Below are 72,089 nucleotides of genomic sequence, written 5' to 3'. Positions count from 1 at the left end.
TGGCCGATAATTAGCAGGTACAGTAGGGTCCAGCATTGTTTTTTTTAGGATAGGGGTGACCCAAGCATCTTTAATGCAGGCTGGGACTGTATTGGTGTTGAACGAGGAGTTGATACAGTTAGTAATGGTGGGGGTGAGGGTGGTAGCACAGGCTTTCACTAATTTAGCTGGTACGCTGTCTCCTTTGCAGTTGGAGGCTTTTAGTTTAGAGATGGTGTTAAGCACCATTTCTTGAGTGACTGGGGAGATGTGGAATGAGGAGTTTGGCCAGGGGGGTGTTGGAGGTGGAGGTGTTTTTGGCGACTAGGGCAATCCTTTTGGCAGAAATTTTATTTTGTAGCAGGACAATTTTAGCAGATAGTGCATCCTGGATAGTCGTGCACCATTATTTGCTAGTATTGGTGGGGGTCGTGATAGGGGTCGGATTTTCTAATTCTCTTAGGATGGAGAAGAGTTCTTTGGAATCTGAAGAGGCATTTCTAATCTGTGTGTTAAATGCATTGGCTTTATGGGAGATGACGGCTGTTGTATAGATTTTGTTAGCGTCCTTGAGGGCTTTGGCGGACTCAGGGGTAGGACGTTAAGTGTGGGCATGTTCAAAAGAGCGTTTAGTTTTTCTCAAGGAAGCTAATTCTTCATTGAACCAAAAATGGTTCTTTTTGTCAGTTCGACGTGTTTTAGTTGACATGGGTGCAACTTCGTCGATGGTGAGGCACTTATGGTAGTAGTCTGCAATATTGTTAGGGTCGTTGCTGGTGACTAGGTTAGCTTCGAGCGTTTGGATGAGGATAGGGGTGAAATTTTCTGCCGTGAGTTTGCAGGGATTTCTGGCTTCAATGGTGTCTAAGGTATTAGTCTTTGGAGGAAGGGGTTCCTCACTTATAACGGTACATTTTATACAGTAGTGGTCTGTCCAATTGAGGGGGGTGATCAAGTCAATAGATAGACTAATGTTAAGTGACAGTATCCAATCCAGAATTCTACCCTTGACATGTGTGGGCACATTCACCAGTTGGGTGAAGGTCATGTCCATGAGAGCTAGGTGTAATGAAGCAGTTTTGTGGTCTTGGTCATAATTGAATCCTAGGTTGAAGTCTCCAAGTATAATACATTTAGTATTAGGTTTGATGAGAGGTGTAAGCAGTAAAGGGATATCTATTTCAGGATGGCTGTTGGAGCTAAGTGTTCTGTATATCTCTACGAAGTTAATCGTGGATTTCTGGTTCAAAACAAGTTTAACTAGCAAGAGTTCATAACCTGCGATGTCTTAAATGGGGCTGGATCTAAGTTGTAGGTTGCTTCTTGCTATGATGGCAACACAACCTCCTGTGGTATGGGTTCTATCCGTTCTGAAGATGTTGTAGTCAGGCGGTATGGCCAGAGTGAGCAAGGGTCCTGGAGCTTGGTAAAGCCAGGATTCTGTGATTATCAATAAGTCCAGGTTCTGTTCGATGATTAGATCATGGATTTCAATAGCATGCGCTCCTAGTGAGCAGACATTGATGAGGACACTTTTCAGGCTAGTTGGAGGCTTAGGATTAGCTGTTATGCCACTCTTAGGCATCCGAAGCTGGAGGGAATTGCTAGTTTTGTTAGCGATCGGGGTAGTGAGTGGCTCATATTTTTTGTTTTGTCGAGGGTCATTATAAGTGGGTATTTTAGATGTTCTGGGGGGAAGGAGCAGTGAACATAGAGAGGCTTTGTGCGTGATCTAAGGTGAATGGTTCTGTCGATTCCAACAATGGGGTTGGTATCGGTTGAGGATTTATGGACGGTCTACTGTTTGGTTTAAGGATGTATGCTCACTAAAAGGAGGTTTGTGGTAAAACTGGTATTATGGGCTTGTTCTAGATTAATTGGAAATGGTAGCATGAGTGGAAGGAAAGGTGTCGGGCAGGGGATAGGATGGTGTCTACGGCATGCCAGTCTAGCAAGACTGTGTCTGAATACCAGTAAATGATTGCCTGTGCAAGGCGTGTTGTTCGGTACAATACAGTAGTGTAACATAGCGAGGAGTAACCAAACTATCATAACTATATTGAGAACGAAGTGGGACTGTATAGAAATATGTATAGAGTTGGGTTTGGCAGTCATGTGATTGGTCTATAGTAGCACAGTTGGGTTGGCAAGGATTGGTCTAATTCTGATTGAGTGATGAGGCTTGTGATATTGTCCTGGCTCTAACTTTATCCCACAATACATTAACCAACCCAAAGTCTGTTGCCCTGCATGCAGCAACTTCTGTGAGCCAGTGGTACTTGTGGGCGTGTCTTCTGCAGGGCTCTCTTTCCACTGCATTTAACAGTCCAGCTCTGCACAAGGCCCCTTGTGCTGCTGCTCACTCAGGAGGCCTCCGAGGGTTATTCCACGGTCCTTAGCTACCCAGGTCCTGCCCGGGCCCTGGCCTAACCTAACCACCCTCCTCCCCACCCCCCCACCCCCCGAGAAGAAGTCCTGCCAGACAGTGCCTGCCCAGAGGCTCAAAGCTCTGTTGCCGCTGGCGCCATAAGTTTGACTTATTTTTTCTATGCACTTTTTTACCACTGGTACGGGCCGGCCAGGGCACCCTGACCCCTCTGCCTTCAGTCCCGCTGTAGTGTGGCACCTCAGGCCTGCAGGGCGCACAGCACGCTCATGTTGTGTTTGTGTGAGGCGCTGGGGGGGGGAATCTAATTCCAGCAAGTCCAAGCCCCCAAAGACCTGCTGGGCCGCGTGGCACAGGAATGCCTTCTCAATTTAGCCACAAAGCGGTTCCCTCTCTCAGCCTGCTGCCTAAGCTATTCGCAGGGGTGGATTGGCCTATATGGAACTCTGGAGAGATTTCCCATTGGCCCCTGCACCCTGGGCCTCTTTTGTGTGTTTATAATATTCTAAATGTTGCCATAGGAAAAGGGTTGGGCGAAGCTTGCTAAATGTGTAATATGGGACCGCTTTGAACCTTATTTCCCGGGCCTCTTGGTTCCTAGTCCACTGGCTAATCATCAGGTTTTAGCCCTGTCCACGTGTGCCAAGTCCCAATCCTCGTTGATGTGTTGGTGTGCTTGAGCCAGTATGAGTGTGACGTCAGGCGTGTCAGAATTTTCCTTGGGGGACCCGTTTACTAATTATTCTAATCTTATTAACATGCGCTACATTTAAATGCGTGGCAAGCAATGAGACTGCAAGACTGTTTTAGCAAGCGCTGTAAACCATATGTTGATATTTCGCGTAGCTGTGTTTTGGATTGTGGTGTGTTGTATCGTGAGCCCACCTTTGGGTGAGTTAACGTGCTCTATTCGGAGATGACGTGCTCTATTGGTGATGGGTCTCAGTCTCACCAGCGCAGTTGTTACAGTGTGTGTGTGAGCAGTCAGTGCCGCCCATCTCCCTGCCCCCTTCTGAATTTGAATCTGCCTGGCAGCCTTGCTGGGACCCCCACACGCTCCTTTGGGAGCCAGAAGCAGAGGGGCGCGGACAGGCGCCTGTCCCCACTACCTTCGAGTCGAAGCAGCAGTGACAGCACTCGGCTCGACAGGGTACAATCTTCTCATTGGACGAGCAGTCTTCGGAGGACTAGAGAGAAAGCAATATTTTACTCCTGGTGTCTCTGACCTTTTCTGATGCATGCTGCCCATTTTGCTTTATTACTACCTGTTGCAGTGGCACAAACAGCTATTCTGAAGCTGGGCACATGCTGGGCAACCTTTGGAGAAAAGGCGCTGCCACGGAAGGAAAAGAGCAGCGCATGGTGGCACAATGATGTGAGCAAATCGGTGTCTAGGCTGCACTGCACCACCATGCAATGATAAAATTCGAAAACTCCAAGTACTTTGCTGTGCTCACTTGATCCGCTACATCGACTACAATGCCAAGCGCAGCCTGTCATCCAACATTTTGTTTCAAAATAGCACTGCTCACCTTTATCATATCACTGCCGCTGCGCTATCCGCTGCAGCGCCCAGCACAGCGCCTCTACCTGTTTCTTCCCCTTCAGCTCTAGGCCGGAGCTGCACCGAGCATCATTCTTAATGTTCCCAGGATTGCCCCTAGTGCTCCCACCACTATATTGTTCCCATTCCCAGTGTACAGCTTGTACAGCTCGTCCAACTGTTATGTTACAGTGGCCGGTAATTTCACCATCCAGGTATCCCATTGCACTGGTTTGCTAACCAGAGACATTAAAAATGATAGTATGACAATGTAAAATCTACAGTGTTTAGTATTTACTATGTGGGAAAATACTTGTATTCCTGCTTGTTCTCAGAAAATTAGTTTAAGGCAAAATGAAACAACTAAAACAGAATTCGTTTTTCTCTTAGAGACACAGGTTTTATTAAATAGCTGCAGCTATTTCCATCATGGTTGTACAATTTTGCCAGGGGGGCCACGTGCCCAGTCTTTATCTGTGTCTGACTCTCCCCGCTTCAAAGGAGAGTCTTTATACATTTCACAGCTAGTGTAGTCTTACAAAAGGTCTTTGAGCGTAGCTAAATTTGCACTACGGCCAGGGCATCAACGTACTCTCTCGCAGCTGCAACATCCCAAAACTTGCTCTGTAACAAAAAGAGAGCAGCTGAATCCATACATAAACATTCACTTAAATTACAAACTCAGGAGTTCTTTTTTTTCAACACTTTATTTAAATGTTCATAAGAACAAATAACTCAGTGGGTTTCAAAATTATACAGATTAGAATTCAACATGAAAATATTTGTCCAATATTATCATATATTTCCATTCTGATCATATCCATTAAGTCATTTCATGCTCAGCGCCTCGATGCCATTTGGGTGTAGTGCACTTTACAAATCTAAAAAATAAAAAAATAAAAAATAAATGCTGCTATAACAAATACTTAGTGCCCATAGGTCAACAAAATATAATAAATAAAGACAAACTATATAGACTGTACAGAAAAAGGCACGAACAAACAGAAATTTCTTCACACGACAAACCACTAGACAGACAACACTCAAATCTATAGTTCCTATAGCTCCTATATTTCACCAAGTCACATACAGCCGTACATCTCATTTAAAGGTCCCCATAGCTCCAGATAAACCTACTCCCAATTTTACTTCAGCAACATATGCTTTTCAAAGTTTGAAAGGGTCTGCACATCTGACAGCCAGCCCTCAACTAGTGGCTTTTTCCTTGGTTTCCACACTCTCAGTATTTGCTTGGTCGCCACAATCAGCACTTTCTCAATCCAATATGACGAGTCACGTACCACATCACATCTACCTTTGGGTGAAAGTAAAACTGCAGCAGATGAAGACCTCGGGAATGCCACCCCCAAAAGTGCATCCAATCTCTCAATCACATCCTTCCACAAGTCAGCAACCCTAATACAGTGTCATAGCATATGCAGAAGTGAGCCCCTTTCTTGACCAAAACCCCAACACACCTCGGTGTCAAGCATGCCCAATACACATATCCGCACAGGAGTCCATTAGAGGCAACCGAGGATGCTCTGGTGAGTATAGCATAGATTCAAATCCATTTTAGCCCTTGTCGCCACTTTCCACAACCCTTCCAACTCTTTTACTGATATGATTCTGTCTAGCTCTTCTATCCAGGTTTGCCTCAGCTTCTCTCAAGAAACTTTTATGGAGTCTTCTACAGGCATCATCATAAGAATAATTGACACCATACCGGGCGGTGCATCAAACAAATCACATACCAAGTAGGATACTGGAATGTCCTACCTCCTACCCTCCGAGGCGTGGTATCTCTCATGACATTCCGTAAAGTCATGAAAACTGTGCTCTTCACCTGATGTACGCCACGATCATCAGCATAGCCTCATAAACCCCAAAAATGTATTTATATATCGACTAGGTGCCCTAATGTATCAATGTACAATGTGTAAATGCATTTCCCAGCTGTTCCCACCATGTAACTAAGCTCCTTGCAAGTAACAGCGCCTCAATGCCCACGGGCTGTTGTGCGCTATACAAATGTAATAAATAAATAAATAAATAAAATAAATACTTTGGGCTTGTTTTCCATTGGTGCACTCAGCATCCTCAGTCTCTCAGATAGCAAGGCCTTCAGAGCTTTGTATCTCTTTAGCTCCCCATTACCTAAGCTGTACTTCTGCAAAAGAGTTACAAGATTTGCCCATTCTGCCAGATATCTCAAATCTTCAGGACCCCTTTCTTAACCCAACTACGCCAGTTTAATGTCTTATTATCAAGTTGTAGACCTGGGTAATGCCAGATTGAAGCCCCGTAATGCATAAACAGGCTCTGTCCACAGCCCAAAAATCAAGTTATCAGTGCGATCTTAGTAACATTGATAGATTGTAATCTTGCCGACAGTTTAGGCAAGTGAATACACACTATCTAGGCAATATGGCGACAACCTCTCCCTCTCTATCAACACCCATAAAGACACTGATCCCCCTCTTTACTGCCAGAATACCACCAAACTCGTAATGAGGCCCATCGACTATAACCAGAGTTTTGTCCAGCCAGTGGGGCAGTAAATGTCATACTTACAAAGGCAGCTCTCTTTCTTCCATGAAAATGGGTCTCAAACTGAAGAGCTGTTAAGAGTCCATGACAGTTCCACCTGACCCTAAAATGGCGGGACAGGGATTTAAGCCCTTGGTCTGTGCTGTCAAGCAATCAAGCAATTACTAGAAACCACAAGGAAGGTCTGAGAAAGCAGAAGGTGTCTCACCCACTAGTCCCCAGGGATCTGTCATCCAGGTGGCCAGGACATGGCCAACATTTTTGGATCCAGTCCCTGGGGATGGACCAGTGTGGGAGGATCACCTGGGTGAGGGGACTTCAGGGAGTAGGAGTGGGATGCCGGATGGCGAGACACAGTATCCCCTTCCCTATCACACCGTTACCCCATCCTACCAGGTAGGATACGTAAGAACTCCACCCCCAACCTTTTCCTACGCAAACACTTTCACACTGAGACCCCGCTCGAGGAAAAAACACACTAACACCGAAGCAGTTTACCTGACATGTCCCAATACAAGTCAGGTGAGGTCAGGAAATTACTGACCATCACTCACACCTGACTTCCATTAAGCTTCTCCACATGGATAAAAGGCGGAACATGAAAGCACACTCTGAGCGAGACAAAGCACACAAAGGGACAGTAGTTTCGAGACAGCCTCTCAAGAAAGATGGCAAAACTAGAGGGGTTCGCAAGGAGGTCAATTTGGTTAACCTTTCCAGCAAGAAACCGTTACTTTCAAGAGCCCTCGAGATTAGACAGCTTGTGGCCAAGAAACCAGTCTGAAGAGTCCTGCATTGTGTGTCGGAGATACCCGCGGTCCGCCTACATGACTGGAAAAGTAGCAGATGCCGTGTTACCATCCTTGACTCCAAGAACAAGGTAGCTTCAGAGAAATCAACACAGCCTGTGAGTTGGGGAGACCAATACAAGACTGGTCTGTGTTGAAGCCAAGGTTGCAAGCAGCAACATTGTATAAGGAGCGCTGAAATGAACATTGTTAAAAATGTGTGTGATGAAAGATGCGAGTAAAGCTAAACTGCTGATGAATGCTTGAACTTTGAAAGGAAAGATACGATACCACTGACAGAGTGGTCCTGCACAACATGTGTGCTCAATCAAAGGTCTCAGTAAGGTATCCAACGTATCCAACCGAGAAGTGGCAGAAGTGAAAGTTAAAGAGTTGTAATGAGAAAGAAATTGTGAATCGAAGTGTTCCTGCGACAGGTCAAGCAAAATCCTGTGCACAGTCAAAAAGAGAGGGAAAGTTTGGAAAGTGAGATAAAATGGCCCAAGCCCCATCGAGTGAGACCAATTGAGAACATTGTGTTAAAGTAGGTCTGAGCACCGGCGGAGGGGAACCCAGGGTGAGCAGTGACTCACCCCAGAAATTGTGCATGTGAAAATCCTGAGAAGAAAGGAACTTTAATGTTTGTTTGCCGCATCAGGCCCTCAGTAATAAGAGACTTTAACTGGCAAAGAGACTTTGGCACAGAAGGCCCTGATATTGAGATTTTGAACTACATCCTTGTGCTAGAGAAGCCAGAGTATGTGCTAAGCTCGATTGTGCCGTCTTGTCCCGTGCTGAAAACGCCTCACTTTTCTTTTGCATTAAATCGTTTCCCACACCATTTGTATTTAGAAGTAAGTATTAGCAGTAGGTTTAATAGTATAGGCCCTTTTTATTTTGACAATACTCTTCTAGGACTGTGTTATTTTTATTTGATGGTCGTAGCTTGCTCCCATCTTTAGACATAGGATGAGATAGGCGTTTTACCAAACCATTTGAAAGTTCTGTCTTCACTGTTGGATATCATGCCTTCCTTACAGTAGGAAAGCCACAACACCTGGGAATAGGTGCAATTGAAACACATAACGTGGAGGTGGGGTAAGTTCGCACTTAGAATTTCTCCCTTGGTTTTAAGCTTTTTAAGAATCACTGTAACAACAGCACAAGTTCTATCATGTACATTTCTTTTTTTCTTTTTGAAGTTCAGCCATGCCATGTAAACGGGTTGCCTTTACAGTCACGATTCATACTTTGGAGGAAAGGTATTGCTGTCTACTCAGGATGCATCGCAGTGCAAAATACTGTGAAGCACCCGAATATTGTGGTTCTGGGCAATCCCTATGGGATGAAGAACGGAAGGAGGGGAGCGTCATGTGAGCAATGGTTTTATATAAACTGCTGATGACACCCATCCAGTGATAGATGAGGCATTGACATTCCTATACAGCATCCAGTAAAAACGACATGGCCCATACACAAAGCATCATTATTATTATTTGTTATGGGTAGAGAGGAAGAGATGCACTGGTCTCCTGGCTACGCTCTGATTTCGGGCCCAGGTCCCTGTCCACCCAGATGCACACCTGCACTGCCTCCCGGCAACCCTTGCACTTGGGTCTGTATCTGTAACTCTACAGTCCCCCTACCTGCACTTTTGGACACCTGCTGTCTGCACTTACCCTTGCACCTGCCACCTGCTGGCCGCACTTCTTTCTATTGTTTTGATTCCATGTACAGCACTGCCCTCTCTCCTTTCCCCTGGCACTTTTCCCCTCCGACTTCCACTGCACTTGTGCAATCTCTCAATGTCACCTGGCCTTGTAAGATCGTTGTCTCTGTCCTCCCTCTGTTCCCCCTTCCTTGCCTCATCGCGCCTTAAAACACTTGTGTTTAGGCGCGTTACAAATGCCATATCATATCTTCTCATGCACAACTGGGAAGTGACCAAATGCACGAGTTACTGTAGGCCACTCGGTGGCCCATAACTACCAGGGCTGTGGCACACTTAGTGGTTCAGACTTGTACTATCTACTGTATAGCCATTCACTGGAATGCAGCCCCTTGTTTATATACTGAACAAAATCGCAGGCGTCAAGGGCAACACAAAATAAGGCTGCATGAAAAAACATTTAGAATAAAACATCCTCAAATGACCACCCTGAACTACTGTTTCATATGACTTGTGAACAGACCTGACAAAAAAAAAAGTTATGAATAAAAGCAAAATACACTCATTAGTGTCTACTGCATCCTCAGAAAAATAACATTGGTAGAAAGAATTAACCCATGTGGCCCAGGTGAGTGTTTGGAGGCAGGGGATATACCAGTGGGGCTTTCTGGTCCAAAAACACTACCAGAAATGAAGTTTGCCTGAACACTTCTATGCCTGAGAATGGGGCACCTGTGTGTGTTGTGGACATGGTATGCAGGTGCAGGCACCTCAACTTGCGGCTGAACATAGTCGTGTCCAGGGAGTGGCCTGGGGTGGCATGTGCTGCCCCTGGAATCTGATTGCCCACCCCCCCCACGCGCCACCCCATTGCCATAAACTGTGCTGTGATCATTGTGTGTGTGGGTGCGCACGTACTTCATGCCACCCCTGCATAAGTCAGTGCCCCACTCGGGCTGCCCCAGGCCATCCGAGTCAAAAGTGCCGGGACACGCCACTGCTGCTGAATGACAAGGATAGGCACAGTGGCGAAATGACTGGCTGCGCTCACATGGCTGTATTGCCGGCATACTGGAAAGAAATCTGGGCCAAAATCTTGGAGAGATATGTTGGTGAGATGTCTGTTTTGGGTGATAAGAAACAGCATCTAGTACACATATCTCTCTCAAGTTAAGAAAGCCCCAATTACTGGGGGTAGGGAGGACACGGGACAGTTGAAAGATACAGACATAGTGGGAGCCCTTGCAGGGTGTGATTTAGTGTAACACTCTACTACTGGACGTTGGTAATTCTGGGAGCAGTGTATTACCTGATCAACGGCTGCTGCAAGGCACCAGATGAGTGGATCTAAATGTCTGTTTTACTCTCTGCAATCATGGCAATACTTTCACCTAAGATAACAAAAGGCAGTAACTGGCATGCCTGTTTCTGTTCCTTTTGGTCTACTTGACTGCTCAGCTAATGTGTCCAGACCAGTGACTTGAAACGGGCTTACCAAAAAGTAGACCTCTGCTCTGTGCTGCCTGGTGTGAAGACAGCACACACGATAATACTGATTCTTCTAATTTACAGGAACTGCAGGGTGCAAAGAATGTTAGGAGTTCAAGATCAATGCCTATGCGCCTAAAGATACAACTGCCAGAAGTATGTTTTACTCCCTAAAATATGTTGACTCCCAAAGACCTGAAACAAGGAGTAAAATACTGGCTATTGCCCTTATCACCCTTAATTCATACTATTGGTGCCACACCAGGAAATGTAGACCCTGATTTCAACTGGGAGAATGAATGAGCATTAGGAGTCAGCTGGGGTGGTTGTAGTGCTTCTCCAGTTCGATTACGCTACGCCTCAGCAAAAACATGGCGCTCTCATTTGCCACCAGCATTTATGGGGTGAAGATGGGGAAGAGCTGTGGTGTGGAGCTGATACAGTAAAAAAACTAATTTAAGTGCCTTGCGTTGCTCTCCTCTGGAGCTTGGTCTCCCGAGGTTCACACCAGGCGGCCATGTTTCTGCAATGGGGCCGCAGCCGCTTCAGTAGCCCCCACACCCACCTTTGATTCTGCGGCAGGATGACACACGTTCATTTTCTTATCAGGCCAAAACCCAGCAGTGTTTTGTATTGTGTCGAATCGTTTTAAATGGGAACTAGGTCGTGTCGCAATTTGCTTTGGTTGTGATCATGTCTGTTGGCCTCCGCTGTGCTTTGAAATTGCCTTCGAATTCTACAACTAGCTAGAGCAGCAGCTTTTCGCAGGCTTTCTTTTTCAGTTTTAGTTTTGGCTATTTGGTGTTACTGTATGTTCTGCCTGCATGCCTACATTATTGGCATGGAAAGTGAAGATAGGAGAGAGATGGTATGTGAGGAGGGGCACACATCCTGTGGGTGTTGTTTGGCTTTTGCACACCGATTAACTGCCCCTGGCATGCTAGTATGTATGCCCTGTCCCACCCACTACCTGGGCCTCACCATCCAGAACTCACACCCCTGTGATTGCTCTGAACTAGATCTATGCTTTTAACTGCCTGCTAATGTCAACAATTTAGATTATGTGTAAAGTTTATTAATGTAAACTGTATCACATTAAATACATTATTATTAATGTCATCACTTAGCAGTCTTCAAACAGAATTGTTAAATCACAGCTGTAAACCAGTGCTTAGTGTAATAATAATGTCTTAACCAACTGTGGCTTCAGCCACTTCAATTATAAGGGATTTGTGAGATTTTGTATCTTTTTCCTGTAAGTGAATTTCTATTAAAAACAAAAACTGGCAAGGCCAATACTGTTAGCTGTTCTAGAGGTATGTGCTAGTTACTGCCATAATATGCCCAGGTACTAAATCATTTGCAAGCGGTTGCCATCTTACTGCTAGGTAGTACCATTATGGCAGTCCAAGAAAAAGTCCTATCCGGTACCACTACAAAAGCAAAACTGTTGGCTTTGCAGATGTGTTTTTCTCTTTATAGATGACAGCAGGCAATCAACCTACACCCAAGTCCTCCTAGGGGCAAATCCGTGTTTCACACATTTAGAATTAGAGTTCTTAATATATATAAATATAATGGACTCAGATTCGGAAAAGCATTCACAATTACCGTCTCGAAGTCAAAATGTTTGCAATTCCAACCAACCAATCAAATGTGCAATGGAAGAGGCAATTAAGTAACTAGAGTTCACAACGCACATGTGGAAAAACATTGGATACAGGCAATTATCAGAATTAGCCAGTATTTCATACCCGCCCCCACCCTCAGACTAAGCATGAGTGGGACATTTCAGGTACAACTCGAACCCCTTAGAAATTCCATGGGTTTCACCCAAGTCAAGCTTTGCCGATGTGTACCCAGGTTCGAGACATGATGTTGCTCTGGGTTCGACCTTGAACCTACGGTATGAAGAGGCAGGTGAGTAGCAATTTGGGAGAGGCGATGGTTGGCATTTGAAAAGACAGTAATGGCTCGTGCTTGTTAGGGAAGTGATATGTAGGGTAGTTAGGTTAGACTATAATTAATTCAATAATATGTTGTAGGCAGAGTTATGTTGATTTGTTTCTGAGGGGGCTGTGGACACATGATTTGTGGTGGGTGGAGGGGTGAATTAAGGATGATGGGGCAGTACTACCTACTTGCATTTGTGAATTGTGGGTGGATGGGCACTACAACCCACTTGCATTTTGTAGTCGTAACAGTGGGTCAACGCACAGAGCACCCCTGGCGCATCTTCTAGGCCAAGAAGTGTTTAATGAAGGGAGATGTGAATTAAATAAACATGTCAGAATCAGGGCAGGGATGTATCTGTTGGGGATGTTCCACCTGCTACAGCAGCAACTGTTTGTGTTGGAGAAGCCTATATAGGGAGTTGTCTTGATATTGGGCAAAATCTTCCTCGGGGCCAGCCCTTTGAGAGCAAAAATACCCAATTCAGCCCAAAATACAGGTTCTATTGTGCTGAGCAGCGATCTCATGCTAGTGACAAATGACACCCTCAAAGCTTTAGCATATTTATTCTAAGCAGTGAATTTCATATACATTTGGGATTCAAGTTACAGAATATTACAAAGCATAACACTTAGAGCAATGCAAAATATAGTGAAACATGGAACTTAGATAAACATAGAGAAACATAGAGAAATATAGAGAAACATAGAGAAACACAGTCTTACGTCCCTTTAATCAGCACTGGGGAGACCTTGAGCCCTCATAAGCTAGCTGTAAACAAGCCCCGCTCAGAGGACAATGCTGAAGGACACCGTATGAGCCAATGCCGGGCACCTGTTTCTGCACGAATCAAGTCCACAGGCGATCTCCCCCTGATCCCATGTGTGCATGGATATTTTATACTCTCTTGCTGTCAGTCACCATGACGCATAGTTCCAGAACTTTCTCTGTGAGGCTGGTTCATGGAAAAAACCCAGCTCTCTCTGAGATGCTCCCTGCTCGCTCCTACCCCCTCCCTTGGTTCCCATCTGCGCTGGCTGAGGAATGTCTTATCAGTACCTTCCCAGAGAAAAGGAAGATTAGCTTGGAGCCAGGCCTACCGTTAGTGAGGCTGAATATTCTAAGGGAAGCAGGGATGTATTAACCCCATCTGCAAGCTCTAAAAGGCATGCACTCATAGCTTAGTGTTTATAGCGCTTAAGACTGGCTATCTAAGCGCTATATAGGTGCCATGATGTTCCAAACACTCCAAAAATACCTATTAGCTACATAGCTAGGGGCCCTCCCTGCCTGTCTATCAACAATGCTTAATTTGACCTATTTCATACTAGGCCTGCATATTCCTTGTAGCTCACTACTGCATAATGGAAGTGCTACAACAGACTACTGTCAGCATTTTTAGCACATACTTTGAATACACTATTGGCTTTCAGCGGCTAATGCTGTCATCTAAAGCCCTGATTGGCAAGGTTGCAATTTCGTGTATCACTACATTCCACCCCTATTCAACGTTTGTGCGACAAATGCTGACTAATACCTATCAATATAGTATTTAGTGCAGTGATAAAGACCTTGGGGCTTTGCAAGAGGTTTAAGCAAACTATCTTATAGCGGTTAGTTAGCGTGGCATGCAAGGTAAAGCACTACCTAAACAAAAATGTACACAAAGTGAACAGTGACATATACCCTTGCCAAAACCTGGCCTACACAAAAATACCTACGCCAAGTGAACATGGACATTTACTCTAGCCAAAACATGGCCTACACAAAAATACCTAAATCAATTTTGTATAACTGATTGTCAGTTAAAAAGCAGCATGCAGTTAAAATGTCAAGGCAATCCAGTGTAGTCTAATCTACAATGCACTATTGCATTTATGTATGGTTACCAATTCTAAAACCTGGCAGCCTTTCACCCTAAGGGCCTACCCTCCCCCTGATCCCAGGGCATTCAAGCGTGACTATGGGCTGTGTGACTAGACACTTCCCCCAGGTAGGTGGAACCCAACCAGAAACCATCTAATTTCGTGAACAAGGTGAACCCATGGGCACCAGGTTGTCTAAATAAAAACAATTCTACTAATTTACATCAAAGCATGGCATGTGTTATTCATGCAATCAAAAAGCAAGCAATTCAATCCATATGTATGCTGGTAACTGTAGCTCTGCGTGCCAGTGTGTGGAGGATGGTTGCCCCCACCCAGTAAAAAGCCAACACCTGCTGATTTAACAATGTGTGCCATACAATGCATTGTGTGTATTTAGCAGTCTTGTTGACCTGCCCTATGGCAGACAAAAATGTCTTCATGTCTAAAATTCTGTCATCTTCAATTGGCTGTCAATACTTGTAGCAGTGCTGGGCATATCAATGGGCCCCACTAGGCCAGAAGTTCTATAGCAGAGCTGGCATCAGAACCCATAGTGGCTAGCTTATAGTGCACAGTTTCTATGTCACAAGCATATAAAGCTCCTGCAATTAATGAATCTAGCTCCCTAGCTACGCGCACTCTAGTGATGGGCCATAGAAATGGACTCCATTTGTAGCAGCTTGGTAGTACTAAGGAAACATTGCCTCATGGTAAATCTATGTCTAAGTGTATCACTGTAATAATGAAGGTGTGCATTACCAGCCTACAATTTACATGTTGTCTTACTACTGGAAAATCTAACAGGTTCACAGTGTCTACCTTCTGTGACTTGGAGAGTACCCTTCTTCAAGTGGGATATCTACCGTATACAATATTAACTTTAGCCACAAACACCATACTACTATCCGGCAGTGGCTGTTTCATCACATTAGACAAATTAAACAAATGGTATCCATTCAGTGACAAAAGATGCCTGACAATGTGCCAGGCCAGTACACTAGCAATTCCATGTGGATACTCATTTGTAGCGCTTTTCCAAAGAATTATTCCAAATGTCTACAATCAAAAGGTGACTCTTTGCATTAGTGTGCTGGAGACAGCTGTCCCCACAAAAACATGAAACTGGTTGGTTTAACAAAAACCGTGTCACACTCTGTGTCATAAAATCAAACATCAAGTCAGTCATGGTTTCATTTACCTGCCTTAAGCTGGCTGTAAAAGTATCCAGTGTTTCAAAGATTACCATTTCAAATTATAGCTCATACACTTGGCAGCATTACTTCAATTAAGAATCTTAACCTACGCACAGGTGACTTTGATGTGCGCACTCATCTTATCTCAAAATAAATTACGCTCCTGCTTGCATAATTCTGCTGCCCCAACAGTTCATAAATCATTCTCCTGCCTACGTGCAATGTAGAATATTTTTTTTTTCTTCAAAAAACAAAACATCTCTGGTTAAAGCAATTCAGTTGGAAGAGTAAAACCATTTGGTTTTTTCAGATTCATCTCAACAGTGCATTTAAAAACCATTTTTCAATGTGTTAGCATTCAATTGCTGTGTCACACAGCTGTATGTGGTGCCTGATGTTACAGTCCACAATTCATTGTCCATAGTCCTTTAAACAAGAAAGGGCAAAACATGTCATTTAAATGTGTAGCATCAAATACTTGATAATTAGCCAAGTCTGCATCGTGCCAGTTCAGCAAAAGTTATTACTCTGTTGGACACTATTCGCAGGTTACAGCATTGAGTGCGGTGCAGGGCACGTTAAAGTTGAAATAGCATGTCGCAGTGGCTCGCTTTCTCTGAGAATGCGTCTGACCCTTCTTTGATCAGTGTCACCCACAAACTGCATATTCATTTTTTTGATATTGTAAAATGTCTTGTCGTGCTTTGTCTAGGCAAAATACAAACAGAAATGTTAGGATTTCATCAAAACTTCAATATCAGCGTTATCCACCCCTTCTCATAATACCACCCCCATCTTCAAAAAGTCTCATCAGGTAACTACACACTTTGTCATTGCTACTGCAATTATTTATCACCTTTCTGCATGTTTCTGGGGGCTTATTTACACTCAACCATACGGGGTGTAACTGCCTAATCACAAACTCATTTGTGCAATGCAATCATAGCTGGTCAATGGTACCTCAGACTGATCTGTGCTTTTACAAAGCCATATATATGTACCCAGGTCGCACAATGCTTTTCTTTTTTCACCAAAGCGATCACAAATGCCAGGCGCCAACTTGCTTCCAGTGTCTCATGATCTTGGTTTAGGTTGCTCTGCTGGCATCACTCCATTTTTCAAAGGTAAAGTCTTTCAGTCCAATACCGCTTGCAGTTGTACGAGCAGCTTTGTTTATTTATCTTTCTTTTGTTGCTTCAACAAATCATTCATTCTTGCACTAAGCTGTGTGGCTTCTGGATCATGGCTAATGTGCAGTGTTCATGTTGTACTTCAAAGCCCCGCTCTGCATGTTGTCTCTTGCAAAACGGCTAAGCACTTTTTGTCAGTTTTGCTTCCATCTGGAATGCCATAATGTCTTTGTCAGTTACTCCATCCCCTGGCAATGTAGCTTGCAGTTTGCCAGATGTGTATTTTCTCTTCTCAAAGCGCCTAGAGGTTTCTTCTCCAGTGCACAGCGCTTTACTTCAGTTCACATCACATGGAGCATTGGAATGCAGCTTGCACAGCAATAGCGCTTTACTTCACTTCACATCACATCACATGGGAATGCGGTTTGCACAGTAATGTCTGTTGGAATGGGCAGCTGTCTTTTCTTGGCCCATTCACAGATGCATAGGTAAATGTTCAGATGTGATGTGCCCGTCTGCCATCCTGCATGAAATGAAGCCTTTGCTCCGTACCACAGTTTACTGGGCAAATTCTTTACTTTTTGAACAGCTCTCTGTTTTTGCTCCCCCTTCCTCAGGAATGCAGGCATGTTTATCTTTCGTGTGCACCTGGCAGCGCCACGCAGCTTATCTCTTTTGCCTATAACTCTTATACTGTGGCGGCTTCACTCGTTTCAGACAGTTCATCCAAATTAACTCTTTCTTGTACTGTTTCTGCTTTTGTTTGCCTTCACACACCTCGCCCAAGACAGCTTCGAGGCACAAGCTCTGCACACACAGCAAGACTCTTGTTTTCAAAAGCGGCACTTTTCTTGTAATGTTTCTACTCCATGTAATTTTGCAAAATGTCAAAGCGTCTTTTTTTTCTTGTAATGTGCGATCTTTCAAGAGAACTCACAACCCATTAAATCTTTGTGCTATCTTATCACACACAGATGTTTCATTCTGTTGTACCATTGCCAAACTATAACCACTCAGTTCAGTGCATTTAAAAAATAAAAATGCCAATGTTTAGTGCAGCTCCCTGCACGTTTTTTTTTCCTGCAAGAACAACCCACACTCTATTGCTTGTGGGCTGTTTAATGTGTCAACAACATTTTTTCCCATGTATCACAGTCAACAGGACACTATTTCCAAATCATACATCACTTATAAGGCAACAGCACAAATCCATGGCATAGCATGGGGACAGTCAAAAATACTCCAGGGGCAATTTAGAAAAATATAAATTGTTTTTCCCCCCAAACCATTGCAAACTGGTTCTGCAATTTCAAATCAGTACACAAAAATCGAAAATCCAAATAACATTCACTCACTTTCCTTTTAAGTGAGTCTCTCACCCATTAAAAGCATGGCACAGCCTAAAATGCAATATAACCATTTTAGTGTGTTTCCTTTAAACAGAATTTGCCACCATTAGCACATGGAATTTTACAGTTGCCAAAAGAAAGAAAAAACTCTTTAGGCTCTCAGCACAGATGTTACTCATTCTCCTAAGCATGGCTCATTCCCCTTCAGGAATGCCAACACTCAAAAGCATATATCAAAAAAAGCGAACCTTCGCCTCCGAACATTACAGCCCCCACTCGCTAGCACACTGGGGCTGAGTCAATGGTTAAATCACTATTCACAATTTGCATGTCAAATTCTTGCAATTATTTTTCCTGCCCTCATGACAGAATAGAGATGAGAACTCCGTCTCATTATGCATTCCAAATTACAACTTTAAACTGGGAAACCACATGATAAAATTCTTTTTCTAATTGAGCATACATCTTTCTTAACCATTCATCGGAGTGCTTTAAACAAAGCCATTTCCCGCTCGTTTATTGCCTTGTACTCCCTGGCACCAATCCCATGCAATAAGTCAGTCACGACTGATTTACTGAAGGGAGTCTTAACCACACAAGCTATCGGCCACGGCAAGCCGACACAACATTGCTGCCTTTTGAAGTCTCAGAGCTGCAGTGAGACCATCAAGGAAATGCGACAGCCTGCTCCCCACTCTACACTGTGTTCTCTCACACCATTTGTCATGTCAGCATGGCACTGCTCTTCACAAATCCCACAAAGCTGCCACCAAATGTCTTGATATTGGGCAAAATCTTCCTCGGGGCCAGCCCTTTGAGAGCAAAAATACCCAATTCAGCCCAAAATACAGGTTCTATTGTGCTGAGCAGCGATCTCATGCTAGTGACAAATGACACCCTCAAAGCTTTAGCATATTTATTCTAAGCAGTGAATTTCATATACATTTGGGATTCAAGTTACAGAATATTACAAAGCATAACACTTAGAGCAATGCAAAATATAGTGAAACATGGAACTTAGATAAACATAGAGAAACATAGAGAAATATAGAGAAACATAGAGAAACACAGTCTTACGTCCCTTTAATCAGCACTGGGGAGACCTTGAGCCCTCATAAGCTAGCTGTAAACAAGCCCCGCTCAGAGGACAATGCTGAAGGACACCGTATGAGCCAATGCCGGGCACCTGTTTCTGCACGAATCAAGTCCACAGGCGATCTCCCCCTGATCCCATGTGTGCATGGATATTTTATACTCTCTTGCTGTCAGTCACCATGACGCATAGTTCCAGAACTTTCTCTGTGAGGCTGGTTCATGGAAAAAACCCAGCTCTCTCTGAGATGCTCCCTGCTCGCTCCTACCCCCTCCCTTGGTTCCCATCTGCGCTGGCTGAGGAATGTCTTATCAGTACCTTCCCAGAGAAAAGGAAGATTAGCTTGGAGCCAGGCCTACCGTTAGTGAGGCTGAATATTCTAAGGGAAGCAGGGATGTATTAACCCCATCTGCAAGCTCTAAAAGGCATGCACTCATAGCTTAGTGTTTATAGCGCTTAAGACTGGCTATCTAAGCGCTATATAGGTGCCATGATGTTCCAAACACTCCAAAAATACCTATTAGCTACATAGCTAGGGGCCCTCCCTGCCTGTCTATCAACAATGCTTAATTTGACCTATTTCATACTAGGCCTGCATATTCCTTGTAGCTCACTACTGCATAATGGAAGTGCTACAACAGACTACTGTCAGCATTTTTAGCACATACTTTGAATACACTATTGGCTTTCAGCGGCTAATGCTGTCATCTAAAGCCCTGATTGGCAAGGTTGCAATTTCGTGTATCACTACAGGAGTGGCCTCTGCAACATTCACGATGTTCAATCACCAGAGATCTCTTCCTCTAAACATAACGCAGGTATCCATGGGCGTAATTATAGGGGGCGCAGGGGGACAAGTCCTTTGATGGCATGTCTTTTTGTCTCCCCATCTTTTGGTGGGAGGACCGGGGGGCCGCATTGCGGCCGCTGCATTCATTGATCATGTAATTGGACAGCGCAAGCCTGGCTGAGGCGCCCAGCCAGGCTCGTGCTGTGTCATTACATAATGCTGAGCTGAGCTCAGCTGCGTGTATGTTTGTTGGAGGGCTGGGCTGCGGGCTGATCCTAGTGAGGGATCACTTTTGGGCAATCACATTTGGGGTCAGAGGAGTATCCAGCATTGCAATAGTGGGGGGTTAGGTGAGCCACAAAATGCACTGTGTGTAATAATCTCATTCACACAACCAAACTGCCCACCCCAGCCCCAATCTACTTTTTTGGTAACATTAGTGCACTGGGGAGACCCATAGAGTCGGGGTTTACACCGAAATACTTTAAGACGAGATAGCTGCACCTTGAGACGGATGGGGGTGCATATTTATTACTCCAACACCAATCAATAAAGACAACTCAATGGTTTGGCAAAGGAAGTCTGTTTAATGACAAGTACGAAAAACGGGGAGTCATGGAAATCAGCAGTGGTGCGATCGCCCGTCTCGCTTCAACTCCAACAAACTTCATACAAGTTGTAACATTTATACACAAAACTCATCATAATTGACGTGTAACACTCAAAAACTAACATGCAATTCTATTGGTTAGGAAAAGGTAACTTTAATGTATGTGCTATAGCTTTATATGGTAACAGAGTGAGGGGATTGGGTAAACAATATCAGGTGGGTGTTTAAGCCCTTCCTTCAAAAATTACTACTGTAGACGTCACTAAAAGTACGACGTCCCATTGGTTCTACTAACTATAGGACCCTAGATTATTTGGTCCCTTGTGATTGGGTTGGCATCAACCCCATGCATAAATGTGCAGGGTGTCCCCCAGTTCACCCGGCCTTCCTTCAATCAATCATTACTTTAGTGGATATGTGTCAATGAGTTCACTGTGGTTAGCCTCGAAACTGCATCTTCGGTCTGGAAAAGTTCTGATATCGCTTGCTTGGGCGGATGTCAGGCATAGCTGTGAACTCGTGCTCTCCTTGCTCGGCTGGTCACGTGCTGGCTGCACCGTGAATTCGTCTAGTGTCTCTCAATTTCTGTATTTGATTCTTGTTCAGCTTGCCACCTGCCTACGCCTCCTTATCTTTGGCCTTTCAGAAGTAGGAGATTCTGTTCTTAAGTTTCAATTATGTGAAGCTACTGTTCGTTTCCGCTATTGGTATGACCTTGGCTCTCCTGGCACGAGTTGCATCTGCTGAGTTTCGATTCAGCCGCCTCTTCTTGTTTTGCAAGAATATGAATCTTGTTTTGTTGGCCTCTAATAACACGAGTTGATTCTGCTTTTCATGCAAAGTGGACTTGCACTTATAATACTGTGCTTCATTTTGAGGTAGATTATGTATATGGCGCTTGCCGCTCTATTCTTCGCATAGAAAACTGTACTGTTATCTTAACGTTCTTGCGGTTTAAAGCATATGTATAGGCGTTAAGCGGGTTAAGTACTGTCATCCTGCTTATAGCTCAATCTTCTTTATATTTCAACATCGTTCTCTTCTTTTTGGTCCACGATATCCTCATTCATGGAGTTTTGTCTCTTGTGCCCTCGTGACGTCACCATTTGTCTTCCATTAAGGCATTTTTGGTTTCTTCCGGGATGGTACTTAGGCAATCTTCATTTCGTCTCATTTGCTGGTAGGGTTTTCTCAATGGATACCTTATTGTCCAAGGTTTTCTGGGTGCTGGGACTTCAATAGGTGTTGTTCTTCTGATGGGTACTGGGCAGAGCCGTACTGCGGCTTTCTTCTGGTTCATTTGCTCATCATACATCACATATTTTGGTGTGAACATTCTTGGTACTTCAAAATGGGTGATGGGAGTGCAGGCTTTATTTGGGACCTCCTCTACACTAGTGGCAGATGGCATTTTTACACATAAAAAAAAATAAAACTGCAGGATCATTGCAGATGCAGCAAACTCATCTATTTGAGCTCTGTCCAGGCGCTCTGTGGCAAAATACATGGAAACCTCCTAATTTGCATATGGATTGCACTAACAAACGTGACTTCACAGAAAAAGGACATTGCGAGGAGCATCATCAGTCTTCGATATGTGGAGGCACCATGGTAGTGACTTTAGAATAAGTTGCCATAAGTAAGCCAAGTGGCAAATAAGTTTGTGGTGCAAAATACCTAAAATGCACGATTGTTATATATAGAGCAACCCCATAGTCATTAGGCTTTTTGATTATAGTAGCATTAAATATTAACATAAGCTTTGAAGTGAATCAGAATCACGTACAGAGCTTCAGATAAGACACAATGGGCCTCATTACAATGGTGGCAGTTGCCATGCCGATAAATACCAGCACGGCTTCCACCAGAATCAGTTTACCTGCACCCGGTAATGGGGATGTACCGGGGCATTTCCAGTAATTTCCCTTCGCTGGGTGCCACAGGATTCAATGGAATGGGGAGGCCGGTCGCGCCGGCACCGTTAATAATGGCCTGCAGGCACTCGCGAGCAGATCTCGTAGTTTGCTGGTCCGGTAACAACAGTACCAGCTAGCTTACCGCTACCATTGTTACCAGACCGGCAACCTTGTATTGAGGCCCAATGTGATTAAATGAATTGCTCAGGATCACAAAATTTGGTTAAATGGTGAAACTGGGATGTGGACAATTTAATCAACTGTGCAGATCTTCCCAGGTTTATTTGATATAGATATGTATTAGGGTTTTGCTTTACATTTCATCATGTGCTTACATAATAATTTATAACAGTGCCTTGGAAGCAAACCACACTACATAATAAGCTAGCCTTTCATAGTAAACTAATTGTACACTATATACATTGTCATAGAACTATGTTGAGGAATTAGAGTATAGCTTTAGTTTTATTCTCCCCATCCTGCATGCAAAGTCACAATAGTATCATGCAGATTAACGTGGCCTAAAAAATCCCCCTTGGGTTTTAAATCCATAGGCATTATTCCATAAAGTATACAACATTATGCACCCTTCTCACTTCTGATCACTACCCCCATACACATTTCTAAAGGGACAAAAGTCCCTGCTAATAGTCGCCCCCTTTCTTCCATCAGTGCCTAATGGCTCACAGTGTAATGCTCTGTTGACACAGAGAAACGTGAGGACCCTCTGCTTCCCAGAGCTCCTTAGGACATTGTCTTGGCAGCTGGACACCTCTACCGTTCTTAAAGGGTAAGGTGTCCTGCTGCCAGGACAATAAGAATGCTAAGCAGGAATTGCTCGGCACACATTGTCCTGCTAGTGGGACACATTTCCGGTTGGGCACCCTCTTTGAGGTGCTGAATGGGAGTGGCGTTCCACTGACAAATGTCCCGGTATGGCCTCCCATTCAGTACACTAGTGCCTGGGGTAATTTGAACACAGGAAAATATACCTTAATTTTAATGAGGCAGATTGTTGCAAGTAATTCATGAAATCTGAATAAGCAACCTGATGTGCTGTTTTAAAATCATGCTGGCATCCATTTAGTATTATGTCTACATGCTACTTTGAGTGGCAATCAAACACCAGCTCCCTTCATCCTGCTTGCAGGCCCTCTTTAGGTAAAGGGGGTCCAGGCTTTTTTTACTGTTGTCAATGCAGTGAATTCTAAAGACCAACTGTGTTGTTATAAGTTTCAGAGGACTGACGTGTCTTTAGAATTGAATTTTAAAGATACGCCACCAGTCTTATGAAAGTTAAAACAGAGCATCGGCAATGGACTCTTGTGGTTTAGTCATTTTTCTGTTATCCCTCAGAGCCACTTTCCGCCATTCCTTCACCCTGCCCCTTTCTTTCAGTTGTCTTGTCCCCCCTAACATTTTCAGCAAAGTTACTCCACTGCGGGTATCTGTCTCAAAAGAATCTGGTGCATAGGGAAAAATGTAATTATGCAAATAGCACATTTGCACATGTGTCAGGTGCCAAAGGATGTAGTTCAAGAGGAGAAGGGAGAATTTGAGCCAACATCAATCCAGGTACAAGAGGGAGAAGATGTGACATCAGCTCTGCAACAAAAAGAGCATTCCACAAATGAGGAATTAGAGGTGATTCTGAAAATTCCCAACTAACCCCAGGAAGCAAGCTTCCAACATGCTCTGCGCCAGTGTTCGGTCCTCTCAAAAAACAGTCTGAAAATACACGTGCTAGTGGTAGTACAACTTTGCAGTCAGTCACATTGACAGCACCGTCTCCTCAGTTCAGAGCACCCACATGGCACCCACTGCCCTTTTCATGCTGAGTGACAGCATCAAGAACGTCTCCCCGGGCCCTATGGTACCAAACTCCTGGTCAATTCCTTAGAGGGAAGTTACAAATCCTCAGCGCATCCATGCTTCTAAAATAACTCCGATCAACTTATTTTGCTTGAAGGGGCACCACACCTTGGGTTTTCCTGCACAGCTTTTCTTGCCAACTACCTGTACAATATGAGGGAGTCTCAGTGAAGCGACTTGACATCTTTTTCCTTCTACTGTACTTATGTTGCAGGACAAATCAGACGAGGCTACACTCTGCTTAATCATCACTGCCTGAAAGATCCCGACTCTACATGAAGTAGCCGCCCAAGGCCTTCCCACAGATGAAGTAGCACCCAAAGGGCTCCTCAAAGAAATTGTGAAAGGTCCTGAAGAAGGCAACAGCCAAGTCATAGACAGTTGCCAAAATATCGTATTACAAGAAAGAGCCATCGTCATGTGGTCGAAAAGGGTTTTTCGAGTATCAACCGTCCAAAAATAAAAAGGGTTTTAGATGTAGACTGCATTTGGATTCATTAGGATTCACTCCTTGTCCAGTCTAAACAAGCAGTACAATCACTACACTGGCATATCATTTAGTGTGCTTGTAGAAAATTGAGCAACTGGGTGTTTGAAAGTTCAAAGGTAGTTTTTTCAATACTGTCATACAATTGTTAGTTGTGCAATAGATTTTCAAGTTGTAATAAAGAAAATAAATGATTCCATTCCCCTACAAAATCTATTGCACAACTAACAATTGCATGACAGTATTGAAAAGACTACCTTTGAACTTTCTGAACCTATATTGCGCCTCCTGAAGAACCAATACACATATATTAGCGGGGAAACGCGTGTTGGGGAGCAAACAACCAGGAGTAATGAAAATTATGCAAGCTAATTCAATTGTTATGGAAAGTAAATAATGAGGACCAATGAAAGAACTGAAAATGTATTATTGAATGCATTCAATTCAATTGTCATTAGGGGAACTAATAACCAGGATATAAGTGAACACAGCAACCTTATTTACTGAATGGAATAAAGTAAATCCAGTGGTCCTTTCTTTATTTTTTTGTTTTCTGTGTGGAATAATCAATAAACACAGAGGCACAAATTGGTATTTCTAGTCATTTAATTTTTGTAAACTGCACTTAACAACTTGAAAGTGGAAGCGCGACTTTGGACTTTCCAATCTTCCCTGTACACAATGTCATGAATATATGAAATTGTTGTACACAGGTACACTGAATAAATGGATATATTTTTTTCTATAATATATACTGGTGAATAAGGACGCGTTCTTTGAAAAATAGAAAAAAGCAAAAACACAAAAAAGAATGTTCCTTCGGTTTAAGGTTCTCTTTATACATTCTAAGTATTTGCAATGATGCTGTTTAACTATGCAAACATATGTTGGGAACCCACCTAATTATATTATCCACTGCAAAGTAAACAGTGTAGACCCCAAAAAGGAGGAGGGTTAAGGACCCATTTAAACCCTTCCAAAAAATCAGGCGTATGGAGTTATTTTACCTTGGAAAGGCAACAAGCTTTTCAACCCTGCATATTCTGGAGTGTCTGCAGGAACATGCTTAATGCAGCAATAGCAAGAGCCAGGAACTGGACAGTGCCTACTCAACACCTACACTGTGGAAAATGTTAAACCATGTTTATTCTTGGTTGCAGCCATTTCAAGAGTTTGCTCAGTGGGTTAACTGTATGCTACTCAACTCATGTCGGTACGGCAACTGACGAAATTCGAACTATCTACATACTACATGAACTGTTGTGTGATGCAACAGAAGAGCAAGTGGCTATGAATCTGCTGTCAATCTTCTCACAGCATTCATGTTTAGTTGGGATGAAGGGGAATTAGTATTTTCTGGCATCTTTTCTTGACCAAGTCAAGGTGGTAACCTTTGAATAGTATACGTATGATATGATATGATATGATATGGCATTTATAACGCGCCTGTAAACAAGTGTTTCTAGGCGCGACAACACAAGGAGGGGGAAACAAGGGAGGACAAAATAATGATCTTTCTAGGCCTTGTGTCATTCAGATTGCGCAAGTGCGGGGAAGATGGAAGGGGAGAAATGCCAGGGGGGAGGGGAAGTGCAGTTAACTCACAAGTGCGGGTAGCGGGTGGCTCATACGTGCATAGGGAAGGGACTGTAGGGTTGCAGATATAGACCCTTAAGTGCTAGGGAATCCGGAGGAAGTGCAAGGCCAACTGGGCATGCAGGAACCTGAGTTCAGAGGGTGACCAGTGCGCAGAGCAGTCAGGTGCATCAGCAAGGGAGAGGAAGAGAGAAAGCAGAAGCGAAAAGGAAGGTCTTGAGTTGCTTCCGGAACTTGAGGTGGTTCTGCTCAAGTTTGACAGAGGCAGGGAGGCTGTTCCAGAGGGAGGTCCCAGCCGAGGAGAAATATCTGCCCCCAACTCTCTACTTGGAGAAGCGTCTGACCCTCAGAGACTTAGAGGTGAATGAGCGGAGAGCTCGAGAAGGAAGATGTTTTGGAAGAGAAAGTTTGAGGTAGAGCGGTCTCAGGCCCCAGAAAGCCTTTTGGACGATGCAGAGGGTCTTTAAGGTGATCCTTGCAGCCACGGGAGCCAGTGAAGAGATTTCAGAGCTGGAGAAGTACAATCCCTGAGCCTGAGGCCAAGGACAAGTCTCGCAGTCCTGTTCTGTATAAGTTATAAAGGTGGAAGAGTAGAGGCAGGAAGACTTATAAAGAGGCTGTTGCAATGGTTCCATGTAATAATGTCGCCACAAAAATCTCGCCATGCAAAAATATCGCCAAAAAATGGCCGTTTTTTGTGGCGACATTATTGCATAGAACATGCGGGGGACATCCCCGCAACCCCCAAACTTTTTCTTTTCTTTTTGCCCCTGTCCCCATATATGTGGTCACCCATTTAATATCGCCACAACCTTTTCCTGGCGATATTATTTACGGCGACCAATGGGGATATATGGGGATAATATTACTTGATACCGTTGCAATAGTCCAGCCTAGAGAGGACCAGAGCTCTGGAGACAGTGAGCCTCTGGGGGAAAGTGAAAAAAGGAAGAAAACCTCTGAGGAGGTGCAGCTGGTAGTGTGACTTCTTAGAGACGTCATTGATGTGAGGAAACAAGGAGAGGGTGGAGTTGAAGATGACACCAAGGTTCTTAGCCTCACAGGAAGCAGCAGGAAGAGGGCCCAGAGTGGGCAGCCAGAGAGAGAGAGGAAGCCACAGAATGAGGAAGCCACAGTGGGCTGTCATTCATAAGAGGGATAGTTTGTAATGTGTAGGGATACACTAAGAGGATGTTTTAAATCCCAGCTGGAACAAGAAGGGACTCCACAACTGCAATGATGTTTAGCGGGCAGTGCACACTCTTGCAGTCCACAACTCGTGACATTAGTTAAGGCGGCACCAAGGTGAGCTTTTGGAGAGTGGAGAAATGTAGGAGGCTATGGTACAGACTCCTGCCCCAGTCTGCCTTGCAATATACATTGGGTCTCCAGGGGAAATCAGCTGGCCTACTGCAGATCACATAGTTGATGTCTGTGTTCTTGACACATGCAACTGGGCTGTGGTGATGATCTGCTGCAACTCCTGCTAGCAAGCAATCCGTTTGGCCTTCTGAATTTGTTCAATTAGTTGTGGACGCCTAATCTTCCCCTCTGGTAGCAAACAATGTGAATAGTTTTTTAGTGCTGCTGGTGCTATTGCCTCCGACCACTGGCAACACCTTAATGACACACATGTGAGAGCGCTCACATTTATCGAATGCAATGTGCATCTTATCACTGAAGACTACAGAAGGAGAAAACACAAGGCCCATCACATGGAAGGCCACACAACAGCTTCCTCAAATGCTGAGGATGTGTGTGCAGGCCAGCTACAGTCACATGAATCAGTGGCATGAGTAAAGGCTGTGGAGACTTTGACTCTGACAGTAGTGTTAGCATGCATTGCAAAGGTAAATCTTTAGTTTTTCCAACCAGCTCAGCCATTCTCCAAGTACTAGTACCATGCTCCCAAACTGGAGATTCTCTGCTAATTTATTTGGATCTACCAATAAGTGGAACCACACAAAATACTGTACATAGTGCTACATTCTTGGCTACTTCAATTCCATTAACACCAACAATGAATTTAGTTGGAGTTGAAAATCATTTTATTTGGCTCTGCCAACATCAGCCACTTTCCTAAGTCCTAGTACAGAGATCACAGACTGGAGGGTCTACATCAATGTATTTGGCTCTACCAACCAGCGGTACAACTCATGCATTTTGTTTGCACTCTCCCAGTGCCCTGTGTCCCCTATGGTTGGGAGGTGCAGGAACATGTGCCTCACCAAGGTATCCACCACCAGCTCATCATCCAGGTGACACTGAATAGCAGAGGTTACACAATGCAAGCAGTATGTGCCTGTATGCCTCATTACTCTGTTTCGCCTTTTCCGCACAAATGGCAACACACCCTGAATTCGGCCACAGGAAAAAGGAGCCTGTGCTGCTAGAGGTGGTAAAATGTCCCAGCTAGTTGATGATGCCAATGAGTCTGGCTGAGCTGTGCCAGGCATAGAGGTTGAAGAGACAGTTGGATTGGCACAAAGCTGGGAGGTGAGGGGGTTGGGCCACTTGCTAGAGTGGCACTGGAGGTGAACAGAACTGACACTGGTGTGTGGCCACCATCGCCACTACAGGAGGGAGCTGCACTGTGTGCATCTGCGGCACGTGATGTGTGCTCCTTGAAAATATCATTCGTCCACAGACCTACAGTGATTGTGCATCAAGGAGGTACCTAAAACACTCTGTAGAGTTTGCATATTACACTGCCTGCCTACCCTCCCACTCCTGACAGTCATACTCACCAGTAAACGGAAGTAGCCCCACACCCATGACAATATTAGTGGTGATGTCATGGATGGGGATGTCTTCTGAGCAGACTTCACCCTCTTGAGCACATCTTTGCCTGCCCTGCCCAATCTGCGTGGGCAGGCAATGCTACAATGCCCTCGTCTCCTTTTCCTCCACAATCTCTGGTTCCTTTGCCTAGTGCTCTAAGGTCTCCTGCAGCACCCCACCTACTTTCCCCTCTGCCCCTCACCCCAAGCACTTGTGTGGCTACCTCCCCTTGCTGCCCTTGCTGCTCCTGCAGTACCCACTCCTTCTTGCCAACACCAAAGTCAATGAACTTGCCCACCTTCGGCAGGTACTCAGCAGGTGACTCTCTCTCTACCACAACCTCCTCCAGATTGGTAGCCACATCCTCCTCTTCCTCATGCTCCATCTCCCCCTCCTCATGTTTGGGCTCCCCCTCCTCAACCAATGTCACCCCTTCCTCAACCACCATCTTCCGACCTCATGCTTCATCTCAACTTCCGTTTGTCCCTCGTACTGTGTATCCCCCTGCGGGCTGACTCCTTCAACCTCTGACGCAGAGTTGGAGGTGTATTCAAGCTCCTCTTCTTCTCACCCCAGTACCTCCACCAAATAAAAATACATTTTGCCAAAAGTACCAAGGTGCAAAACACAAATTTGCCTAAGGTGCCTAATATGTGTAAGGTGTCCATGTGCAAAACACAAAACAAGTGACAAAGACAAAAAAGGGCTCTTGCAAGACTTGCACTATTGAAAAGATGGCAGAAGGTTTTTGAAACACGCCAACAGTAGGGAGGGTGAGTGAGCACAGCACAGGAAGACTTCTCAAGTTCGCACACAGAGGTTTCTGTACAAACACAGAAAAGGAAAGCATTTTTTTGTTTTTGACTTAAAGCTAAAAGGGAGTAAGTAGGAAATGGGGAGATTGGACAAGGAGTCTAAAGAACAAACAGAAAAAAGGCATAAAACATGGATCAAGAAAATTCAAAAACAACATTAATAAACTTCTCCATAGCACTTCTGTGTCTCCTAAACGTGCCAAAAGCACTCCACAGCACCCCCAAAACCATTACTATGTGACAGTGTTCTGTGCACTTCTAACTCAACAGCTTTGGCTGTTTGCAAAGCCCACATAGAAAGTAGAAAGCAAGCTGTGCCTTTTATTTAAAGGATTTCAGACCTTTTTTAGAATGGCCTAGGTCCTCATATTGGCTGGTCAAACTACCCTCTCAAGGGTCAGACATGATCTAGACAACCCATTGTCAACCAATGAGGCCTCCCAGCTTCATTGAGTGCCACCTACGTCCCAATGTACCCTGTAGCTGTTGTCTGAACCCATATAAAGCTCTGTCAGTCCACCTCTCTCAGCTTCCATACCCGTTTCTACGTCAGCTGCTTTTCCTGAGACCCCCTGCTGCCTCAGTAATGCCCCAGGGACTAAGAGATGCTAGGGATCCGTGTGCAGTAGATAGAAGGTATATTGAACAGTGTTTTATTTATTTATGGTCCTTGCTGCGGCACCTGTAACCCCGGGCGATGGCATCGGATAACTGTGAGGCAGTAGTGCTCAGGATGGAAACCGAAAATATGGAATGCCCCGTTCTAAAGCCTATATAAGGAGTGTTGCAGGTCTGTTTGTAGGGCCCATTCAAACTTCATTTGGTCGGATTCGCTTGCACTTTTGCTATCCAATAGCCAGCAGACTTCCAGAAAAAATCATTGGCAGCATGTGGGCAAGCAGATCCTGAATAGATTGGTCATATTCTATGATGCCCAGTGACAGGGGATTGTGGAAATCAGGCTTTCAAGTAAATGCATTCTTCATTGTCAACCAATGCAACGTCATCATAGATGGAGAGATGTGATTGACCCAACAAACTTGGCCTACTGCCCATTTGACCTAATTATTTGACATCATTCTTTTTTATCTAATGCGTAGGGAGACCCCTGCAACCTGCCCTAATGTCGGGGGAGACCCCCTCACACACAGCCTGATTTCCCTCCCACCTCAACCTATTCTCTTACCACACACCACAAATATGTTTTAATTAAAGTGCATCATTTGACCTACCGAATTAGGTCAAAAAGATGCTGTCCAATGGGAGTAGGTCAAGTTGGCATTAGGTCAACTATGCCAATACTGACTGAAGTGCTTCCGGTCAAGGATGAGATGAGCAGCATGGTGTTGTGCCTTCTGAAGTGGCCCCACTGTGTTGGCAGGGTGTTCGTCCTTGAAGACGGAGCATTTGTACTACAATGGTCATTGCCTGTCTGAGGGGGCACGTCAACAGGGGAGTCTTTCCCCAAGAGTCTGCAATGGTAAAAAGCTGGTTTTGTGGAGGCATCAAATTGTGGCACGAATGTTAAATCTGCGAGAAGTGTTACACATAGGTACTTATCGCTAGGTGGTGGGCCCATTGAGGGAAGCCATAGTAGTGAGAGGGGGTGTGGTCCCCAGAAATAATTAGGGGGGCTTCAGTTTTTAAAGCAACCAGGGAGAAATAGTTGCTGCTCATCCGGCCACTGGTGTATGTATCAATCAGTCTGCGGCCATTTGACGCCGCTGCATTTTTCAGTAATTTGAGGTGTACTGTCATGATTGTTCCATGTAGATGATGGGAATTTGAGCAAGTGCAGTCATGTACCTGTTTTTTTCTTTACTGTCCTCATTTGTGATTCAAGGTAGTCTTTTCTGGTCAGACCTGCAGAGGCACTCGAAATATGTAATAGCTCAATACGGATAATTTCTCTTTCAAAAATAAGAAAAATAAAAGAAGTACAAAAAAATCATCAGAGTTAGTGATTCAATATAATACAACGGGGAACCATTTACTTCTTTATTCCCCAATCTTTTATTTGACCCTTTCCACGGAAAGGCTGGTGTCTCTATTTTCAAATTCTCACCTCATTACCCGTTTAAGGAGGACAACGCGGGTCGGGGTCAGTCAGGGCTGCAGAACAGGCCCGGCGGGCTTTCGTATGATAGACATACCATTTGAGGGTTTGAAATTGACATCCAGCTCCTGTGTGCTAGACATCATCAAGGAGGCAGGAGCTACCGCTAAGGAACCAGGAGCGAGTACCCAGCGCACCACGAATCTAACTTCCGCATGACATGTACACGTTAACTTTTTGTGCATAATGTTTGATTCATTTTGTTTAAATGTGTACTAGAGGTGTCTTAATTCTTCTATAGTAGAATTCTCAAATACTCAAATTTAATGTCACGTATGCATGTTTGTAAGGCACAAATTGCCTGGTAGTCAAAAGTAGCTACTGGTAGCGGTTGCTTTCAAGCTAATCAGGCTCTCCTAGGCCACAAGCAGGAGCGAAATAGCTCCCCTCAATTTCGAACCCTGCATTTCCCATTGCGCTCCAGTAGTTTATGACCCATTCATGTTAAAGGGGGACACGTGGAGGCACATATCAAACTGTGAACCTTACAGGTGCAAACATGGACGCTTGAAGGTTGTAGCGAACCTGTGACAGTCCGAATTCCCCATGTGAATTAACTACCCTGATGAAGACGCGGGAGGGCTGGACATTAAACCACAATTACACTGTTGCTTGTAATTAGGACACTATCGGCAACTGAGCGTTAATTAAGTGTGGGACGTATTACCACAATTATCACCACTAATTGGATTAATTGCTTTTTTGTTCGCTTCGATCCATGGGAATGGAACACTAATTGAAACTGTTCCAGTTTCATATGATGTAAACCCCCAAAACAATGCCTTTTGTTCTATGTACACTGTATGTGTTTGACTTGCCATGAAGTAAGTAAAATGAGTCAACATCTATGTTTTGTCTTAAAACTGCTCCTAATTCTAGCCAGACAGAAAGAAGTTGGTTGCACAGTACAACAAAGTGCTACTACAAGTACAGCGGTTCAACCCCTTCCTTTTTATGCACCCCATTACCAGAGCAGTCTCCTATTCCAGCTCTTTACTGTTGGAGTCTCTTCCATGAATGGCAACCTCATCCTCTGCATTCTGGCAATCCCTCACACATACGGTAATAGGTATGCTCCAATGATATGTCTTATCACCCACTTGCTTACCTCTAATCTGCTATTCACAGTGCTTTAAGTGGGTTGAGGGTTTGAGGGGGGCTCGAACAAAGGGGAGTGGGCCTATGTGCAGGGGGGCAAAGTGGGTGGAGAAAGAGAGGCAGAGAGTGGGAAAGAAGGAGGAGGGGCATGGCGCATTGGTGCGCCCTCTCCTTTTGCTTCTTCATCACCTGCTCCAAACCGCACGGGAGGATTCTGGGGGTTACCTGGGGGTCATACTGGTGGTTATGAAGAAACAAAAGGAGAGGGTGCAGCAAAAGAATGTGTTGCAGTGCGCCCCACCTCCTTTTGTTTCTTTGCAAGAGGTACCAATTATGTAGCACTTTAACTCAGTATAGCTATGTGGTTAAAGGGCTGCCTGCAAGGTTGGGGCCTCTCTGATTTTTCTAATCAGAAGCTCTAACACCAAAGGCAGCCGTTTAATCATGCACTCTGTTGAACTAAAGGACTGCCTGAGGTGTTTGACATGTCTACGGCTAGTCGAGGGAGCCCAGCAGAGCACGGGCTCGGAGCACTTTTTAAAGACTGCCAGGGCTCTGCCCTGGTTAGCCCCGGCCCACTTAAAGCCCTGGCTAGTCAAAATTATATTAAGTGCATCACCGATCAAACTCCAATAATTCACCAACTGCTCACTGAATGTTATTGTAACGGACGATGGCCCCTCTTTATATCAACATCTGGGGTTCACTATCAATTCCATTACTATTTTGGAAAATTTTGCAGGTGTGAAATGTAGCTGAAATAGTCAGTCAGTCAATAACTTTATTTCGGCATTGTGCCACAAAAAGTATTGCGAAACAGATATAACACAATGCAGTTATTAAAGGAAAAGAAAAAAGAGAATGAAAAGAAAACAAAAGGGAAACATGAAATCATTTTTAGACATGCTTTACAACGGGTCCAGAGCCCAGTCTTTGAGCATTAGAGAGTTTGGAGAACAATCAGGGAATTGGGTTTATAGCACAAGAAAACACCAGGTGGGGGCACCACATCATTGTTTGAACATGTTCTATGGAGATCTCTGCTGGGAAGTATCGACAATAAACCTGTATCCAAGTGCAATGGCATTCGGAGCTGAAAGCACTAACCTCCTTGATATGCCTTCCTGGCCATTACCACTGGGTGCAATTACACTGCTCACGAAAGATGACTATGATGAGGGAGAATCTCTGTGGCAAAGGTGAAGTAATGCGGTGAAAAAGACGGAGTATGATGAAAGAGAAAACTATGAAAAAGAAGAGGGACCATGATTAAGATTAATGACTGTGATGAAGTACTGTGACAAAGAAAGAGAACTGTGGTGAAGGACCGTCATGAAGGAGGAGGACTATAATGGTAGGACCAGACAGGCCAGCATGGTCTAATGTTCTGGGCACAAAACTCAATATGCACTTAGCTGAACTTGGACTCTTAAAGACAATTTTAACAGAATCAAAAGCGTTACTGTCCTTCTGGCATTCTCTTGTACAATTCAAAATGTGTTCACTGTATACATTTATTAACGAGTGCTGCCCTGACATAGCTGAAATAGAACGGATAAATGGGACATCTTGTGATTCGATGCTATCACAATTTTGTGTAAAAAAGTTACGAAATGTAACCAGTACATATCGTCTATGGGGAGCCGTGATTCTTTCACACACTTTGTTTGGAATGGAGATCCATCTCATACGCCTCTGTCATGGCGCTGCGTTTGCATATACTTGATGGCAGCCTTTTCGCTGAAGAGTTTTTATTGCAATACACTACCAAATTATCACTTTTCCCAGTCCAGTAACCTTTATGCAAAAAACTCTAAACTAAAATGTCTTCTTTATGCATTAATTTAAGGCATCACAACCAAATTGGGACCACTTATGACAGGGTCACCGGTGTAGCCCTGTCAAGGGGGAGGCCCACCCCAACCCGAGGAGACGCACACCCTTCCCACCCCTCCTTACCTGCAGAGTTGGCGGCCTCCAAGCCGCAGGGACAATGCAGCTGCCCAGAAAGCCTCTGAGTCAAGAGATGGTGGAGACCACGCGGTGGTGGTCTGCCTCCCTGCAGGGAGCACCGCGAGGGCCACAACCCAGGTCAGAGGACACGGCAATGGAATGAGCAAATCGCCAAGGGGTGCCGCGCGATCCACAAAACCGGCAAGCATAGCAGCCCGTGCGAAGACAAGCCCAACCAAACCACCAGCAAAATTTCATATATTAAATAAAGGCCTCCATGAAGATCCTTTTCCCACTAGGAAATGGTTTTTATTATAGAATAAAGGCCCTCACCGAGGCCTTACCCACTACACCAGCAAGGAAATAATTAAAAAGTTAAAGGACCCATGGAGGCCTGTACCATGCACCGTCCCGGGACCCCAGCAGGGTCCATGTTGCAAAGGGGCAGGGCTTACAAACCCTTCTAAGCCCTCCCATGGCTTTCTCCTGTCACACCCTCTGGGGGCAGGTAGGTGATTCACTAATGTAAGTTGGCCAATCCTGGGAGGGGTGGGGTATTTAAGTAAGCCTGTGTGAATGCTTTAGTGTGGGTTAGTTGTGTGAGGACAGGAGGTGGTGGAGAACATCCAAGAGACCAGAGGAGGCGAGAGCGGAGGCTATTAAAAGGAGGGGGTCTGTGGAGTGTTTGTGTGTGAGAGTGGAGAGTGTGAGTAGTAAAGGTAGAGTATGAGCAGTAGAGGAATAGTAGTAGTAGTGGCAGAAAGCGGAAGGGGTGAGCATGGCACCATACCCCTGAGGGTCATGAAGAAGTAATAGTGGTAGTAGCAGGGTAGTGAGTGAGAGAAATAAGCAGTGAACGTTGGTAATAGAGGACGATAGCGAGTGCTAGTGAATAGAACAGTCTGATGGTAATAGTAGTAGGAGGTAAAGGTAGTATAGGAATGGTTTAGTAGCAGATTAAGAACCGTAGTAGAGGAAAGGAAGTTAGAGTGACAGGGAGTGGGAGAATAGGAGTAGCTAGTGGTACATGTATAGAGAATGACAGTAAGAATAGCAAGAGGCAAGGAGGTAGACTGAGAGATAGGAAGGAAGAGTAGATAACCGAGGTAGAGGGGTAATTGCAGGTAAGAATGATAGTGAGAACAAGAGTAAAAAAAGAAGTAAGATCAAAGGGTCGAGGCAGAAAGGCGGCGTGAGATATCGAAGGCACAGTGACGTGGTGGGAGGAGAACATTTTAAAGACACCAAGTATAGTGAAGGGTCAGGTACGAGTGGGTGTGAGGGAAGTGAACATGACACTGGGTGGAAGAAGGCACCATCCCTAACTCCCTGCGCCTACTAAGCGGGATAGGTTAGGGAAAGGCACCAACCCTAACTCCCTGAGTCTACTAAGCGGGTGAGGTTAGCCCTGGAAGACCCCTGGGGAGTTAGTCAGCCATCACTTAGCGATGTCCCAAAATAGATTAAGGCAGAAAGAAACAATTAGGGGTTACCGATCCAAGAACTACTAACACCCCCCATTAGTGAACGCATGGGCTAGGGAGGTGAGGTGAAAGTCCAGGGTAGACCAGAGAGAGAGGGCTGGCCCTAGTGCCAATTCCCCTTACACCCCGGTAGGCCCCGAAGATTCTTTGATGTGGGCCGCTCAGTCATTCCACTGCAGTTTGTGTCTTTTCAGCACACACTGTTTGTGAAGTACTTGGGGGTGCATTTCAGGGAAGAATGTCGGAAATGGTGCATCTTAAAGTGCATTGGGCCAGGTTAAAACTACCATCTGCACAACCAGTAGTCATTAAAGTGCACCACATTGCCCAGAACATTAGACCATGCTGGCCTGTCAGGTCCTACTTTTTTTTAGTCCCTCTCCTTCATTATAGACCTCCTCCTTCATGACGGTCCTTCATCACAGTTCACTTTCTATGTCACAGTACAGTACTTCATCACAGTCATTAATCTTAATCATGGTCCCTCTTCTTTTTCATAGTTTTCTCTTTCATCATACTCTGTCTTTTTCATCGTATTACTTCACCTTTGCCACAGAGATTCTCCCTCATCATAGTCTAACTCCTTCATATGTCCTTCAGCATAAGTAATTCTATAGAGTCCCTTTCCTTTGTCACAGTCATTACTCTTCATCAGTACTTCTAATTCAGCAACAGTCCTTATTCATCACAGTCCTTTTCTTTCGTTAGTCCTTCATCACAGCTTTTCTCATTCATCATTCCTTCATCACAGTCCGTCTCCTTCATCACGGTCCTTCTTTGTCACAGTCCTCTGCTTTGGAAAAATCATTTTCTTTTGTCACCCCCCTCCTTCGTTACAGTCCCTCATGACAGTTCTTCAAATGCATTTTCAACCTTCGCCTTCATTACAGTCCTTTCTTTCCTCACAGTCCTTCCCCTTCATCACAATTCTCCTTTGTTACAATCCTCCAGAATCCTTCTCTACCTCAAAGTTCTCTTCTTTTTCCACAGTACCTCTCCCGTGTCACAGAACATCTCCTTCATCTCAGTCCTTCTCACAGTCCACCTACTTGGTCTCAGTCATTCTACTTAGTTACAGTCCTTTTCCTTTACCACAGACCATTACCTTCATCACAGTCCTTCTTAGTCATTCTTCTTTGCCAGTTATTCTCCTTTGCAACAGTCTGTCATCACAATTCTTCTCCATCGTCATAGTCCTTCTTATTTTTCAGATTCAGTCACCATCATGACAGTCCTTGTTCCTCGTCACTGCCCTTCTCCTTTGTAAGTTCTTATGTACATTCCTTCTAATTTTTCACAGTCCCTGTCCTTCTTCAGTGCATTGCCTTCATCACAAACCTGCTACACCATATTCCTTCTCCTCTGCCAATCCTTCATCTAAGCCCTTTTTGTTTATTAGTCCTTCCCCTTTGTCAAAGTCCTGCATTGAAGTCATTTTTGTTTGTCATAGTCCTTCGCTACCATACTCGTAATTCTCGTTCATTACAGACACTCTTCTTCATCATAGTCTTTTTCCATTGCATTTCTTCTTTATCACAGTCCTTCTCTTTCATCAGATTCGTTTTCCTTGTGACACTCCTTTACCCTCATTGCAGCCCTGCCCTTTCTTAAGTCCTTCACCATAGTCATTCTCCTTTGTCACAGTCATTGTGCTTTGTCAGTACAGTCATCACAGTCCTTCTTCATCACAGTTGTTCTTCTTTGGCAGTTCTCCATTGCAGCCCTTTTCCTTCATTAGTCCTTTATCACAGTCCTTCTCCTTTGTCACAGTCCTTAACCTTCATCAGGTTCTTCATCACAGTCCTTTTCCTTTATCAACCACCTTTCTCCTTCAATACAGTCCTCTTGTATCACAGGCCTCCTTCATCATAGACCATCTCCTTACCTCACAGTCCGTCACAGTCCTTCTGTCATAATCCTTCTCTTTCTTGATAGTCTTTTATCTTTCATTATAGTCCTTCTCCTTTGACATTGTCTTTCTGTTTCGTCATAGTCCCTTACCTTTGTCACAGTCCTTCTTTATTATAGTCCTCCTTCAACAAAGCCCTCCTTTCTTCACAGAGCTCCATCACAGTTGTAATGCTCCATCCTAGTCCTCCTTCCACACAGTCCTTCTCCTTCATCACAGTCCTTTTCTTTTGTCACTGTCTTCTCCTTCTTCACATTCCTTCATTGTTGTCAGTCCTTCCCATTCATCAGAGTGATTCTGCATCACAGTGACTCTCCTTTGTTCTAGTCCTTCATCACAGTACTTTCTTCACAATTCTTCATCACTTTCCTTCCCTTTTATGAATGTCCTTCATCACATTTCCTCTCCCTTTTCAGAGTCTGTGTCCTTCATCAGTGCTTCTCATTCATCACAGTCCTTCCCATCACAGCGCTTCTCATCCATCAGTCATTCATCACCGTCCATCTCCTTCATCAGACCTTCAGCACACTTCCTCTCATTTGCCACAGTCCTTCTCTTTCTTTACAGTCCTCCTTCATCACTATCCTTCTCCTGTATTAGATTACTTGTGTTTTATCACAGCCTTTCTCCTTTATCACAGTCCTCTTTTGCATCACAGTACTTTATCACAGGCCTTCTTCATCACAGAACCTCATCACCTTCCTTCCACTTCCTGACAGTGCTTCTCTGTCCTCACACTCCTTCATCACGGTCCTTCTCCTTCATCAAAGACTTTATCATTTGCCATGGTTGCCTAACACCTTGTGATTACATCATAACTCAATTTCTGACCATACACTGGTTGCCTGCAGCTGCGCATATCAAAATACAAGTTCTTTGCCTAATTCACAGAGCCTTCTAACACCATTGCCCCATTCATCTCAGGCAGAACATTTTAAAAAAACACTCCCAATAGGCTCCGGAAATAAAATGGCTCCATGGCTCTGTTGGGTTCCAACATAACAAGAATGAAACTCAGAGGCAGCTCTCTGGACTCTGCTTGTCCTCCCTCTGGAATAGCCTCCCAGATTAGTTTCTATCTGTGGAGAACCACCTCCAATTCTGAAGAAAAATCAACACCCACCTCTGCAGAGCATTATTCCAGCAGGAGACTGATAACTCCCTTTGGAGTATATGGCCTCAACCGTCTTTGCACTTTTATCTGTAATTTGTCTTTGCTCACATGCATCCCACTGCATCCACTTTTGCCCCTTGGCATGTATCACTGCAGTATTTATCCCTTCACAGTCTCCTTCTATGTCACATGTTGCACTTGCCCTCTCTCCTACCTGCTGCACTCACTGATCCGAAAGTTTGCAAAGCCTGTGAAAGATCAGCTTACCCTCTACGCCTTATCTTGTCTTTGCAGGCACTACAAAACATCATTGTAATAGGTGCCGTATAAATCTCCTATGAATAAATAAATAGTCTTTCTCTTCCTTAATCACAGCCTTTCTCGTTCACCTTATTTCTTCTCCTTTTTGACAGTGCTTCTCCTTCATCAGAGTCCTTCATCATAGCCCTTCACCTTCCCCACAGTCCCCCTGCTTCGTCAAAGCCCTTCTTCATCATCAGCCCATTCGTCACAGTCCTTCTTTGTTGTCAGTCCTTCGTCTTCATCAAGGTGCCTCGTCCTAGTCCTTCCTCTTTGTCATAAATGTTCCACAGCCCTTTGTATTTCTATCTTTCTATTTCAGGATTTTTATAAAGCTTGAAAATCAGCCATTGCTAGCATCACGGTGCTACATGAAGTTTAATGGAGAGCCAATTGGGGCAATATAGTCAACACATTTGACAATCCCTGCTTAGAATTTAGTGGAAAAGAGCCATTGATCACTTACCTGAAAGACCATGGATTTGATAGTGGCGGGGGTGGGAGGAGTTCCACAGAATGCGCAAAGGGACTGAGAAGAAGCACCTCCCACCCCATGGACAAGGTGAAAAGATGGTTCATCTAGATAGTAAGAAAAAACAAGAGAAGGAAACATGTGGGATTGTGCTTAGAACGTTTTGCAGTTATTCTAGGAGTAATGTGAGCCAATAATTGCAATCCAAAAATAATTCTCACAGCAGCATTCCGATACACTCTGTCGATAGGTGGCAGCTTTCGGTAGACCCAGAAATAAGGAATACCAATAAACAAGACAACTAGAAATATAGATGTAAATAACTCTCACCTTATCAGAAAATGAGTAGTGGAATGTTGTGAAGAAGCCTCAAATGGAAAACAAGCTTGAACCAAAAAAGTTTGATGTGTAGAAAGAGCCAGAGAGGCATCCATATTTACACCCAGATTTGTGACCACAGGGACTGAAACAGGAGGTTCGGCCAGGCAGATAGGCAAGAAGGCCTGGCACCAGCACTAGTGCTGAGAACATGGGATTGTAATCTGTTTTTGACATTACGTTTGAGGCAAAGATGACATATTCAAGAGTCATCATCTCAAAGACATTTGCGGTTTTATACTGCTCAGCATGCAGATATTGAACAAAGGAGGGAGAGGGCTATTGAACCATGGGAGCTTCACAAGTAAGGCGATGCCAGCTAAAAGAGTAAGGAGGTAGAGACACAAACTGGGACCAGTCAAACAGAACGGGTCGGTCGACAGTATCAAAGGCTGCTGCCAAATCTTACAAAATCAGCACTGCCACACCACCTCCATCAGATACTAGTCTTACATCATCCAAGATACTAACCAGGATTGCTTTGGTGCCTCTACTGGGGCAGAAACCAGCCTGATTTTGATGGAGAAAATCACAGGCCTCCACATGAGATTGCCACCACTCAGCTGCAATCCATTCCTGGGTATATGAGAGCTGGGAGTATGGGAGCTGGGTGATGGGATGCAAACTACTTACCAGTGCTGCCTCCAACTTCGATTACTTTCAACAATGGAGCAACTATCGCTTTCCTGAGAACCAAAGGCACATTAACAGAATATAACAATTGGTTAACTGAAATAGTGAAACCAAATAAAGTGAGGACCACATCATATGTTCACATTATAACCAGGACACAATTGGGCAGACATTCCGAAGGCTTACATTTCTGTATGAGAGCACAGATCCTCAGGAAATGCAGGAGCCAGTGATGTTAAACTCAGAACCATCAGAGTGGAGGTATCATAATCATATACAAATGTATCAGTTAATGGTGAATTTTTCTGAGACCATTTCATGCTATAAAGTACACATTTTCTCAGTAAAGATTGTAGCAAGCAAGTCATATAACGTTTGCAAGGGGATAATAGATTTCAGCGTGGAATACTCCTGTATGATTTTGTACATTTCTTTTGTCACATTCCTTTACCACAGTCCTTCTCACTTGTCACAGTCCTTATCCTTCGTCAGTCTTCACCCTTCATCACATTCCTCCTTCACCACAGCCCTTCTCCTTCACCATTCCTTCATTACAGTGTCTGTACTTTGTCACATTCCTTCTCCTTCATCACAGTCCTTCTCCTACATCAAAGTCCTTCTTCATCACAGTCTTTCTCCTTCATCACAGTCCTGCTCCTCTGTTACAGTCCTCCTTTGTCAGAGTTGTTCTCTTTCTTTAAAGTCTATTTGTTTCGTCATGCCCTTCATCAAAATCCTTCTTTGTCATATTCCCTTTTTTCTCCTTCGTCCATCCTTTTTCTTGGTCAAAATTCTTCTCCCTCATCACAGTCCTATATCACAGGCCTACTCCTCATCCCAATCCTTCATCACAGTCCACCACCTTCATCATGGTCTTTCTTCATAGTCCATCTCCTAATTGACCTTTTCCTCCATCACAGTTCGACATCAGTCAATCTCCTTCATCACATTCCTTCTCTATTATCAAATTCCTTTGTCACATTCCTTCTCCTTCATCACAGTCCTTCATCACAGTCCTTATCCTTTGAAATAATCTGTCTCCTTCATCTGTGTCTTACTGTCTCAGGCACAGTCTTTCAGTCAGTCGCATTCTCTCCCTCTCTCTCTTGGGTCCCCCTTCTGCTTCATCTATCATTTCTTCGTTTCCCACTCCATATATATGCCTTTATCTCTTTCTTCCTCACTTTCTCTTTTGCTTGCTATCTCTTTCTCTCATCATCTTCACTTGATTGTGTAGCAAAAGCCATTACAACCTAGCACAGTACACTATAATCATAGAAATATATAAAAGAAATATAATGGGTAGACCACAATCCATAAAATACGAGATACCATTACTGATACATGAGCAATACAAATGACAAATTTCATGGCACATCCCTTTCTCAAAGTTCTTCCTATCACTGTTTTAGCCAGGCCCACAAATACAGGGAGCAAGAGACCTTCTTCCTCTGTACCAGGAAGCAGCGAGGTGGCAGGCCACTACTTCTGTCACCATCTCATCGTCAGTGGATGTGCAATATTCTACTGCTACCTTATATGTTGTATTAGTACCCGGCGAGAGTCAAGCAGAATGCAACACGCATTTTGATTGGCTCTCGCCGGGTCGTTACACGGCTGAGAATCCTTCGATTCTCGGCCGGGATTCCATCCGCCTTGTCCTCGGCAGGGGTGTATTGATAAACAGTACCCGCACCCCCCTGGGATCGAGCCCTTTGTGCAAAGTAAATCACTCCTAATTACCTTCCCACACAAATAAGGTTTAAGACGCACGATGAACTCAGTCTGGAAAAAAGCCAATCACACAGAATATATGATGCTTGCATTTATTATCTACAGTGTCTAATGAGAACTAAGCAGCAATTTACAATAATGTGGAAATAGAAAGTGCAAGCTGTATAATGCCAATTGTCAATCACAGATGAATATGCAATTATTTGGTCTTACGCTCCTAATAAAATGTAGATGAAGGTACGATCAGATCACACCCTGGACCCTCACCGCTACAGGTGCCCGGCACTCCTCGGGAGAGGAGGAGAGGACTGGCCAAGCCCCCACAGTCTTACACCAGAGCGGAGATGTGATGCTAGGAGTCTCGGCCCAGATAGTGCACAGCTGGTCGTCCAGGCACTGCTCCTCTTGGTACGCGCGTCTTCCCCAACAGCCCAGGATGAGTCCCTCCTTCCCTGGTCCAAGTATAGTTCTCTTATTAGGGGCTGCACGTCAATCATCATGACGTGTCAGCTCTTCGAGAAGCTTCTAGGCTCACCCTTCTGGGCAGTAAACATGTTTTCGCTTGGAAAGTTACAAGACTGGAAACAGCCAGTCTTGGCTCCCAGACTTCAGGCACTGTGTTTTGAGAAGATCTGACATTCTTGCCTTATCAGTGCACCTGACTCGCAGAGCAAAGACGAGCAAAGCTGTGCAAAGCTGTGCCTGGCTCCCAAGGGCTGCGTAGAGCCTCTTGCAAATGCTAGATGTTTTATGTCTTCAGGAAAGGCCTTCGCAATTAACCCCTTGCAAGCATGCATGCTCACCCAATTCGAGAGACCTGGTTGATGTCAGCATTTTCCTCCACGCTTCGAATAGGCTCTAATACACACAAGATAGCTCAGTGGGTTAGCGCAAGTGCAGGTTACTGCAAGCGCCTAGCAGCTTATCACAACACGGGGCATGGCAGCCCCTCAGCCAATGAGGATGCTGGGAGCAGGGCCATCCCCGCTCCAAGCTTCCCCACGGCTGAGAAGCTGCCTTAGCCCCCCGCCGGGGACTCGGGTAAGGCTTTTTTTTTTATTCCCTTTCCTCCCTCCTCGCCCCTACCCACACTTACCTTCTTGCTCCTGCGTCCCCGGTGGGGGACGATGGCAGCCTCCAGCCATGTGGAGACTCGGAGCGGGGCCATCCCTGCTCCACGCCTCCACACGGCTGGAGGCTTCCATCGTCCCTCGCCGGGGACGCAGGTATGCTTTTTTAAAAACTTTGTTTCCCATCCCCCTCCCTCAAAACCCCAATTACCTTCTTTTTGGTCATTTTTCGGGAGCGGACGTGCTGGGAACACTTCTGTTCCCAGCGTGTCCGCTCCCAATGGCCGCCATTTCCCGGCGGGCATTTTCTTGATCGTTTCTTTTTTTTTTTTTTGTATTGAAACACTGCAATATTTCGGGACAGAAAAAAATGCTTTAAGTGCCACGGTCACGCAGATATTGCGGGCCGGGGTACTAATAGCAATATGACCCTCACGGCGGGGGCATTACCGACTCAGGTAATGCCCCCGCCGCCCGGGTCATATTGCTTAAATAATCATAATCTTTATTGTGTTTTAGCTCAAAGAGCTTTACACAAATAAGACATATAAAACAGATGAAAACATACATAAACAGATCTATATTATACCAATAGTTTTAAGTAGAAACAACTCTCAAACAAATAGATATTAAGAATGGGTAATCAATTAGTAAAAACAGTAAAATGATAAACTCACTAACGTTGCATATAAATACAGAGCGCAGAATGCAAATACGAATGCAAGTACAAGTAGTGTGCTTAAATCCAATGTGCAAATAATACAGCTAACCATTGCGGTGACCACAGAAACAGCCTGTATGGCCGATAGAAACATAACCTATACCCCGTCCTCCAACAATTCTTTAACACGCAACCATACCCGCTATAACACCAGGTAGACAGAAACTGATTTTGTGTTCAGGCGGTAGTCCCAAAAGGTCTTAGTCTTAATAAGCTCATACAAGTGTACCAAACGGCCCAAATTGCGAATGTATATGGAACCCAGCTTCATGCATTTGGTAAGTACATGTTTCGCAGTTTCAAGCTTATGTTGCATCCCACAGATGCGGCAATATCGGTTCTTGGCATCCAGACATAGTTGGGCACCATGGACCGATAGCAGTGGCAGTTCATTTATACACAACAGTAGTAGGAAACGTTTGACCTCTGGTGCAGGGCACAGCAATAGGAATATGTTTTAATATTGTTTGACCCAATGAGGTATAGGTGACTTCTCTGTCTCAATCTGTGATAACGCAAGCATAAGAGTTGTGTTATAATGTATGTCTCCCTCTTATCCCTGAGTGTGGTGATGTCAGTGTAGAGTGCATTTTATTCTGTGATGTCACTATGGAGTGTCAGTGTTATGATCTGAATGTATGTTCCAAGGGGGACAGTTGGAGAAGGAGAGCTGACTAAGACGGGCGTGCCAGTGTTTGCTGCTACTACCTTGAACAATAAACCTACAGTAACTTACCTGCTGGCTCAGGGTGTCTTTCTGTGGGGCCACGATACTTCACTAGCGACGAGGTTGGGATCCTGTCGAGGAGGGGACAGCTGTTGTAGCAGGACACCGCCCTCCAAGTACCCATGTCCTGGGTGTTAGCCAGCGCTTGCAACTCTGGTGTCCTGGCAGAGTTGTTGTTCAGCAGGCCGGGTGGTGCTGTAGGAGAGCAAGGTGGCTCCTAGGATAGTTGGAGCCGGAGCCCGTACTGTGTGGAGTGCCCAAGGGTGTTCCCCGCCAGCCTGCAGCGGGGGCTTGGGAGTGCTAATTGCCCTCAGGTCCAGTACCGAGTGTTGGAGCACCTATGGAAGTCGGGCCAGTGCAAGTGCCAAATATTAGCCGAGGCACAGAGCTGTCTCCGGTGGCGGTTTTCCGCCGGTCTGTAGCAGGGACCTGGTGAGCGTGGGTGTCCTTGGGTCCAGTGCTGGAGCAGAAGGCTATAGGTACCGGCGTGGAAACGGTGGCAAGAATTGTTGCCAGTATTGCATGCAGCTGGGGGCAAGGAGTGACATGCCCCTGGGGTCCAGTGTTGGCGTGTGTCTGCTGAGGGAACAGCGTTCACTGACCAGTGTGGCTGGAGGCCGGGCGGTCTGGCCATGTAGTTGGCATACGGTGAAGAGCGGGGGTCGCCATAGTGGAGCAGCGGGACGATACGACTCCTGCGCCGCTGCAAGGAGAATGATGATGTCGGGTGATGCGTCATCAAGCGTTCAGGTATCGATGGCTAGAATGCCTGAACGTAGTGGAGTGCGTGGCATTGTTGATGTGCAGGTTGCGGACCAACGTAACTTTCTTGTTGCCGGAAGTAAAAAACGCTGGCCCAGCGTCCATGCCAACATGGTGTGGTTTGGCGGTCGGGGCATTGGTGGCCTATGAGGAGTGGACTCCGGATATGATATCGTTGGAGATGGTGAAAGTGGCAGGGTGTGATGGACCGGACTCTCTACAGAAGCTGGCGGCAAGGACAGCGTTGCTGAAAATGGACTCTCTCCAGGAGCAGGCGGTAAGGACAGCGTTGCGGACAATGAGTTTGTCTGCAGTAACTGAAGGAGGGTTTTCCCGTGCTTTTTGTCCTTGGAACAGCAGTGTTTCGAGGGCCCTGGAGGAGTTGGTTCTGGATCTCCAATGGCCAGGCGCGGGGAGGACCATTCTGTTATAGAGGAACAGTTTCTTATAGGTGTTGGGCCAGTTTGTATGGTGTCGCGTATGTGTGTTGTGGACCTATATGTTAGGTGATGTTAGCGTCTCTGGCCAGTATAGGTGTGAATGTACATGTTGTGCCTCATTCAGTCAACGTTAAATGGAAGACTAAATGTGTCATGTGTGTTTAATATGTTTTCTTTCAGGAGGAGTTGGAGGAGAGCTCCCTTTGATGTAATGTGACATTATTATTATTTCCGTGGAATTGAGGGCGGTTGTAGTTCCTGGACTTGTGGGGGGAGATGTTAATCGGTCAACATGGAACTTGTGTTCGGGTTCTACCTAATTGCAGCTTTCTGTGACAATTTTCAAACATCGTCAGTGAGAGCACGCACGTGTTTGAAGGACTGTACTGATATTTTGCTGTGTTGTTCTCACTTTCTACAGCAAAATATTGTTGTCTTTGTGTCTAAGGTGTGTGTGTGCGTGAATGGGCTGATGTTTAGAGTGTTGTTCCATAACATGTGAGAGCATGACAATGACAATTGTGGTAGCTGGTTGATACTAGGAGTCCCATATTGTGAGAGTGTTTGTTTCATACCATTTGAGGGTATGACAATTACAATTGTGGTAGCCTAGGTGATACTAGGAGTTCCATATTGTGATGGTGATGTACCGTGAGGGTTGTAGTGGCAGTATAGGGTACTGTGTGTATGGTTATGATAATGTACCGTGGGGGTTGTAGTGGCAGTTTAGGGTACTGTGTGTATGGTTATGATAGAAACGCAGCCTAGTTTGTTCTGGGGGTCCCATATTTTGAGAATGGTGTGCCACGATGGCTTTTTGGCTGGGGCCTGGGGTCCCGTTGGGGTTGGTGTAGTGTTATAGTGCAGTATAAGAGTATTGTTGTGGTCGTGATATCGGTGGTGTACTGCGGTTGTGCTGTAATGCAGTTGGCAGGGACTAGGGGTTCTGGGTGTGTAGAGGTTGCTGCAGGTGGAGTGTTGGTATGCTCTGGTGCAGATTGGCAGGGACTAGGGGTCATGGTTGTGTGGAGATGTATTGCGTGGAGTTGTACTGTAGGCACAGTTAGGGGTGCTGCGATGCAATTTGGCAAGGACTAGGGGTCACGTGGTATGTGGTGGTTAATGGGCGTGCAGTCTGACGCCATCAGGTTAGGTGTTGGTTGGTTTTACGTGTGTTGTGTTCTCTATCTTGAGAGCATTTTCAAGGACTGATGTCTGTTAGTTGTGCATGTTGTTGCTCTGTTGAGGTGGGTTAGTATCCGGGGGTGGCAGCCCTGGTGCCCTGGGGTGCAGACCAGGGTGGAAGGTTGTTAGTGCACGGATGGGTATTGTCAGTTAGTGTAATATACTTTTGTGGGACGCTTTGGCCTGGCAGGCTCCAGGTTTCAAGGGGCAGCTTGAAACTAGAGGAGTTCATTGTTTATTGTTTTTGTTTCTCTAGTGTTTTTCCAGTTCAGTTTGATGGGAGGTGTTAGCCCTTACTCTATTTCTGTGGGTTCCTCTTTTGGGTGGTGATTTAAGTGGGAACGCAGTGGAGGAGTTGATTGTTGTTTGGCATGGTTTGGGTTAGATTCAATTGCGTGCCGCGTAGGGTTTTATTGTTGTAGCTCAGAGTGTTCAGTGCGCTACTATGCGTTGTGTAGGGCATCTAACAACTTGGTGCTCATTGGTGGTATTTGGGGTGTGAATGGGCTCCATGTGGACAGTTGCCTAGGGTTGGGTCATGTGTCCATTTGGCGTTCTTGTGTTGTTGGTGCAGGTACGTGGTGGCCACACGTATTTGTAGGGCTGTTGGTTGTGCGGGAGTAGGAATGTTGTAATTGTTTTAAATTGTCCAGGATTTCAGAAATGTAGGGAGGCAGAGGTGTTATAATGTATGTCTCCCTCTTATCCCTGAGTATGGTGATGTCAGTGTAGAGTGCACGCTCTTCTGTGATGTCACTATGGAGTGTCAGTGTTGTGGTCTGAATGTATGTTCCAAGGGGGGCAGTTGGAGAAGGAGAGCTGGCTAAGAAGGAAATGCCGGTGTTTGCTGTTACTATCTTGAACAATAAACCCACAGTAACTTACCTGCTGGCTCAGGGTGTCTTTCTGTGGGACCGCAATACTTCAAGTTGCAAGTGCCCCACACTTGCAACAGTCTCATGGCCATATTCTCAAAGTCTGGCCCTAGATGCCTTGCACCACTTAGGGGTTAGATAGCCCAGAGGGAGGCATCACAATCTAATCTGCATAACTGGCTTCCTGGCCTCCGTTAGAATTCTTGTGGCCACATAGACCTTCTTCCCCCATATATCCTTACATTTCAAATACCCGGAGAAAAAGGGGATCTTGTCAGGTGTACTCGCTATCGCCTCCCTTCTCAGATTCCCAGAATCTCTCCCTTACTTCCCTAAGAGAATCCATTGAAATTGTAGTTGGAGACTCCCACACACAGGGTTCCAAATCACAATGGCTAGAACGTTTTTGTCACTCAGGCAAGTCAGGGGAACTTCATACAAGTACCCAACCCTACAATAGAGTTCAATGAGGCTTGTTATACCTCAGCCTCAGGGTTCCCGGTAGCCTAATCCAATGCATAATTGGAAATGGGGGGACGGGAAGAGCCATAGGACACACCCTGGTCTCGAGATGCAAGGGTCCAGTGGAGCTACCTTTGACAATGAAAAGCGGTTTCTGAATAAGGATTTTACAGCTACAGTCAGCGCAGCATAAAGGTGTATGGCTGCAGACTCACATCGATAGACATCAAGGACCTGTACAGGGGAATACCGCCCAAACTTCCTATTGAATCTGCCAGCCAGATAGGCCCAATTCAGGACCACTCCTTTCCACATGTGGCCTCATCCTGTTTTATTAGCGGACACCCAGGTAAACAACGTGAGATACTATACCTAAACAGCTGCCATTTACACACAACAATCCCCTTTGGTCATCTAGCTGGGCCTATCACCATTGCCTCTGTTTTGCTCTCCATAATGACCGGCTTTTGGTGAATGCCATAATTAAAAGAGGCACCTAGTAGTTTGTGCATTGCTTTTTCCATGCTTGTGAGTAGCACAGCGGCATCCTCAACAGGACGGAATGAGACATCCTAGCCTCCCACTGTGTAAGCCTCTAATAGTTGGCCAAGCAGAAACTACTCTAAATCCTTCCTGAGCAGGCAAAATAGGGTGGCAGGCAGTACACCCCACTGCCTAACACCGACCGCCACAGAAACTATCCCCATTAGTTCGCTAGTCAGGCCACAGCGGATTCTTCTGACATTACCATTTTGAAGCACCTCCAGCATCTCCATGTACGATTCTCCCAGGCCTCTCCTCCTTAGTGACTCCCGTAACAAGCCCCTATTTATGAAGTCAAAAGCTATTTTCAAAGTTACACGTCTATTTCTCTCTCCTCCACTTCATCTTACTGGTAACAGTGAAAGAGGAGGTTACAAAAGAATTATAGGCTGAATGGATAATCGTTAAAGGGGCAAGATGCTGAAAGCACAACATCTGATGAAATGTACAAGAACCTTTCTCTATTATGCTAAAACAACCAACGTCCCCCAAGCCTGCATAGGGATCTGGGGCCTAGCTTGGGTGGAGAGTTTGTGGTATGCAGGGAACGTAAGTTCTGTTCTTGAGTGTGAAACCTACATGCAGCAAATGAGTAGAGCTGCTGTTCCAGTTGTCCCAGAGGTAAATGCTAAGGCCTTAATGCTGCTCAGAATTCTCTAAGAAAGAAATATCAATGTGGGCTTAACACTGTCACATCTTCCTTACATCCGTTATAACTAGCACGCGTACTTGAATGTTGATCTTTGCATGCTCATGACTGGCAACCTAGTGCTGGGTCTTGAGAGAACACAATATTCTCATCTTGCTGCAATCAATAGTTACTAAGCAGTATATGCCCACCTCGTCCCATATACTGGGTATGTCTATACTATAGTACAGCCCTACTCTTTGACGAGGAAGTAAATGGATGCCAGGGTTGTACATTGTTAAAAGCTCAAGTGATTGAGAAACGTACATGTATTGTAAAGTAGATGATACAATGTTAAATTAGAATTAAATTAAAATTTAAAATTTAAAATTTAAAATTTAAAATTTAAAATTTAAAATTTAAAATTTAAAATTTAAATTAAATTAAAATTCAAAGGAACAGAGATCAAAAGCATTGTATGTTCCTTCGCAGTAGCCTGTGTAAGCTGCAGGCTCAACAAGACAACACAAAAATGTATCTTGCAAATAAAAAAATACTAAGGAAACTGCGCTTGTACTTTCCTTCCAGACCAAGTGACGCTAATTAATGCATATATTAGTTCTAGAATTGACTACTGTATAATTCAGTCTATCTGGTAGCATTACAGTTTTTAATTAAACCTTTCAGAGGATGCATAATATGGCGTCCAGAATCCTTCCCAAGCTGCCAATGAGAACTCATGTCACTCCAGCAATTGACTAACTTCAATGGCGACCAGTGGAGAAACTCTGCATTTTTTTAATCAGGCTGCTTAGCACATATAACTTTCTAAGGCGCTGTGCAGAGTACCATGAGGCGCAGCTTCCCAGTGCATGCACCTGCCAGGATGCTTTGATCTGATCTCTGGCCTGATATTGCCCTCATGTTCAAGCTCTCCAGATGGGGATGTCACGCTGTCTCCTATTAGGCTACTCACCTCTGGAATAATGTCCAATCCAGCATGAGGAAAATGCATCTACATGGGAATTAGGCCCTCATCTACTTATCTACTGCAACACCCCAAAAACAGTGCCAGAGTGACCCAACAGATGTGTGAGTTCAGCTTTACAAAAAAAACATTCACATAAGATCTAAAAAAAAACATACATTTGAAAAGGGGGCAATGGGGCACACATTTAAGAACATTATTATTCCAAATTGGAAGGAGGCGATCAAAAAGTCCAAAACTATAAAATGATATGGTCCAACAATGCGGAAAATTAAATCATCCAGTGGAGCTGGAGTAGGGTGCAATGTTCCAAACGAAATGTGAAAACAAACCAGTGGTTCAGTAAAGGGTGGTGCAAAATTACAAACAGAACTAAAAAGCAATGCAATGCAATGCTGACTGCGGGTGGGGAGGGGCGCGAAGGAAAAGCAATCTAATGGCAGTGGCCACACCGTTCATTAAACAATCAATGGGGGGGAGGGGCGGGGGTCCAAAGATACACACAAATAAGTATTCCAACTGGAAGGAAACTGTTGCTAAAATGAAAAATAATGTTCCTTAAGTTAGGGGTGGGGCTGAATAAAATACTATGGTATACTACAGTCGTTTTGCCACCAGCTTTTTTTCGATGTAATTCTTTAGGAAAAAATAACATCGAAAAAACTAATTGAAAAATATAGGGGGGTGGGTAAGGGGATAAAAGAGGTGGTTGTGTTTGGAATAGGGATACAGGCAAGGGGTTTTAGGGGAATCCTGTCGGAATAGAAACAATATTATGCCTCCTATTGTAACAATTGTATGTGTATTGGCCTACGGCAAGTTGTCTAAACATCATGTGCGAACAAACTCCACGGCAAGGTCTTGACCTTAGAGAAAACCAATGTAAGCCGCCATCTTGGATTGAGCCGCCATTTTGGGTTCTCTTGTTATGTAGAAATCACCCTGAACATCAAAATGGAGGCCAAATGACATTCTGAGTAAGATTCTGGCCGTTGTGACCTCCGTACAACTGAATAATTAATATGTCTGCAGGCCACTTGTCGGGGTCGCGAACAGAGACCTTGTCCTACCGTTGACCTATATGTAAATATACTACTCATATCAGCGAAACTAATCGAAATGCATATATTAAAGGATTGACCTGGCAAGGAACCCTAAAACCAGAATTAAATATTTCGCAGAATGGTTAACCCGCAAGAGGGTTGGCCAAGGGCTGGACAAATTGTATAAATGGCCCGGGTATTCCAATATGCGCTCTCTCTCAGTAACACATCGAACCCTCGTTGAAGTTCGTTATGTTATACTGAGAGCCAAATAGCTATCTGTTTGTCAATTGACTTGGTAACTGTTGTAGCTTGAAATAAAGCACTTGTATGTTTCTTTGTAACCTGTGTTGGTGTGTTTCTTTTTGGGCTTCCCGGCCTCATATTATTTTTCTGTTTTCACAATCCCCCAAATATTAAAAACACATTTTTGTTTCTTTGTTCAATGTATTTTTTTCTTAATAAATTATATTGAAAAAAAAACCTGGGAGCAAAAGAACATAGAACCAAATACAATAAAGCTCATGGCACCGTCTTCTGATGTTTCCGCTTTGTAGAAGTGGTGGGGTGTCCACTCCCACTCTAGGTAAAACATCTCTGGGGCCATTCTGAAGACTAATGTGCCAGGGAGATACGGGATGGGTGGAGGAGCAGGTATGGCTGTCATGGCTTAGAAACCCCAGCACTAGGGAAAGCGTTTGCTCCTGGTTTACCAGCCACTCTGTCAAGGGCTGGTGTCACTAGTGTCTCTGGCTGGTGTCGACCATCTGGCAGCAGGGGGACAGGTTGCAGTGGCCAACGCTGCGCAAGATACCCACAGTGCAATGTGTGGCATAGCCAAGGGAAGAATTGCGTTTGTTGACTTGCTTTCAGGCATTTGCTACCTACGCTGCAAGGCCCTGTGCTTGTGTATCAGCCCCGGTCTGTGCCTGAGTAGATCATGCACCAGCTCAGCCCATGGTGGACACATCTTTAGTCCTAGCAGCAGAGGCCTGTAATGGAGTAACCTGCCTGGCCCTTCATGTGATGGTTGGTCGGCCTCGTGGCCCAGTTGTCGCCAGTCTTGCTGCAATGCTGACCCAGGGGGCTGAGTAGGGAGGAAACTTTGCCAACCCCACCATTCACAGAACAAATTTGAGCTTGCCACATCAAGACCATCTAGGGCTACTGGGGCTTTTTAAATGCCCATTAATGAGTAGTACATCCGAGAATTGGAACACTCTCTCCTGAGGAGAACTGCTTTAAATCAAACATACATACAAAATCAGGTTAAATGGCCGATAAGAATGAATACTGAAAACGTAATCAGAATGTGGGAGGGAGAGCAGTCCCCCAATCACATTGTTACCTGGAAGGCTGTTGGGGAGTTTGGGAGGTGGTCCATGTGTCTCATGAACATGAGGCACAGAGGCTGCAGGAAGAGGGAGGAGAGCAAGAGCCAGCATAAGTGGTTCGCTCCACGCAGAACCTCATATAAACTAGGAATCAAAGATGGTGGTCCCTGCAGTTAATGCCTCTGTCCATGGAGCTGAAACGAGGGGGTGCACAGAAGTAGACACACCTGAGTAAATGATAGTTCAAAACATCCGTAGTCAATCCCAGTGCTCCACACCAATATTCCCACAGGTGAAACCACTCCCAACATTAAGACCTCATTTACGCGAGGAGAGAAAACACCAAAGGCCAGAGGAAAGGAGGTTTCATATCAGAGGAGTAGACGAAGGTGACAAGAGAGGAAAGAGGACAGGTCCTGCATGGCCACCGTAAGTGACAGTATAAAGTTCAAACATGATTGTAGTGTCTTTTGTTGCAATTGAGGAGCACAGTTCTTAATGCCTCCCTATAGATGAATTTAGATCTTAAAGGGTGAGCTTCAGAGAGGAGTTAAGACCATTTTGTTGTAATTTAAACAATTTGTATAGGGCACTGTCTTAAGCCTCTGTTTTCCAAAAAAACCCTAGTCCTCTGTAAGTTTTTCAGGCAAGTTACACGAGGACATTTAATAAAAAAATGTTTTGATATTGTTCATCCCTCCACTCAATGTTCTTCTCTGTGAAACTCAAAACTATTTTTATGAATGTTTATATTTTATGAAAAACCTTACACTATAATACCATGAACGATTCAATGACAAATAAAAACAACACAAGAAAATTACAGTTAAATGTCATACGCGGTAGGAAACAATAAAAACGCATTAAATTCACCTTAAAGTTCATGAATCTTAATTCAAAAATTGAGAAGAGCAATAATAAGCAAATTCAAATTCTCACTGATTAATCTCTCCCAAAAACTCGGGAGTGTACTATCCTCATATGTATTCACAAAGGTGTGAAATAGTAAAGTGGGTAGCGAAAAGGTGGCAAAGAACTTGATGAATAGGTGCTTCAAGGATTCTCAGGACCCTTGGTTATTACAAAGGCGACAGTGCATAGCTTCAAACGAGAGGTCTCTAATGGGAGCCCATCTTTGCAAAGTGCCCAGTGAATTAAGACGAAACCGCATAAATACACGGCGGAACCAGGGATCAGGAAACTGCACTGAGTACTTTGGGAGAGTTCCAGGGAATCTATGCAGTTTCCATCATCATAGTACAGAGTGTACCTGGACCCAGAATCCTGATCCGGCTCCATTCAGTGGTCTTAATCGACGTATAAATGCTTGCCAGATTATCGACGAGAGTCAATGTCATTCAGGAAATGATCCCACATAAAGATTTAATGGTCTAAATGAAGCATAATCTCCCGCGGATTTCAAAGTGCTACGTCAGTCTCCCTTGTGACCTCACACCTGCCCAGATAAGGAACAGGGGTGAGTTTTAATTGAAGGGCCTGGGAGTCTCACTGTGAATAGAATGGGTAGTACTTTTCATGCCAGAAAGGCATTTTCAGGGATACATTACACTTAATCAATAGTAATCAACTTGCTCCCTCCTAACCACAGTCCCTTTGCCTACTGGAGAAAACACATGCAAATTTAAATTGATTTGAAAAAAGCGGATTTTTATATATAACTTTTTGGTAATGGTCAAAAATGTTGCTTTAGCCATAACCACCTAACTCAAGCAGGTTCATTCTGAACGATAGCGTGGAGACACAGAAAACATTTCTTTCCACAGGTCTTCTCACTCTTGCCCCATTTCGATTTGGATTCCTCGCCCAGATCTGGAAACCCAGTCCACACTGCAGGATATCCCCCTACAATGAGTGGATCGAGATCAACATCCGCAGGGATCTGTATCCTGCTCCGCCATGCCCTACCACAGCCAATAGGTTAGATTTCTATATAAATGAGTTTATTACCCCTGTAAAAAGCATGTACCACCCTTAGGTACTTTGGTAACTGCAGCCTACATCTTTTGTTCATGGTGACAGGTATTGCTGATCTCACCTGTGCAAGCATGCATGTACTAGTACGATCAAAGTAGATTGACCACATGATACAGAAACAGGCAGGGGTATTGGGCACACCTGGATTCCTGTTACTGCCACCCCATCATGCTGTGATGCCCCAATGGGGGATGGGCCTCTATAAGAATACGGTTGCAACACAATGGAGGACTCTTTCATGTTTCTTGAGTTTGGAGCTGTTCTTTCCGCTCCCCATTTCATGCATGCACTCTGATAGTAGCATTTTCAGGAGAAGTAGCTCCTAGCCCAACGCCACTTTCTCATCATGAATACGTGCATACAGGTGTTGTATTTGTAGACATTATGTTTGGTACTCAGCGTCACTTCCTGTTTCCACAACTCCCAATCCCTCAATGCAGGCCAGGTCAATCACTGTCCTGGCTTCTTCCTTCCACAGCCGCAGCCCCATTTTCTTGCAGTGTTTGATAAACTGTCTCTGGACATGCCTCTTGAGGTTTTAGAAATGCTTAATGTCATTCAAGCTGTGGGGGTCTTAACTTTTTAACCACTGTCTTATCTTTGGTGGCAAAGTACTTCCACAGCTGCCTGCCTCTCTCCTCCCTGCCACCTGGTACAACTGTACCCCACCCGCTGTATATCTGTTCTGTTGTATACCTCTGTAAAGCACTCTGTTGCTTCTCAGAGCTAGGTCTGCGCTCAGTAGATACCATCATAGTATTAACAGCTTGAAGAACATCAGTGGCAAGGACTTATTCCCTGCAGACCCAATTGGGAAAAAGCCTCCTTCTTCACAATACCATCTATCAGGACACAGATTTCATCATCTGAGATTTTGTTTTTTCTGGACATCCCCAATGGAGTGTGATAGTGAATTATGGAAATTGGTCAGGGTCTTTCCATAAGAGAAACGAGTACTAGTGGCAGGGCAGGTCCCAGTTTGGAGAAGAGTAGCAGCAGTATGAAGCAAATAGGTTTTGAGCCAGGTGTAAGGTGTCTTTGGCTCTCAAGCAAGGATGTGTGTGGGGGGCACAAGGGAGGTCAGTGAGGTATTTACAATAAGGCCAACAGATTACCATTTTTGAGAGAAGTTGATTTCAATGTACTTGTCAGTTTTTAATTTAAAGTTAACTCTCTTTCTCAAACTCTGGCTAATCCACAACAAGCTTTAGAGTCTGGGATCTGTTAGCCGTTTTTGCAACCAGACAACTACAGTTGTTGATTGCCATACTTGTATATATGCTTAATATTTACATAAGCTTTCTTGTTAGAGTGACTTTTCTTTAAAAGAAAAAAAGGAAATGTGTACCAAACCCAGCATGCAATAGGTATTTAGTGATTCAGTCATACAACTCTCACAGACATATGTGATAGGTATAACAGTCTTTGGTCTTTATGTTCCCAGAATGCTCCCTAATATGCAAAACAGCCAGAACCTCATTGGTTTTATTGGTGCCGCTCCCCATTATCAGTGGTGTTTGTTCTATACACATGACATGCATTGCTTAAACCATTGCCAAAAATTTGGATTTTCCACTCCAGAATAGTAAAGGGTAAAAATGATGCCTCATTTTACAATATTGTATTAGAAAACGTTTATTCTACAAAAAGTCATCAGGTTCGAACACATCGCCAAATACAGAATATTGATATAATAGAATCCACACCAATAAACATTAAAAGAATAATTCATTCATAGCTCAAAATATTACATCAAAGTCATTATTAAAAACATTTAAAATCATAATCATAAAATACAGATACATAAGGCATTCTCAAAGCCTAGAACACTTAGTGAATACGCAGCAATGATACACAATTAACAGAGGGCATCAACACTTTGACAATGCCTTCCTCTTCAGCAGCCAGGCTCTATGGATATAGCATGCAGCAGCACACATTAATGAGGGAATAGAGAATTTACTTAAAAATAAGAATGCGGGTCCGAGCAAGTAAATGCCGGCCTCGAACAAGATAGGTCTCAAGTATAGACGTCTTAACCGCAAAGTCGGCATGCAGAGAAAGAGGAAGTGTGAGACTGTCTCCTTGTGCCACCACACAATGGGCATTTATCAGAATCAAAGCCCTTCTATGAGTGCATAAAAGCGGCGATGGACAGAATGCCAAACCTGAACCTTGTATACAATGATCTTTCATAGGTTGAGGGTAATTAGATCCAGGTAGGCTTTAAAGCCAACCTCTTGCATTTGTTCCAAGTAGTCCAAGCCTAGCTTTAGCCTCGAATCATCAAGCATGAGATGTTCCCGTGCTCTCTGCTTGGAGAGTTGCTTGAGCCTACTCAGGCTTGAGGCACAGAGACTCTGTGGGTTCTCCCAAAACTCACCCGCTTTCAGGTTAGTCAGTAAGTCTTTCACATGGGAAATCCATTTCAAGCTTTTGCCACCATCAAGAGACATAATATGTATCAATGAGCCATCCATCCTAGATCTGCCTGGAATCTAACTCCGAGATAATCAAAGCTGTTGACCTGTTCAATTGGTTCACCCTCTATAGTCAACTTAATTGGAATATACTTCTTAGAATGGGATCTAAAAAGCAGCGACTTCGTTTTGGTTGTGTTTACTGTAATACCAAGATCCCTACACTTCACCCTGTGATGTAGTGGCAATCAAAACTGCATTGTTTGTGTAAAACAGGGTCAGAAATGTGTTTGAGGCCAGTTTAGGACAGTCCTGGCACCCTCTTAACAACGCATCTATAGTTTTCTGTACATAGATGTTAAATAAAAGTGGAGCCAGGATACATCTCTGCCTAACACCTGAACCTACCCCAAAAAAACGCATCTGTTCGCAACCCAAGCCATAGCGGACACGGGCTTCCGTGTCCGCATAGAGCAGTGATAATATAAAAATCAGGTACAGGTGAACCTTTCGCGCTGCCAATACCCACCACAGCTCTACACGGGACACGGAATCAAATGCAGTCCTCAAGTCCAGAAACAACACATACAGGGCATTTTCCATAGCATGGTATACTTCTGGATTATGAGGAAAAGCATAAAACATTGATCCACTGGTCCATGTCCCTTCTGGAACCTGGCCTGATGGACATTAATCACATCATTGCCGTCAGTCCAAAGCTGTAGATGGCTCAATATAACTTTCCCAAACAACTTACCAACCCCGTATAAGAGAGAGATAGGTCTGCATTTAGCTGGAGTGTCTCTTCCACCCTTTGAAAACACTGGGACAATGACAGCTTTAAGCCAAGAGCCGTGAATCCTCCCTGCAAGCAATATGGCATCAAAAATCTAACAGAGCGTAGGGACCCAGATAGACATCTCGTCTTTAAAGAGATCTGTTGGTATTAGATCCAGCCCTGTAGATTTGCCACTCCTTGCTGAGCCAATCGCATCCTCAACCTCTTTAAGATTAATATACTGCACCTCTATGTCTGACATACGATGGGTAACAGCTGGGGGGTGCAAAGAAGAAGGTGGAGAGTACAAATTTGAGAAATGCGCCCTCCATTCTTCCTTACCAATACAACGGCCCAATGAGTGTTCTCCGTTCAACTCGCTGTCGGACACCAATTTCCAAAATAACACATTGTCCCTAGAATGATAGGCATTGAATAAACCTTCCCATTTCGTCATCAAAAATTATTTCTTTTTTGTGAGAATTACATTTTTACATTTGTCTCTTAAAAGCCACCAATTCGCTCTATCTACCCCAATGTGCATATTTCTTTTTTGGCGGATCAACAAGCTCCGTCATACCATCCCGCCTTGCCAGCAGCTGTTCCTTTGATTGCTATGGAAGGGACTAAAACATACGGTAAGATATTGCCTTTGAGTTTTTTAAACTCTACCAGAATTGCAGCATCCTCACTACCCAGATTAGAGATCATTTCCTTGTTATCCGGGATCGAGGCATACATTTTCTGCTTAAACTCAGGGGATTTAACTTTAGCCCATTTCAGTGACTTACGGGTATTGCCCTCAACCACAGTTTCTTGTGAACCGAGAGCAAAGTCTCCAGAGCTAGCCCCAACTAAGTCCCACGAAAGGCAGGTGGATAAAGGGAAATGGTCACTTTCTATCTTATCAATGACTCTGTAGTTATCCACCCATGCCCAATCAGAAATAAATATGTAATCGATTAGTGTGCTGTAATTATGCCCAACAAAGGGCTTTTTAGCTGGTGGTCGTTGGCAAATTTGCCATTACAGGCACTTACAATTAAATTGAACATAATTCTGGATGAATGAGCAGCTATACAATGAATTGTCGGGGGACAGGTTGCAACCAATGCTCGGATGTCCCAAGCCTGATCTTGATGGTCCCACATATCTGACAAGTCCTTAAGTGGTTCTAACTGTAAATTAAAGTCTCCCACCACCAGTGTAAAATATTTTGATGGCAGTAAGGACATGGTAGTACAAAGATACTCCAGACATGCCAGACCATTTGAGATTGAAGGCCTATTATAGATGTTAATTAGACAAAGAGTCTCAGCTTTGTTAAGCTTGATGATACTGTTACGCTCACCTGGTCTCTGCGGGGGTGTTGGGGCACGGGTGGAGCCCTCCCTCAGCTTGGCTACTCTGGATCACCTCCCTCTCTCTGTTGCTGCAGAGCCTGCTGTTCTGGATGCTGGTATTACCCCTGAGAGAAGAGGAGAGCTAATGAGAATGGCGTGGGGGTGTCGTAACTTCCCTCAACCCTCTCGTGCCAAATGAAGTGTGCAAGCATTTTCACATGCAAGCTCACCTGTTGTGTTGTAATGTTGAGCTATCCATCCTGCTAATCATAGCAGGGGCGCGTAGAGCGGACCAAGTTGCTTCACTGGTCCGTGGAAGTGTTGATCCAGACCGGCTGCAACCAATCCACTTAGAAGGTAAGTCTTTTGGTTGTGATTATAGTTTGTTTATTATAATGTCTTTGTCTTGTTCAATGATAATTCTTGCAATGTCTAATCTCATCCCAATAGGTATGAAGAAGCAGATCAGAGTCGTGGAGCGAATCCGGGGACTTCCTTGAGCCTGATGGAACTGGTAAATTGGCCTTTAATGGAACTATAGTTACTGGTATGGCGGCCAACCGTTCGTTATTGTTATGAATTCTAACCTGTTGTGTTCTCTCTTTTCTCTTCCAGGAGAAGGCCGACGGTGAAGAACAAAGTCCGGATGCTCGATGCAGCTCCGCGGTTGCAGGGTAAAGATGCCCCGAAGAAAAGGAACGAAGTGGAGCTCCGGGTAGCGGGACACCTGGATCAGGTGAGAAGAAGGCTCTGACTCCGGTAATGATGGGATGCAGGTAAGAGGCGCGCACATTGATGGATTGGCTGGGAGCCGGCAGGAGCGCCGTTGGCGATGGAGTAGCTGGATTCAGGTAAGAGGCGCTCACAGCGATGGAGTAGCTGGATTCAAGTAAGAGGCGCTCACAGCGATGGAGTAGCTGGATTCAGGTAAGAGGCGCACACAGCAATGGAGTAGCTGTAATCAGGTAAGATGTCTTCAGAGATGAAGCAGCCAGAATCAAGTGGATGCACAGGTAAGAACAGCGGTAAGCGTTACGCTGCAAAAGCAGAACAACACGAAGCAGAGGCATGTGGATGGGTTGGCCTTATATAGGCTGGCCCTGGCCCCTCCTTTAGCCTGCCTAGTGGCTCCACCTTGCCCCACCCAGGGACTCCTGCACGTGCCTTCCAATGTTGTTCTATGGCCACACCCGGCCCTGCTGCACGTGCCTTAGGCACAGAGTGTGCTAGGCACACTTTTACATGAGCCTGGCGCCAGAGGCACCAGAGGCGCCAGGACTGGGTCCATTTGCACCCTGGGGATGAGGGAGGACTGACCCTTAGTTCTGTGGCCATGACAGATACGTATTTGCATGTCCGCATAATGTGTTGTAGCTACCTTCCCCTCCTAGCCCAGAGATACATATTTGCATTTCCGCATAGTGTATTGTAACTACCTTCACCTCCCAGCCCAGAGACACCTCAATCCAGATTAATAATCCTCCCCATGGTCTGCCCTATGCGGGAACGCATAAAGACTGATATCCTTGGAGCATGACTGTGTCCAGGGCCCAATACTTCTGCAAGGCAATTACACTGTAACCTTGAATAAAACCCCTCTACATCGGTTTCTTTCAACAATCTAGTCACCCCTGCCATGTTCCAAGAAAGAAGACTGAACCCTTGCTCATCTGGGTCCCACAACGGCACTCCCACCCCTCCTCTACCCAGTCAATCAGCTGCCTCCAGATCGGCAGGGATAGCATCCAGACTTTGTGAACAGGAGCCAGAGGCCCAGTGATTACTTTCATTTACACCTCTAATACGATCATATGGCGGGGCAGATGTAAATTCGGATCCCTTAGGGTGTTGCCCAGAAACATATAGGGCCAAGTTCCTAGAACAAAAAGCATGCAAATCCAGATGTGGGTGTGCATTTTTCTTTTCTTTTATTTGTTTATGGTTAAAAATAAACCTTTACAAAACTAAAATGTGTTCAATTTACATAACGTTGTATACAAACACATGTTAAAAGGGAATTATATACAGTTAATATTATTAACAACTTGAACACATAAGAGAATTTGGGTTCAGTAGATATTAAAGTGAACATGTTGTGCCATATTCTTCAATGGATACCACTTCACAAGTTAGATAGCAGCCATCATGATTAATCACTATGTCAAACAGACGCATATTTTCAAACAACATAAAGCAAATATTGGAGTCGACACTTCGTGCCGAAATCTTCAATGCATACCTATTCGAAACCTAGATAGCAATCAACAAGAATAGTCACTTAGTCAGATACGCACACTTTAAGATGCAACGTATGGCCAAATCCGTGCTTGGCCTGCATGCGGTAGACTTTACTTCCTAGTCCATCACTTACATGTCAAAGTGTATCAAGTCTATCTGGGTGCTTTGCCCAAGCCCAAGGAAGCTACTATATCCATTGATACTAGTAAGAACAATATTTACATGATTTCAGTATCACAGTAAGGACCCTATATTCTCGTTTAGGTAAAGCAAAGAGGATATTTATGAGTCAATAAGTTCACGTTTTCAGTGGTAGCAATAATGTTGAGCCACAAGTTTGCATACTTGTACAAGTCTTACATGCCACTGAATCTTTACCCCATGTAATTCTGCCTTTTTACCAAAGCTTAGTGGGTTCTATCCACCTTGCTGCCTATTATCATGTGCATGTACCTGTCTCTTACCAAGAATATTCTTGAGTACACATGCCTATTGCACCACTACATAACCCATCTGCCTTCTACCAGGCAATTACAGGTTCCCCATTAACTCAGTTTCAATGGTTTTTAATAGCTGAACCAAAGCAAAGATGAGAGGATTATGTGAACCAACCATCATCCTTGCCCATAGAATTTCCAAAGAATCTTCAAAATGGGTTTCAATAAATTTCACCAGTAGGGTGGTTCGTGCAACCATAAATTGTGGGCACTCAAGCACTAAGTGCTTGAGGGTTTCCAAGGGTACCTCACATTTCTGGAATTAACAATTCACTTGAGGCTCTTTACCTCTTGTATTTCCCCAATGCATACAGCACTCCCGGGTATGAAATTGGTTGAGTTTAAAGTGCATATAACATGCAAGGTAAAAGGCTAATATAGGTGCTACATGGGACCCTTTTCCGTATGTGCTTCGCATATTCATTGTACGTACTATACTCCTTCAGCCAATCTAAGGTGCAACTCCAATCTCTCTCAAATAGTTTATGTTTCACATAAGCTAGTCTTATGCATAAATCAGTGCTCGTCACCATAAGATCATCAAGGATGCTCTGCATTCTCCTTTGGTATAGGATAATTGAATTCACACCTTTTGCCTGTAGGGATGCTTGTAGGCTCTGATACAGTGAGTTCTTAGGCGGGTCCAAGAATCTGGAATAATTGGCTAGGGCTTGCCAGTTTGCTCTACAAGATAACGAAATTAACCCAAACTCGTGGAGCATTACACAGTTTGGTATTGAGAGTGCAAGATGTAATGCGTTTTTCAGTAAGCAGCCTTGTATAATATCGAGGTTGTTATTAAGATCCAACAAGCACAAATCAAGGTCATCGAGCAACACAGCTTCCACCTTAAGGAGTTGGAAGTCCTGCAATGGTATTCATGAAAATGTGCAGTACTTTGCAAAGATAACTTTAATTTGCGATTGCAATGGTCTAGCTTTCAGATGCAACCGATCATTCCAGAGTTTGATAGAGGAGGCGTTGCTCATCAGATAACCAAGATAAGTAATCTCAGAGGATTGGGAAATAAAACCTCCACCAATTTTCCATTTATATTGTTTAAGCTTTTTACCCGCGTTAAAAATCATCATGCTGGTTTTGGTGGCATTAGGACTGAGATTGTGAGAGTGAGCAAATATCTCAAAACAGTGGAGTTTCGCTTGGAGCCCCGATGGTGTGGGGTCAAGCAGAAGAATATCAACCGCGAAAGCTAACCAGTGCAGTCGCAAACAACCTACCCTTACCGCAAACATCCCATCCCTTTCCCCCTGCTGATCGAGATTGCACAAATTAAGGTTAAAGTGCGTGGCCGCTAATTTGCAGCCCTGCTTGAGCCCTATGTACGTCCTCACCGGCTCAGTAAACGCCCCTTCGCTCGTTACCATAACCTTTTAAGCTGTATGACTATGTAGCATTGCGATCCAATCGATCAGAACCAGTGGAATACCTAATTTGCTCATTTTGACCCATAGCACAACCCTTATAACAGTTTTGAATGCTGCAGTCATGTCAATGCATGCCATATACATAGGGCAAGATCCTTTCTTTTTAGTACCATCTAATACATGAGACATTATGGTTGCATTTAACACTGTGCTCATTCCCCTCCTGATTCCAGTTTGTGATTTGCACAGGATGCAATGTAAGCTTAAGTATTTTTCCAATTCGTGCAGGATCAAAATAGCAAAATAATGTGTGGCAGCAACGATTAAGGAGATAGGACGATAGTTGTCCAGATCGGTGGGGTCCCCCTTTCTGTATATGGGTACTATGATCGAGGTCCCCCATTCCTCTGGGATGTTACCAGACATTAGGATTAGGCCAAATTTGATTTTAAGTATGGTCGCTTATAAGGCTGGATCTTCCTTATAAACACAGGGTGGGATGCCATCAGGCCCCGGTGCTTTAGAATGCGCCAGCTTATTGATGTCCCTTTCAATATCAAGAGTTGACCAGTTGGCGAGTTGAGAATTTAAATGCTGTCTCAACTGATAGTTAATGCCTGAGAATCGTGATGGTAGTTGATACTTCCTAGCTATATAATTTTCCTAGACTTCAACTGAGATATTGTTCGCCGGGCTAGTTTTACAATGAGGATCCGGGTGTCTAATCACCGCTCATATTGCTCTCCTATCACGATTACAGATTGATTTAATGAGTTCACAATTAACTTTATTGTGCCTCAAAATCTGCTGTGCTCTAATTTTATTCTTATGAGTTTGTAAAATCCGTTTTTTTAAGTAGGAATACTGTGAATTGACTGCGAATGTGCGCCCGACGCATGCGGACCTAACTATCTCGGCTACCGGCGGCCGCTACAATTATCCTCCAAGAACTCCCGTTAAAGAGTACTATTCCCACCCCAGCTGTGCCCCAGGGGTTGCGGATGCAGCAGAGAACCAGTGCCCGCAACCCCGAAGAAAATCAGAGTAGGAGACGCGAGATCCTCCCCGAAGTCTTCGGATGGACGAGGCGCAGCCGCTGAGGCCCTGGCGTAGCGCCCGCCCCCACCACGACACGCGAGTGTGGGAAACCCTCCTTGAGAAGGCACACAGAGCCAACCCGCCTCCAAGCACTGGTGGCACCCTACAGATACCGCCGGAGACCCTCCGCAATCTCCTCCACCAGCCCGGCACCGGCAGTGGGCGCTGCACGAGGCAGCTGCGAGGGGCTCAATCCTCAAGGCACCCCGCCTGGCCCCGTCGACGACGTGAGCGGGTGGAGCTCCGCGCCTCGAAGGCCTGCACAACTGTCTGCCCGCTGGTCAGACCCACGCTGCCTCTCTTTTTCCCCTCTCCCCCCAATCGGTGAGACAGCAGCACCCGGAGTTGAGCTGCAGCAGGACAAGGAGAACCGTGTGCTGCGCTCCCCCGTGGACCGAAGATACGCTACCAACAAACTTTATTAAGGCACAGCCAGCACACAGATACGCTGCTTGGACACACCCGCCTGGCACACACCAGCCCTTTTCCAAACCCTACATCCACCCCTTGGTTGACTACGTGAAGCTGCCGGACCCCCACTGCACGGGGCCGATCAACCCCGAGATGGGAAAGGAAAGGACCAAGCGGCAAACACTGCAAAGCAAAATGGACCTCTACACCGTGGAGGCCCCTCCACGCTGTGGACCTCGGCCCCCAGAAGACGATGGGCCCGGCGACGAGCCTCAGGACTCCCCAATATCCTTGACGGACCTCATGAAAGCGATTGGGGACTCGAGGACATCACTGGAACTCAAAAAAGGTGGCATATCCACCGAGGTGTCCCTTATATGCCAAGACCTTTCCAATCTATTGGTCAGGGTTGGTGAGGCGGAACAGAGAGTGTCGAACACAGAAGACACGGTGCACCGCTTGGAACAACAACTTGCTGCGATCACCCAAAAAATTGCCCAACTGGAATACCGTGCTGAGCATACTCAGAATACCGGAGAAAGAGAAAGAGGAAGGCCCCAGTGCAGAACATTTCCTGGAGGATTGGTTAACTCATGTCTTCGCCCCCAAAAAACTATCCAAATTCTTCTCCATAGAAAGGGCGCACAGAGTCCCCACCGGCCCACCTACCCCGGGCACCCCGCCTAGAACGATAATTGCACGCCTGCTGAACTACCGCGATTGAGATGCGATCCTACAACTGGCAAGGGCCTCTGGCCCGATTACATACAACGGCTATAGGGTCGGGTTCTACCCTGACTACACCAAGGAAGTCCAAAAATCCTGCCAATCTTTTGACTCGGTCAAGAAGAAACTTCAGTCGCTTTCTTTCAAATATGCTTTATTTTTCCCGGCATCGCTCAAAGTCCACTATGAGGGCACCACTCATCTATTCTACACTCCCAAAGAAGCATGGGACTGGCTGGAAACCCAAGTTCTCACAGATTCCAGAGCGCGGCGCACACCATCGGGCTCCCCCGCACAGAGGCCCCGGCCCGAGCGGCCCGAGCGGACCGAGCGGCCCTCACCCCCCCCGATCTCTGGCCAACGCAGACAACGACGTGACGGCGATCCCCACGGAAAAGGGGTAAGGCTCACGCAATAGGCGGACCAATCTGCAACGTAATGACATGGAAGCTCTCACCTAGCGGCCGCCGCTCTTAATGTGGCGCAGGCGGTATTGCAGTGAGGGTTATCCCGAGGAAGTTTACCAAGTTATAAGTTTAATGTTTGGGCGACAGGTGCTCCCAGTTGGGGGGTGTACAGGGTGGGGGGAGTTTTGGGGACTTAAGGAAATGGAATCATGGGACAAGAAGGCTTGAAGCCGACAAAGCAGGCATGGAAAGCAAGCACTGTCTTTGGCCAGGACGGTGGACACAATTATCAGCCAGTCAGCAGGCACTTTAAGGCGAGGCAACCCTCGGATGTCTCCCCTGAAAGGAAACTGCCATATGTCCCCGGAAAAAGCGCGACTGCCACTAATCCTCCCAGACGTCTCAACGAGAAGACTCACGCAGATAGAATGAACTCCAACAAGGTAACCATACTGTCCTGGAATGTCAAAGGCCTTGGCTCCAGCATAAAGCAAAGATTGGTGCTCCAGTACCTAAACCGACACTCGCCAGACATTGCCCTTCTAAATGAAACGCACTTGATAGGCACAAACACTAACTTTTTCAAAAGATCCAATTATTCGATACCTACCATGCCGGATTCACGAAAGGTGCCAGGGACACGATGATACTCATCCACAAGCGAGTTCCCCTCCAGGTTAGGAAGATCAGGAACGACCCCCGGGGCCGCTATGTACTGTTGATAGCTGACATCTGGGACGAGAAATGGGGCCTGGCAGCAATCTATGCTCCCCTCCTCCCACGCTGGTGAAAGAACTACTCTCCGAACTGCAGAGCTTGCTCCTGGAAGAAGAGGCTGATGAGTGGGTGATTGGGGGGGACTTTAATGAAGTAATGGACACCACAGTCGATAGATCCCATAGGAGATCTGGAACCCGCCCCACCTTCACACTGCACGCCGCGTTCGCCGAGGCCTTGGGACTGGCGGACACTTGGCGATCGCTTCACAACGACGAGGCTGGTTTTTCCTTCTATTCGGGCATCCACAAATCGTTCTCTAGGATTGATTATGCCTTTATCCCTCGCAACATAAATCACAAGCTTCTCGACACTGTATTCCTCGCAAGAGGAATTTCGGACCATTCTCCGCTCCTCCTAACCATGAAAAACTCCTGCCGCCGCCCGGAACGTAACTGGCGCCTAAACGCATACCATCTTCGTCTCCCCGAAATCGCTGAGTAGCTTGAAAAAAAGACAGCGGTATATTTCGAACTCAATGAGGGCTCCGTGGATTGCCCGATCTCGATCTGGGAGGCGTACAAGACAGTCCTCTGGGAGGAAGCTATCTCAGCGGTCTCCACGTACCAACAACGTCAAGTCCAGAAGATCAGAGAAGCAGAAACACGAGTCCTGGAGTGTGAACGGCAAGTCCTTGTACACGGCACCCAAGAGGCAAAAGAGGCGATGCTCACGGCACAGGACGCCCTTAGCAACCTATCTTTAGACAACGCACGAACTGCCCACCAATTAGTCCGGAGCCAAATATACGAGCGGGGCGACAAAGCCAACAAGACTCTGGCCTGGTTAGAGAGACGCGAACAAAGCAGGGGACATGTACGGGCCATTAGGTCTCCAGATGGAACACTGCTGATAGAAGACTCTGACATTGTCGAGGCATTCGCCACCTACTACAAAAATCTTTATACCCCACCCACTGAGAACCCGCCAGTTGAGCCCTCGCGCTACCTCGACCGAATCGAGATCCGATACTCCCACAGCACCAATCAGATCTCCTGAATGCTGACATTACCGACATTGAGGTGCAAGAAGCGCTGGCACAGCTCCAACCCGGGAAAACTCCAGGTCCCAACGGGTTCCCAACGGAAACATGGAAGTGCCTCGGTGGCACACTATCTACCCACATGCACCGCATGTTCTTACGCAGCAGAGAACTAGGGGCACTCCCCCCAGACCTCAGGAAGGCATGCATAGTAGTCATACACAAGCCTGGGAAACCCCCAGAGGAATGTGCCTCCTATCGCCCGATATCCCTGATCAACCGCGAAGCCAAGGTCCTCGCCAGAACACTTGCCAACAGACTACTGCAGGTGATTGAGACCCTCGTCCACCCGGACCAATGTGGATTCATGCCCAATAAATCAACTCGAATGAACTTACGCAGAGTCCAATTGGCACTGAGCAGAGCAAAGTAAATACCAGCCCCACTCGCCCTCCTGCCGGTGGACTTCGAAAAGGCGTTTGACTCTGTGGGGTGGGATGCTCTGTGGGCGATCATGGCTAGGATGAACCTGGGACAGGCATTTATATCATGGGTAAAACTTCTCTATGCATTCCCGGAGGCCACGGTGAGGGTGAATGGCAGGTCCCCCAAATCATTTCCCTTGGGTCGGGGCACGAGGCAGGGATGCCCACTATCCCCACTCCTCTTCCTCCTGGCCATTGAACCGCTAGCAATCGAACTTAGAGCTAATACCAACTGGACTGGTTTCGTACGGCCGGAAGGGGGAGAAGACCGCCTTTCACTCTATGCGGATGACCTTCTCCTATACCTCAGTAACCCGTGCATCTCATGCCCGGCTGTCTCCCTCATTCTCAGGGAATACCAGGAATTTGCGGGCCTAAAGTTTAATGATGTCAAAGCCATCTTCTTCCCGATTCAGGGTGGCGAGTCTGCGATCCCGGAGACCTGCCCATACCATGTCTCTATTAAGGAATTTAAATACCTGGGTATACGGCTTGACCCGAAACTTGATGAGTTCCTCCGACTCAATCTACAACCAGTAATTGAGCGGTTCAACAAAGACATCCCCCATTGGCAATCACTTCCCCTATCGCTAATGGGTAGAGCCGTGCTATTCAAAATGATGACCCTCCCCAGACTGTTGTATGTTCTCCAGAACACCCCATTCCCCATCCTCCGAGAAACCTTCGCACTCATTGACAAGAACCGACGCACACTGCTATGGGGTGGGAAACAACCCAGGATCGCCCTTGACACGCTCCAGAGATCAGTATGGGAGGGAGGCATTGGTTTACCCTGCATACACACCTATTACCTAGTGACACAGATAGGAGTGGTAAATGACTGGATGCACGCAGATCCCACACTGCCACACACCCGTATCAAACTGGAGAGCATGGCCCCGCTAACACCGCTGCAAATCCTGTATGCCACCCACGACCAACTCCCTGCGCTGCCCAAAATGACCCACCATATACGTCGCACCTGGCGAGACGCACACAAACTAGTCGGCCGGAAAGGACAGCCAACACTATCACAACCCATATGGCACAATGCGCTCCTCCCGGAAATAGTAAAAATGGGCTCCTTTGGTCACTGGCATGCAAAAGGAATACACACATTAGCACATGTGATAAAAGGGGGTCACCTCCTGGGCTTTGAGACCATCCGAGAACAATTCGACCTGGCACCCATGGACCGGTTTCAGCATGCGCAGCTGACCCACGCCATCCGTACCCAATTCCCTGACACGACAATCATACCCCCCTGTTCCCCCATCGAGACAAATATCCTCCCGCAACGCATCTCCTCTAAGGTCATCTCCACTCTCTACCAGGCCCTTAACTCCTTCGGGGCTACGCAGCTAGACGGGCTCAAAGCAAAGTGGGAAAGGGATGTAGGTCACCTGGAACCTGAAGATTGGGTTGATGCATTAATGTCTCCCAGAGAAATTGGTATAGAATCCAAGCTTAGGCTAATACAGTTGAGAATCCTTCATCGCTCATACCACTCACGTGCTGTAATGGCCAGATGGGGTGGACTAGAAGATGGGACATGCGTTCGATGCAAAAATGCACCTGCCACCTTCTACCATATGATATGGACTGTCAGGTGTTACGGGCCTTCTGGGAGGACTGTATTAGTACAATCTCTGTCGCCGTGGCGAAACCAATCCCCAGGGATCCCAAAATGGTACTCTTGGGCATCTGGGGTGAAGTAGACCTGTCAAAATATGAGAAAATATTTCTGGCAATTGCGTTGGGGGCAGGCAAAAGACTTATTGCAGCTAACTGGGGATCTGCTGACCCACTGTGCCTGAACCGTTGGAGTAACGAGCAACATTATGATCTCATAATTGTGGTCGTGTATAAGCACATTCTCCAAGCAAAAGTCTATTTCATCTCATCTATATCTTGTTTGTGAGGGTTCCAGTGTAAAGTTATCAACAATACTGGTTTACCTAAGTTTGCCTTAAACTTCAACTCAACTGCTAAGACGTGCTCCGTTGCATGCATGAATTTGTGAATACAATTCATATTGTTGTTAACAGGAATTGCTATTCCTCCGATAGAGCGACCTTCCTTCGGCTTAGTAGAGTAGGAGCAATAGATAGAAAAACCCTGCTTCACCAATTGATCAATTTTCATTGTTTCTTGTACAAGAATTACAGTTCACTGATGGAGGATAGGAGGAGAAGCCAACCATTTATAAAAGTTATGGTAACTGCATGCATTCCATGATATAATCACAAGTTCGTTATTCGGATATTGCTAAGAAGTGTGTGTTAGTATCTGTGTTTACATTAAGGATAGTTCTCAATAAGGGCTCTACCCATGCCAGTTCTTTCTTGTTCCCGGCAATCGCTATCAGTTATGAGATACACAGCTTCTCATCAGCAGTGCTACCAGATACTTTCAAAGTTGACTCCTCATCCCCACTCTGCTTAAGCACCGGAAATTGCAAGAATTCATTGGCCAGTAGCTCATCTTTAAAAGTGTGTAACATAAAGCCTCGCTCCAGTAGCTCGGCTCTGTACGACCAAATGAATTTAAGGATGTTAACAGAGGGGAGATAACAAATCATTCTTTGGTTATTCTGCCTGGCAAGCGAAATTATTTCAAAGTCCTTACTTGTGAGGATTCTTAATGGAGGTATGCGCAGGGGCGTTGCTAGGGGGGGCTAAGTGGGCTATAGCCCCTGATCTTTTGGTTGTAGCCCCGGATA

This window comes from Ambystoma mexicanum, chromosome 3q, assembly GCF_040938575.1.
Source record: "Ambystoma mexicanum isolate Mex_15411 chromosome 3q, UKY_AmexF1_1, whole genome shotgun sequence".
NCBI classification, from domain to species: Eukaryota; Metazoa; Chordata; class Amphibia; order Caudata; family Ambystomatidae; genus Ambystoma; species Ambystoma mexicanum.
The sequence above is the reverse complement of the archived record's forward strand: the minus strand, read 5'-3'. Positions refer to the sequence as shown.